Genomic DNA, 71,111 nt, shown 5'->3' with positions numbered 1-71,111 from the left:
GCATACTTTCTTTTCCAGTCCAGTTTCATCTTATTTACTTAGAAAATAGTTGTGAATAACCTGGTAACACTGAAGAAAATGCATGGTCATAACATGAATGGATAGAATGAAAAATGGATGGATCATTGTGTAATTACTTAGAAAGAAGCCGTTAATAACATGGAAACAATGCATACTTTCTTTTCCAGTCCAGTTTCATCTTAATTACTTAGAAAATAGTTGTGAATAACCTGGTAACACTGAAGAAAATGCATGGTCATAACCTGAATGGATAGAATGAAAAATAGATGGATCATTGTGTAATTACTTAGAAAGAAGCCGTTAATAACATGGAAACAATGCATACTTTCTTTTCCAGTCCAGTTTCATCTTAATTACTTAGAAAATAGTTGTGAATAACCTGGTAACACTGAAGAAAATGCATGGTCATAACTTGAATGGATGGAATGAAAAATAGATGGATCATTGTGTAATTACTTAGAAAGAAGCCGTTAATAACATGGAAACAATGCATACTTTCTTTTCCAGTCCAGTTTCATCTTATTTACTTAGAAAATAGTTGTGAATAACCTGGTAACACTGAAGAAAATGCATGGTCATAACTTGAATGGATGGAATGAAAAATAGATGGATCATTGTGTAATTACTTAAAAAGAAGCCGTTAATAACATGGAAACAATGCATACTTTCTTTTCCAGTCCAGTTTCATCTTAATTACTTAGAAAATAGTTGTAAATAACCTTGTAACACTGAAGAAAATGCATGGTCATAACTTGAATGGTTGGAATGAAAAAGAGATGGATCATTGTGTAATTACTTAGAAAGAAGCTGTTAATAACATGGAAACAATTCATACTTTCTTTTCCAGTCCAGTTTCATCTTAATTACTTAGAAAATAGTTGTGAATAACCTGGTAACACTGAAGAAAATGCATGGTCATAACTTGAATGGTTGGAATGAAAAAGAGATGGATCATTGTGTAATTACTTAGAAAGAAGCTTTTAATAACATGGAAACAATTCATACTTTCTTTTCCAGTCCAGTTTCATCTTATTTACTCAGAAAATAGCTCAGTTTAACCTGGTAATAGGTTAGGAGTTAAAAAGAAATGTCTTTGTATAATTACTTGGTAAGTGGTTGTTAGTAACATGGTAAAAAAATCAGGCTTTCTTTTCCAGTCCAGTTTCATCTTATTTACCTGGAAATTAGTTCAGTTTAATGAGGTAATATTGCAGAAAATGCACGGCGGAAATGCATGGTGATAATTGGGTGCGGACATCAATACAATGGAAACAACCATGTATTTACCAAGTACATTTTAATCAGTATGTACAATGACTCAGTAATAAGGAAGATGGACCCTGATGGAGTTGTTGTAATGAGGTAAGTACTGAATAAACCCATGCATGATAAATGGGTATAGGCCTGTATGTGCTGATGATGACAGCAAAATAAAAGGGAAATAAAGAATGTAGTTTCTTAGAAACAACTTTGTTCTTTCCCAGTAAATACAGTTTTGATGCCAGCCAAAGTAGCGCAATTACATGGTAAGTAATTGAATGGTTGAAATATTGAATGGTACTACTAGGTAAAATGGCCATGATTTCTCATTCTTTATGTGGTAATTATCCTGTAGTTACCTTTATTTTACAAAAGTAATTGACCCTTAATTCAGAATAGTTTCTTTGTAATAGTTAAGACATTTCTACGTAATGGTTCTATATTTACTCTGTAGTTACCCTCATTTTTACCAGTTAGTTACCACATAATTACATGGTAGGTAACTGAATGGTTGAAATATTGTATGATATTACTAGAGAACATGGCCATAATTTCTTTCTTTTTATGTAGTAATTGTGTCATAATTATTCTGTAGTTACCTGTACATTCTCAGAAGTAATTAAACATTAATTCAGAATAGTTTCTTTGTAATAGTCAAGAAATTTCTATGTAATTGTTTTCTATTTACTCTGTAGTTACCCTCATTTTACCTATATTAGTTACCTCATAATTACTTAATATTACCATGTTGTTACCTGGTAAATACCTAGTAATTAGGGGACTGTAAAAGGAAGTGCTACCGTGAGACTCTTTGATGGTGGTGACCTCAAACCCAGTGTCCCGAAGGCAGCTTGTCTTCACTCCAGAGATCATCAGGTCAACCGTCCAGCAGTGACCAAATGCATTTTGTTTCAGGAACTGGTCGACTTCAGTGTCAACACAGTCTGCCAGCCCACTCCTGATCATTGATTAACCAGGGGGCCTTGGTTCGCTCTCTGGTGGAGTATTCTGTGCACTGTCTGCCTCTCCTGGAGCATGTCTTTGCCGGGTGACTTGGCCATGACTGTTGACTGGTGTGACCGGACTCTCCACATGTGTAGCAGATGTACTGCCCTTCCTGGTCTCTTAATGGCTCTCTCTTTGGGTCACGAGGTGGTCGTCTGCTTCAGGGATCCATTGCAAAGGTGATGAGCAGTGTGCAAATAAAAATTCAACTTTCAGTGGAGGATACTGATGACAGCGAGGGAGAAATGTCTGATTGAATGAATGTTCTTTGGAGGAGACATTTGATGTTTGTGATGTGTACAAGGCCAGCCTGGCAACATGTTCTTGATATAGTTGCTTTCAGAAATCTGTGATAAAGTACTACTTTGTTGTCTATTTGATTATTTGGTGAGGGTTGATACAATTTGTTGCTCAGCCTACCATTTCAGAGGTGTGACCGTACCAGATTTTACAGTTATTATGTTCTCTGGAGGGATAATTTTTAGCATTTTTTAAATTGACATCATTGATTTGTGTTTGAGAAGAGCTTTCATTTGATACCATACATAATGGGTTTTATACAGTATTGTGAGTCTAGTTCTTTTTTTATGGTCAACAAAAGGGGGCGTGGCAGATTATGTCATTAAAAACTTTTTTTTTTTCATCTTTTTGATGGTCAAAGCTGATTCCTGCATGAGAAGAGCTTTAATTTGATACCATACATGATGGGTTTATATGTTAATGTGTATTTAGACGACTTTCTATGATCAAAAAGGGGTGTGGCAGATGATGTCATTTTAAGGAAAATGCTCAAGGGTGCCGGAGCGGCACCCGTCAGATTCTGAGTCTACACCCCCTAAACTATCAGATTATGCAAAAAAATTGCATTAGTACCTTATGTCACACCTATCCTGGGGTTCTACCTGACTATACTGAAAATATATCTCTGGTCTCTGAGAATGACACAGCTGTGATATGCAATGTATTAATAAACACATTTTTACTTCAAAGGAGGGATATGAATATGGCCAGCTCAACCAGTGACTCCAGAAACACAGACACAAACACACGGGTTTGTCTCCATCAGGTGTGAGAACTGCACGAAGACCAATGCTGATTAAAAACTAGATGTACCGCAAAGCGATACACAATATGACCGCCGCTCAGTCCTGCACATTCTCTCCGCAAATATCAATCACGCTTGTGTTTCCATCGCCTACTCCATCCCTACTGCAACTTTTATGTATGTAAATGAGTGTGTGCATGTGTGCGCTTGCTTTTGTGTATGAGTGCTTCTCTGTCTAGTGTGAGTGTGTGTCTGCTTGTGTGTGTGTTTAATGTGTCTCTGAGTATATGTTCACTGTGTTCTCTGCCGTCACTGTCACTCCAATATCAGATAACACACACACACACACACACACACACACACACACTCACATGCGCGCGTGTGCACACACACACACACACAGGCACACCCAGAGAGAGAGAGAGAGAAAGAGAGAACACACACAGAATACACAAAGATAACACAGACATAGAGAGAGAGAGAGAGAGAGAGAGAGAGAGAGAAAGAAAGAGGACACACACAGAACATGCACATACACACATATACACACATGCAAACACACAGATGGGCACACAGAAACGCACCCACACACACAGGCTATAGTACATCACACACACACTCACTTCTCAGCTCCGGTGGTCTCACAAAATGTACTCAAAGATGTGTGTGTGTGTGTGTGTGTGTGTGTGTGTGTGTGTGTGTGTGTGTGTGTGTAGGTGTGTGTGTGTGTGTAGGTGTGTGTGTGTGTGTGTAAGGGTGTATGTGTGCATGTGTGTGGGCGTGTTTGTGCATGTGTTTGTATAATGTTTTATGTACATGTGTGTATGTAGTGGTGCGTGTATGTGTAGGTATGTGTGTGTGTGTGTGTATTTATGTGTGTGTGTGTGCGTGTGTGTGTGTGTGTGTGTGTGTGTTCCTGCATGTTTGTTGCACCCAGAGCAACCATTCTCTTTTAAAACATATTTGGAAACTAGTTGATTAAAGGTTTCTAATGGTGTCACTTATATGTTTCTAGGACAAAAACTAGCAGAGATTGAGATGTTTGGAACATCTTGAAATCCCCAGGGGGGGATTTAGACTCCAGATAATACCACCATCTACTGGCCGATGGGTATACAGTCCTGAATGTACACATAAATCCATTTATTTTATAGCCCCCCATGGATGAAATTCCACAAAACTTGGCATACTCCCAGAGGGTGTCAGGTTAATCATACACATGAAATTTGGTGCAGTTCATAACATCTCATCTGAAGATAGGGGCAATTAAAGCAATATTACATTGCATTTTCAATTTTTACGATGGGGGGGCAAATCACAAATGACTGGTTATAAGCTAAGTTGATGCAAGCTCTAGAGAACAACATACCATAAACATTTTGTCATCCTCGGTGCCACGGTTCAGGTAGTTATGTAGGAAAAACAGTCATTTTTGGGCTTCGGGCGGGGGCAGCGCGGGGGTGGAGTGACCCCTGGGGACGAAACGAAAATTTTCCATAGAACTCTACTGGGGCTACATGCCCACCAAGTTTCATGCGCTCCGGTGTTACGGTGTCCCGGGAATCGTTGACGAAAAATGACGGGAAAAAAGAATTAAAAAAAAAAAAAAAAAAAAAACTTTGACAACAACTATATGACCGCTTCGCTAGCTACGCTAGCGGCGGTCATAATGAGAGATCCAAACCACTGTGACAAATTTAATTTGTACTTTGTACCACTAGATGGCAGACATCATTTTCTCGTAATTTTCTATTAAAGCACAGAAACACACTATGGGCCCAAATTTAGCAGTACTGAATTTCAGTCAGTACTCGATATACTGTATGTTGCAAGAAACTATGTTAAGGCGAGGAATCTACAATGTGTTATACCTCTTTGACGAAGTGAAATTTAATTAATCAATCTCTTGCAACCAGTGTTTAATAATTATCTATCTATATCTTTATCATATATATCTATTAATTAACGTTAGCCTATACTCTGGCGTACTCTAATGCACTGTTTTGACAAAATATGCTGTCAATCTTGCACCCCTTATTTCTTATGTACTCAATACATGTCACAACTTCCTGGTTATGCAGTAGGCTACACAATAGTCATAACAAAAATGACTGTTTTCAGTTCTATTGGCTTTAATAGTTGAACAAAATAGCATCTGACCAGTTCAGATATGTTAGTTGCTTCGTGAAGATGTAACATTATACTGTAAGTCTCGAAATGTAAATTGTATATCCTTTTCACATTTGCTGAAGGGATGGGCATACAAAATGTTCACAAGCCAGTCTACATTGTTGATAATGAGATGAGGCCGATCAAGTATAGAACCACCATATTAATCTGTATATTAGCAGCCAACCAGGAAGTTGATCCACCGGTATAATTGAGTCCCGTATTGTGACGTGCATTGAGTGGATTCATTGACACCCTTGACACCCGAGGGATTATGTCCATAATCTGATCATGTCTCTCCATATCATCTGTGGTTTTTCATCTGTGGTTTGAATCATGTTATATTAAAGGGACACAATTTTGCTTTTTTTAAACACTAACTGTTCAGGTATGGTAGTAGGCCTACTAGTATTTTTCCACTTATTTTGTAATGTGTCCATATGGATTTAGATTACCCAATAGGGACTAGGGTTTTACGGCCAGGCAACGCATGACACACAACTGAAGGGGAGTATTTACAGACGCTTTGTTGCAAGATTTAGCTGCAACTGTAATCCATTTCTATGAACTGTGAAATGCTCTGTGAAAAGCTGCAGCCTGGCCATTACAGGCCACTCACTGTCCGCACCCCCTCCCCTTGTTCCACAGGCGGGAGCTAGCAGTGATCCTGTCAGCGTCCACCTGGGAACTTCAGACCTTGCTCAGAGTGTTGAAGCAGGAGCTTTCAATGATGCCCAGTGTAGCATTCAGTTCAAGAGCCCCGGTGAAGAGGCTGTAGCCCTGTACAGCAATGCGGGCCAGAAGGTGAAACCCTACACACAACAGCAGCAGCTTGAGCTTCAGGAAGTGGCGGTGGAGTATCCAGTTGTCCGTTTCTCTGCCAAGTGAGTACAAGTGAGACATTTCAAACACAATACACATTAATGAGGAGACAAGATCAAACCTATGGAAATGGAGAATATAAAATCAGCTCTAAAGCAAGCTAATATGAATACTGGTTGAGGCAGAAACAATCAAAGATGAAAAGAGGACGATTATATGGAGGATGAAAATGCAAAAAATGAAGTAAAAGCTGTAAAATGATGGAGATGCAAAATTGTGACTAGCAAACTATCATGCTGGTGGAAGTGGATGTGTTTATCTGTTAATTTGAGTTCAAGGGCTAGTAGGGCCCCAGATATGGCGCGAGTGGCTGGGCCCCTGCACTGCACGCCGGCGACCCGGGTTCGATTCCCACCCCGTGGTCCTTTCCGGATCCCACCCCAACACTCTCTCCCACTCACTTCCTGTCTCTCTCAACTGCCCTATCATTAAAGGCATAAAAGGCCAAAAAATATACTATACAAAAAATAGTTAGCTAGTAAATAGATACTTTTCTGATCCCTAAGGGGAAATTCAGGAAGTGCATGTAGGCTATACTCTGCTATTCACACATATGTTTTATTATGACCGCCACACAGCGAAGCGGTCATATTGGTTTAGTCAGTTTTTTTCTCTTTTTTTTGGTGGGCAAATAGCCCCACATGGATAGCATGTAGCCATTGTTTTTCATTTTGATCTATTGCCAGACACACACATACTGTACATACATACACACAAGTATGCACACACTCACACTCACGCACGTACTGTACACACACACATGCATAAACATACACACTGACACAAAGACACACACACATACACACACAGTAGACAAGCAGGGATACACCCCCCCATCCCCACCTCCCACATACAGTCAAACATGCACGCACACATAAACACACACACACACACACCATTACCCCCCCAGTGGACACTGAAGAAGGGAGAACCCCGTCCCCGAAATGTCTGTTCACAGGCAAGAATAAAGGGGGAAAAGTTATACATGACTAGGAGTGCTGTACTCTCGCTTTCTTTGATTTACTCCATATGGGCACAAGCACCCAGTCAGCTTATATATTTCGTGAGTTGAGCGCGTTCTATGTTCTTTAACCGCATGTAAGCACATTCTCTCAGATGGCTGACACAGCCCAGTTTGATGCTGCGCTCCTTTTTTCACACCGATCTCAATTTACAGAGATCACCGATATGTAATAAAATGACATACGAATCTTTGTGAAACATCACCAGAATTCTCTTTTAAAGGGTACGACATACTGTATGTCACTCTCAATTAACACATGCACACCAGTGTCTGGCAAACATATTACTTTGCAAAGATTGCGATTTTGCACTGGTGTGAAAGTGGCATTTCATAAAATGATACTGGTTCCCGGTTATAGAGTAAAGTTGTATTCCATTAAGTAATTTTGATGTTGCATTGTGTTAATCCAAGGTTGTTTCACTTGTGTGAATATGTGTGAAGATACTGCTTTGCCACTGTATATGAAATGGTAATTACAACTTTTCTTTGGATAGCTTTTGTTGTAATACACTGCAGCTGTTATATGACAGATGTTCTTATTCCATCTGCGTCTGTAAACAACAATTGTTGAATTGTTTTACTCTAACATTTGCTGTGACTCGTTTGTGCACCCTGTTATTTCATAGTATGCTGTTTGTATACACAAGCTGTAGTGAGTTTCCTGTGAGAGAAGAGGCAACTCTGTGCCTGTGGTCTGGAGTCTTGGGGACCGCAAAACTCACTAGGTGAACTTGAACGTATTATGTATATAAATCAGACAGACGTAGGAAATGGAGCACATCTAGTTGAAGGCATTTGGATGGATGAATGAATTAATGAAATGAAATGTAAACATATAGTATAGTACAGTATAAATAAAATGAAATCTGCATTATGGTTGTCTGCCTTCTATTTTCTTTTAAACTAATTGACAAGCAAGTTAACACCCCATGGAGAGCAACATGTATTTAAACTTCTCATAAAAGGGAGTTGTCCTTGCACATTTTCATACCATCTCCTGTGTGTAATGTGTGGATTTTATTTCAACTTCTCAACATTGGGAGTTGGCCACTTTAAACAAGTGATAACAACATGAGTGTTCTCTGTCAAGTTCCTCCTGCAAGCACTGTCACTTTAGTTTGAGTTCAACCACAGCCAGCAAAACTCATTAGGTCAACTTCACACACACACACACACACACACACACACACACACACACACACACACACACACACACACACACACACACACACACACACACACACACACACACACACACACACACACACACACACACACACACACATCTTGTGAGGAACCGTGGTGGCCATACCACGGTTAGGGAGGTGCGCTACTGGAATAGGTGGTACAAACAGATCTCAGCTTGCTAGAGTTGCATGAGGTCACTCAGTGCATCCACATACGTTATCACTGCCTCAACAATGTGTTAAACACCAGGCCACAGAGATAAGTAATACGTATTCCCGTGAGGGAAATGTGGTCTCTGCATTTATCCCAATCCGTGAATTAGTGAAAAATACACACAGCACCCAGTGAGGTGAAGCACACACCTGGAGTAGTGAGCTGCCTGCCACAGTGGTGCTCTGGGAGCAGTGAGGGGTTACTGTAGGTGCCTTGCTCAGATGCACTTCACCTGTAGATGTGCCAAGATGACCTCTGAACAACTCCTGACAGAGCATCGTCACTGGTGGATGTGCAAGATGGAGGAAAGCTCAGAGCTCAGAGCGGAGGGTGGAGCCTAGCTGTGCTGAGGTCTGATGGCAAAGCCCCTTTAAATAAGTGCCTTTATATATTCTGTTCAAGTCTTGAAGTTATGCCTCATATGCCTCCCTTTCTGTCTTCTTTTATCTTTGAGGAAAGAAAAGTTGTGCATAGAAAAAACTCACACATACTGTATACAGTATGCTCTTTCACTCTCTGTGTATTGGTATGTGTGTGTGATGTTTTCAGTGGTGGTGGTGGTGGTGTTGGTGTGTGTGTGTGTGGGGGGGTATTCATAAATATATCTTTAATCATAATGTCATTATAATGTAATGTTTTTCAGTTAATTATAGTGTTTTATAACAGTGTTAACGCTGATCTTGTTTATCTTGTTTATCATTTCTGATGCATACTCTTGTGTGCCTCCTCAGAGGCCCCTGTCGGTGTGGTAATTGTGGTCTTGTCACTGCCTGTGACGTCTAATGAAAATTAGTATCGAAAAAAAGGAGGAGGGGTATGAGGAGGAGAAATTAGAACAAACATCTCCGAAGAGTCTTCCTGTTGTCGAGAGGTTTTGCTTATCAGAATCAGAATCAGCTTTATTGGCCAGGTTTGCATAATTTGAATTTGTATAAGAGGAATAAATACAGTAATAAAGGAATAAATATAGACTGGTTAGACTAGATCAACATTGAAGATAGATAGATACCCACACAGTAATGACCAGATCTGACTCATATGCAGATTATGTGATACACAAATGTGTATGCATGCACACACACACACACACACACACACACACACACACAATCACACTTGTGTAATGCACACACACAAACAGGATGGAGGTTCATCAAAGAGTTGCTCTCACAGTTTTGGAAAGATGGAGATCTCTCTTTCTCTCTCTCTCTCTCTCTCTCTCTCTCTCTCTCTCTCTCTCTCTCTCTCTCTCTCTCTTCTCTGTTAGTGAGCTTTGTACATCCTGCCCTCCAAAGATTGTATAGAATAGTTACTGAGACAGATAATTATTAAGGCACTGAGATATATTACAGTATATGATGAATTTTATTTCTGCAAGTCTACGTCAAGACATGCTGATTTCCGTTTGCTTGCTTAGCTAGCTTACTCAGGGTCACCCACACAATTTCTTATGCCTATGAGTATATATGTATGTTCTCTCTCTTCTCTATCTCCCTCATATATATATATATATACAGTATATATATATATATATATATATATATATATATATATATATTTCAAATCATCTGTTGAAAATTGATCTTAATGCCTTAATTAAAAAAAAAAATAGAGTAAAAATCCAAGGAAGTGGAGGAAGGAAGGAAGTATGAAGGAAATGTGAAGGAAATGTGAAGGATGTGTAAATGTTCTTCCTTAAAATACAGGGGGCATAAGTATTTGACCCCTAGGTTAAATTACCATAGAGGCAGGCAGATTGTTGTATTATCATTTTTTAAAGGCCACCTTATTTCATGGATCCAGGATACTATGCATCCTGTCGTGACTCCTAGGCCCCACCCATGGAGCACCGAACGCATGCGTGAATTCGTGCCAACTTCGCTGCTTTTGCGTCAGCGCAAATCAGCCAGATGTGAGATGTCCTCTCAACGAGAGACACCTGCCTTGACAACTATGCTTAAGTAGATAAAGAAAGTAACGTAACAGAAACCATATAGTACACTGTTGTCCCGCTAACCACTATTGAATCAAGTGCGCCAGTTTGAATGAAAGAGAAGGAATGTGCTTAACTGTTGAAGAACGTGTGTGATTAGGCCTACTTGAACAAATAGCTCCGAAAGACTGAATTGAACGCTTGGTGATGAGGAGCTTGTGAGACTGAAAGTTGTGAAGACTGGATGAATGACGCTATAAAATTCTTATCCAATAAACGACAGAATGACTGAACAACGTGAAAATGTTATGCTATATGAAAGTGCTGACTAATACAACATACAAGAAGTATTACGTTAGATATGGGGTTAAATTTGGGGAATAAAAACGTATGAAAATACTATAAAACGACTTACGTGCCTTCAATAAAGACATGCCTTTTACCTGATTAAATAAACCACGACAACGTAACCAAATGCAATGAAATACTTATAATTCTGATTGTAACATACTCCGTATGAAAATGTGTAGCCTACGATGTTTGAACGTAACCAACCAACATGTTTAAGTAGCCTACACTGTTGAATGTAACCAAGTACTCTCAATAGAATGTAATATGCATGCTACATCTTAATGTGCAATGCCTGTTATCAGATGTAAACTGTTTGTATGTTAAAACCTGTAAATGCCGATATTGAATGCATCTCTGTCTCAACTAGAATGTTCTCGTCAACACTGAATGTATGTAAAACTCCGCTTTGTAACCCGGAGATGTGTGCCTTTGACTGTCTAGAATGTTCTGAAGTAAGTTTCGTCTCCATAAAGTTCTGTGAAGAGGGCACCGCCCCAGGAATGTGTAGGGGAGGACCATGGGGTCACGGAAAAATCAGGACTATAAGAAGCAGGTCAACCACAGTTCGGGGCTGCTTCTTCTTCTTTCCTCGTCTTACGTGTTGTGTTACTCTGTATCTCCTGATAGTTATTATGTGAACTCCGTACGTCGTCGCGAAACCAAGTATGCGGGACTTAGTGCTCCAGTGAACATCGGAACTCCGCATCATCCACCTGCTGCTCGTGGCCTTACACCCGGACAAGGGAGATCACTGAACGAGAATTCATTTTGGACTCTTTGCTTTTTTCGATACTATTGGATTAATTTCTTTCGTTTTTCCTTTTTCAACACAAAACGGAATTACGACGACTATTGGATTAATTTCTTACGTTTTTCCTTTTTCAACACAAAATGGAATTACTACGACTATTGGATTAATTTCTTTTGTTTTTCCTTCTCACCACAACATGGAATTGTCTTTTTCCTACATATTGTAACCAACAAGCTGTATTGTGCCGCATTTTTGCTGTATTTAAAAATGCTGAATTATAAAACTATTTTAATCCAACGTCCGATTCTTTCAGCTTGTATTCCGTTTTGGGAAGAGGCTACCACTTCCCAAACAGGATGGTAAAGATAACGTCTCTCTTCTGTGATTCTTTTCTATACTTTCTAAGTCTTAGTTTAAGCCTTGAAACTAAGCACCTCTTATAAATGACCTGAGTTTCAGCTGTTTACTGAGACCGAATGTTTTACGCGTGAGTTAACTGTCAGGGCCTTGATGTTCCCCTGCCTTCTTATGTACTAAAACGCCTGGTTATTCTCCTGGAAGACTTGAGCACCTTCCTCTAGACAGTCCGGGGTTTATCTGTATACATAGAAGTCTTAGGTCATTGACATCACAGAGGTCGGCGCGTAACCTAACCTGACAGTAGGTGCCTGGTATTATAGTTCAGCTATAAGATTCGATTGTGGTGGCCAGGTGTATGTGCAGCCAGCTGAGTGCTTATCGTACAGGCCATCCTTTCAACTCCAGGCAACAACACAATCCTGATAAACATCCTTGGTCTTTGGAATTAAAGCCCTACATCATCACATGCCCTTCACCATACCTAGAGAATGGCATGGTGCTTTTTTCAGTTAGCCTATTAGCTGGTTTGATTTGGATTGAATTCAAAGAGCATCAAACCAGCTATTGGCTGACTGATTTTTTTTGTTGATGTTTGTTTGTTTTTATCATTTCTGACACAGACACATGTGTGCCTCCTTGGAGACTTTTCACTGCCTGCCTATAGTCATGTCTAATGATATTTAGCTTTGAAAGAAAAGGAGGGGTATGAGGAGTAGAAATGAGAACTAACATCACAGAGGAGTCTTCCTGTTCTCTGGGTCAACCACAAGATGTTTTGCTTATTTGACACAGTTTGTGTCTGGTTAGATTCTTCCTTTACGGTAAGAGCTGTCTCTGTACTTATTTTCAATGGTCCACCACTTTAATACTTTTTTTTTAGCAAATGCATTTTCTAGTAAACTAAGCCTGCACACCGTTATGTCTATTCACATGTTTAAGTGCCAGTTCCAGTTTAGTGTGCCAGTTCAGGCACTCTGATTTCCAAAATAACAGCTGTTGCATGAGACTGAATACTACCATTTCTGCTTTCAGTTCCGACTTACTTGTCTAAATCAAGTGTGTGAAGGCAGGAGTGCACTTTGTCTCTGTGTCTGGCTCTGCCTGTCATGCTAACCATACTGTAACTGTTTCTGTTTCGCTTAATTCGATAGTATACAGTCTAATGACACAAATGCACTGTGCATATGTTTTGCTCTTTGCTCTGCGCGTGTGAGGCAAAAAGCTATGAACTTGAATGCGCAGACTGTTGATGTTTGAAATTTTCTTTTGAATAATTGCACTGGAAATTACATGACATTGGACCTATATTAATCCATGTGCTTTTTTGAAACAAACACAAGAGGAATTGTATGATAAGCTTTAGTGTATAGACATAGTGTCTTGTAGCTGTGCATACAGGGAACTCATTTGAAAGAGTTTGATATTTGCACATCTTTACCGTTAGGAACAGAGGAAACAGGGGACTTCCTTATAGTTGCCACTTCTCCGAAAAAAAAGAAGAAATCATCAGCTTATTAGAAAAAGAGTAAAACAAGAGGTTAATGTACGCATGTGCACCCTGAGCCAAAATAGAGTGTGGAGCCTCTGTGGAAACCACAAGTTAACCACATTGACCTCAAAGAGCCTGCTGCATTTGACTTACAGTACAGTAACAACCCTTCCCATGAACACACACGAAAACTGTATGTGTGAATGTATGATGGCACAGCATTATACAATATGTATTTATCCTATATTGCTTATTTTTAATGCATTATCGTGTTGTAAAATGCACTGCATGTTTATGCGTAAGAGAGTGGTTCTCAAAGAGTGGGGGAGTAGAGACATGACAGGTAGGGTGTGATGAACAGCAGGAAGTTAGCTTTGTGTGCCTACCTTTGATAACGTCTTTCTTGTTGATACGGAGGGGAGATCATAGATTTAAAACAAACAAAAAAAAAAGCCTGCATAAACAAGTCATAAACCAACCGACATATGAATTAAAATAACAGCGGAACGAGACAGGAAAGGTAGGGTGTGATGAACAGGAGGATATTAGCTTTGTCTGCCTATCTTCTGTTTTTGGGCGTTTTATGCCTTTATTGATAGTGACAGGAAGTGAATGAAAGAGAGAGCGGGGACGCAATCCAGAAAGAACCACAGGGCGGGAATTGAACCCAGGCCACCAGTGTGCTGTGCAGGTGCCCCAGCCAGTTGTGCCACAGCTGGGGCCTAGTGTGCCTGTCTTTGATTATGTCTTTCTTGTTGATACGGGGGGAAGAGAGAGTTTCTATCCACAAGCCATCAGGATGGTGAACTGGCATTGTCTTCCTCATACTTTATCAAATGCAAATCTCAGTTTTTTTTAAATTTTTTTATCATTATTATTATAACATTTTCTCTTTCTATCTCTCCTGCCGCCCCCCCTCCCCCACTCCACACAGAAGTACACCCCATCACTCACACACACACACACACACACACACACACACACACACACACACACACACACACACACACACACACACACACACACACACACAAAATTAAATTACACTACCTCTCAAACACCCAAACACACATAAACCATACGCCAATCCCCCACACATCCCATTACTGCCCCCACCTGGCATTCCCCTACCTAGCGCCCATACAGACATACCCCCCGGCCATATATTAATATTCCACAACGGCAGACAAACCTGTTGGAAGGTACATTAGGCTTTCTCAGTAATAAATAAGTAAGAGATAACGGTTGCCTCCCCAAGGTGTCCTCTTATATGGCATCAATGGAGAAAGGGGGAGGCAAAGAAACACCAGCATGATGCTCTCTAGCAGTCCAAACAGGCAACAGTAGTTTAATTTATAGAGCATACTGTAATTGATTGATACATAGTCCACTGTTCACTGGATCATAAATCAATGATGTACTCATTGTATATACAGTAATGCATTTGATGTGTTGACACAATCTAATGACATAATACACATGCTGTTTAGAAGACCTACGCAACGGTGGATGAACAAAGTTTGTACATTAAATGGTTAAAGCTGAATTTTTCACAGAAATTAGTCTGAGAAATAAAAAAGAATCAGACGCTTAGAGATAACAGTACATACATGTAAATGTTAATGTCTGGACAAAGTGAATGAACACTGACATTTTCTCATTTCAGTTCCACTGTACTGAATAAATGACTGAATGAACCAGTGATGGTGAAAATGCTGCCTTCTGCATCTCTGGCCCTGTGTCTACTTATTTCTGGTATCACTATAACCCCAGGTATGGCCATCAGATATTGATCTGGTTGTTGTGATACAAAACTCAAAATAAATGGCAAAGTATGCAGAATGTACTAACAACCAATTACTGTGCAGTCATGCACATACTGTATTACGTGGAACTAATATGAAAATACTTGAAAATTTGCATGTTGGAGGGAGAGCTGCTGTACTTCCTAAAAAATGTCTTTCTCTTGCTGTGAGTGTGAGAGAGACGTTAGTGTATGCATGTGCACTATGAGCTTAATTGAACACATTGCTGAAACATCACAACACAACACTAGACATGGCTGGTTTGACTTACAGTCACATCTGCACTATACATGCACATCATAGACACTTTCAACCAAGGACAACATTAAATGATGGAGCAAAGTGAGCTTTTACGTTCTACAATACGTTCTTGTTCTTGTTCTTGTTCTTGCTCCCTCAATGAAGAAGTGAAATAGAAGACAAGAGACTGTCAAATGTAAAACAAAAATAACTAGAAAAGCACTCAGGGAGCACAAACGTCCACCAAGCGAAAACATAACCGCCTCTTGGATTCAGACGGTGATACGGATCACTGCCAAAATCTAATAGTTTCTTCCTTGGGTCATTTCTGACAATCCCTGAAAATGTAATCGAAATCCATCAATTTTTGAGTTATCTTGCTAACGGACAGACAGACAGACAGACAGACAGACAAACGCCGGTCCCTGATGAAAACATAACCTCCTTGGCAGAGGTAACCAGTGTTGGGAAGGATACTTCCAAAATGTATTCCGTTACAGAATACAAAATACATGCCCGATAAAGTAATTTGTAACGTATTCCGTTACATTACTCAATCTAAGTAACGTATTCTGAATACTTGAATTACTTCCGCATTGAATTGCATTTTATAAGTGAAGGAATGCGCCCATCAGATCCAGTTTAGGCCTACTCTGGTGTCTTCTGTTCCAAATGGCTGAATGTAGCCCACGTATGAGAATGTGAATTCAACTAAGTCACCTGATATTACTATAAAACTATGAAACATATGCTTCTTCAAGTTGGAACAGGGGCGTATAGCCAGAAATTAGGCCTTTAAGGTGTGTAAGATTTAGGGGGGCATCAACCCAGTAAAAGTGAGGGGTGCAGATACAGTATATAGTATATAGTTCTACACTTGATTCTCATTGGTGGTGTGAGGGTATCGGTGTTTGTGTGTCTGTACAGTGTGTGTGTACAGTATGTGTGAGTGTGTGTGTGTGTGTGTGGGGAGGGGGGGGGGGTGCCTATGGGTTCCCGTTATAAGCATTTCTTGCTTCTTAGCGATAACCGTTTCATGCTTCTTGTTGTCTTGGATGTTGCATTGTGTTGTATTGTGCTCTTGTATTGTTTTGTATTTTTAGCATGAATAAATAAATTACATTTAAAAAAAAATAAAATATATGACAGGTGGGAAGCAAATTGGAATGTAAACACTATAGCCTGCCCTACTGCCTATCAATGCTCTCAAAATGAACGTGATCGCTAAATGACAATCAAAACCGCACGTCAAAATATGCTACTCGCAAGAATGCTAAATACCACCTGTTTAAATTGTAACTGTAACTGAATACAGTTACTGATAATTTGTATTCTAAATACGTAACGCCGGTACATGTACTCCGTTACTCCCCAACACTGGAGGTAACAAACAAACAAACAAACAAACAAACAGACAGACAGACAGACAGACAAACAGACAAACCCCAATGACAACATAACCTCCTTGGCGGAGGTAAAGATACAGGGAAGATATCTTGCAAAATATTTTCTCACTTATTTTTTTTCTACAGATATATTTTTCTACTTTGTGTAGATGAGATAGTAATCATGAGGGGAATTATTACACAGTGTTAACTGAAATTAATTTAAAGGGACAGTTTGGGTTTTAAGACACTAAGTTGTATGGGTTCCCTGTTAGCAACGTTGTGCATCAGCACTGACTTACCCCCTGACAGCGTCCTGTGAGCCGAGATCCAGACGGTTTTTGATGCTGAAGAAAGTAGTCCGGCAAGTTGCTGGGGTCACGAAAGTAAAGTGTTTTTCTCAAAACCATATGCGTTCAAAAGAGTGATATATTTGCACCACAAAAACGTTGTCCAGGAAAAAATTCAAACCTCGTTATCACGTGGCACTATTTTTCTCGATTCCTATCACTGCGCGCTACTGACAGCTGAAGGCTGCGCAGGAATCCAACACTTTTTTTAAGTTGTATGGCAGTATTTGCGTGCTCAGATCGACAACCATATTTTTGATGAGTGCCTTGTCTAGGAAGTCACCAGCAAATAAACTCTCGTCTTTAAGTTCGCCAAACATCTGGATGTAGTGCTCAATGTCCTCTTTCCTCATCACACACCAACTCTCTATTCTTTGATTTGCACTACTTCTCCCGGTCAAACATCTTGATCGGCCCGCTCTGTTATCTTCATCATTTTGCATTAAGTACACTTGCATATCGCGAAGAACCACATTCTCTGTCCCCATGTCCGTGCACATCAGTTTTGGGTAGCCACCAACTATATAACACGAGGGTCACTATTTGTAAATGCAGCTCTGAGCCACATAATTTTCCTGCTGAAGCCATCTATGCACCCGTTTGCAGATTCCATATGGGCTCAATGTATCGTATGAGTCTATGTGCCATACGAAATTGGGTCCCAGAGGTAGCCTGTCTTCTTCTCAGGCGTTGCCGGCGGCGACACTGGGATCCTTCAGGGTCGAGTTCACTAAGAATGATGTGCACAGCTCTTTTCTCACCCGCAAGCCATTAGACATTTTTTGTGCATCCAATGATACCCATGAAACCTCACGGGACCTTGGAGTTGGCCCAATATAAAATCAATAATGGGACATAAGTCATCATATAGCCACGGCAGCGAAGACCGCTTGTTCACAACATGCTTGCACTTACAGTACAACCATGCTGAGTTACTAAAGTTGCCAGTATTTCTTTGTGTGACATACCTAACTCATGGTAAACCCTTAGTAGATCCATGTCTTTCACAATGTCTCAAACTGACTCAAGGCCTAACAGCAAATTGGATAGTGCTCACCATGTTCTAACTTATGCACGTTATAAGCTATAAATCATGGGCAAGTTTTTGTAAAGAACGAGCTCTGAATTTGTTTTAATTCAGAGCTCGATTTAATAAAATGAGAGCACGATTTTGTAATTCGAGGGCTTGATTTTATAAAACAAGGGCACGTTTCATACAAATCAAGCTCACATCTTTATCTAATCGTGCGCCCGTTTTAAGAAAAACTAAAACGAGTGCACATTTTAGATTAGCAAGACCACGATGTAGTACTGTGAGCGTATGTTTAAGGAAAATGGGAGCACGATGTAATGAAACGAGAGCACGCTCTACTTAAACGAGTGCACGATTTAGTAAAACGAGAGCTCGATTTTGCAAAGTTGAACGCACATTTTCTTACTTCCCCAAAAGTATTGCTTTGAGCCCTCCCAGGCTATGTAAGATAGAGACAACAAGGTTTTTTCTTTGTTTAACTGGAATCAATTTAAGTGGAAAATGTAACTTTTATAATTATGTATTTGGCAATCCATGAATAACTGTTTGGGTCTTTGAATTTCAGGTGTTTCTGATAAGGTGACATGGGTGGTGACTATGACTCATCACAGTATCTGTGCTGTGACAGGATCATCAGTGGAGATGCCCTGCTCTTTCACTCATCATCATAATAATCAACTTATAGTCAATAAAGTCTACTGGGTAATTAACGCCAAACAGGGAGCGCTCCCCCCTGATCTCAAAACTGTCCAAGAGTATGTGGGTCGAGTGCAGTACAAAACAGATATAGCGAAAACTTGCACATTGACTCTGAGTGATGTGAGACTCACAGATACAGCTGACTATTATGCCAGGATTGAAACATCAACAACTGGAGAGCAATGGCTATCAACAAAAGTCAACCTCACTGTGAAAGGTAAAGCAGCTACATCAGTATGATACAAATATAATACTGATTATGAAGCAAAATTACATTTTACAATAAGCAATTATTTTAATTACAATCCAAGTCATATGTCTTGAACTCACCAAACTAAATCATTTGCAGACCTTTTTGTTAATACATCTGGACCAGCAATTGAAGGGAAAAATGTTAAGCTTAGCTGTAAGAGTCACTGCAATCTGATACAGAGCTCCATAATACTGTGGAAAAAGAATGGGATGAATTTATTTGATACACAAACAAACAGCCATGATCTGGAACTCCAGAACATCAAGATTGAGGATGAGGGCCCCTATTATTGTACAGTGAAGGAGACAAATCATTCATCTCCACCACTTAAGCTTAATGTCATGTGTAAGTAAACATAAATACATGTACATGTTTTGAACCAAGTGCATATTTCAAACAAATCAGTACTGTACTCCCCTGAATATTGTTAGTGTGGGAAGACGTGCCTTTTTGTTCTCTTATGTCAAATATTTTTCCCATAGACCTTCCAAAGAACACCTCAGTTTCTGTTAGTCCTGCTGGTGAGATATTTGAGGGCTTTTCAGTGACTTTAACCTGCAGCAGTGATGCCAAACCACCAGTGGAAACCTACACGTGGTTTAGGACAACCTCAACATCTGCAGTGACATCAGAAAAGATGTACAGCCTCTCAAATATCAGCTCAAAACACAGCGGCTTATACTACTGCATGGTGAAGAACCAATATGGTGTTGGTAATTCTACAGCTGTTCGCCTGGATGTCCAATGTGAGTAGAAAGTGCAAAATAACATAAATATCTAAATATCAATGTGAGACATAAGCCAGACATTTACTATTCACTATCACTTTACTCTCACATTATTGAAAACCAATTGGTTAATTGTTGTACATTTTGTTTGTCTACTACTGCTTTGATGTTTAAAGGTTGGTTTGATTGTTTGCTTCTTTTCACAGACGCTCCCAAGAACATCTCAGCATCAGTCAGCCCCTCTGGTGAAATAGTGGAGGGCAGCTCAGTGACTCTGACCTGCCGGAGTGATGCCAACCCAGATCAGAGCTACACCTGGTATAAAAAGGAGAAGAGTGAATCGGAGATGTCAAAGATATCAACTAAGCAGGTTTACAGCATCAATAGAGTCAGCGCTGAACACACTGGATATTACTACTGTCAGTCTAGGAACAAGCACGGCCACTCAAACTATACAGTTACTCATCTTGATGTTCTCTGTAAGTAAAGTGTATAATGCATGTTCAATTGGAGTTTGTGTTTCAATAATAGGTGAAAATGTTACATGTTACATTTTCGTCTTCAATCAGACTCCCCTAAACGGACGTCAGCATCTCACAACCACACTGGTGATCTAGAGGAAGGAAGTTCAGTGACTCTGACCTGCAGCAGTGATGCCAAACCACCAGTGGAGAACTACACCTGGTACAGGCAGACTGGAGACAAAACTGCTAAAGTAGGCTCAGCAGAAACCATCACCTTCACTCTGACCTCCTCCACTGCTGGACTTTACCACTGTGAGGCTAAAAACAGAATTGCCTCTAGAAATTCCCCTGCTCTTAAGGTCTCATTGGCAGGTAAACATTACATATTTTTTTACACCTTCTTCACAGTAGAGATTCTTTATGAGATACTCACCTCTACTCCTTCAGTATCTTTGCTCATTTTAATATCCATGGATTTATTTTAGACTGTTTACCATTATAAGTCAGCCTTTTATCAGTGTGTCCTATGTGTTTTAATTTCTAAAAAGTTCCCTCACTTCAATGCTCATGGTCTCATGCAAGGTTGTTTTTGTTTATAATTCAGGCTCAGGGTGGCAAAGTTTGGTTCTGACAGCAGGAGGAGCTGTTACTTCCCTCATAGTTCTCATTGTGATCATAGCTGTTCTCATGTCCCGGTTAGTAACAAACATGTTTATCATAAAATCTCTGGAAAGCATTGCTGTATCATTCAAGCCTGATAGAGCTCTGACACATATGTTCTATCTGTATGTTTATTTTCTAAAGGAGGAAGAAGAATACAACCAACTCATCTAGCGACTTTAGCAGTACAGCCAGGAACTCACAGGTGTGTAATCAGGGGATCTGTGTGTTAATAGGAGAATAACAGTCAATACTCTCCATATCTTTGGTGAAAACAATATGGTAGAGGAGCAGCATTAAAAGGGACACTTTTTGCTTTTTACTCTTTTTTTGCTAACCGCTCGTGTAATGTGATGGCACATTTCCATGGTTACCAATCTGGGATATTATCTCAGAAATCTCACTCTCTCATCTGAATATTTGTCCTTATATCCTCCACAGGGTGCTGCTGACAACGATTATGTAAATGTCAACCCGGCGACCTCTGAACCTACCCAGAATGTTGATTTAGGTAACCAAGATGATGTCCAGTACGCCAGCGTTCAGTTCAAGAGATCTGGAGTTCAGCAAGTGCCACTCAACTCCACAGCCCAGAATCCCAAACCACACACCCAGCAGCAGCAGCAGCAGCAGCAGCAGCAGCAGGACGATGTGGAGTACGCAGCAGTCAACTTCTCTAGACACACTGCTGCCACCCAGTGAGTAGAATGAGGCATTACACATACAGAGCTCACATTCACATAATTTAATCTGGTTCTTAATGGTGAATGCAATGAGATGAGACAACAGAAAAAAACAATCTACTTGTCTACTGTACATACGATGCACATCTATTCATCTATTTATGAAGCAAAATACATTTAAGCACATTTACGTAATGCTGACATTAAATGCAAAAAAAACAATGTTTTGACTCCTCAATCAAGAAGTCCATGTATCAAAGTAATACATAATTTCACTAATTTGTGAGCAGAAATGTGCAGTGTGTGTGTGTGTGTGTGTGTGTGTGTGTGTGTGTGTGTGTATTTAAGTCTAAGCGGGGCAATTGCTCTGTCGCTAGTTTGGAGTTTAACACGGTTTTAAACTCGGTGGTGACGCAAGAAATCACGTGACGACTTAAGCTCCATTGCTGTGTCATATGCACCTGTGGTTTAACTTGCTGCTGCGTTTTACCTTGATCTCAATTGCTGTGTCTTCAAGGAAATTCAAATCACCCACTAGAGGGCGCATGAAGTGAGTGTTAGTCTAATCTCGGAAAGGACATGGTTTTACTTTAGACTAAACCATAGTTTGCAGGATAGCTAGATGGGTGACAGCGTACGCTCCATAAACCGACACATACACACGCTGTTGGCTAGTTTGGACTTATTACACAGTAGGCTACAATAAAGGCTACAAGATAGCAGTTGCTTAAGTTGGCAAATGCCTAACTAAAAATGTACAAAGAACGAGTAGGCCTATTCGTAAAATAGCCTAATGCACGGTAGATCGTACTATCAACCCTCGATTATAGTCTTTATTTAGGCTACTTAGGCTGCGCAAAGCATTTATTTGAGGCAGACTTCCAGGCAGGAACTGTTGTTACGTGCGTTTTATTGTGAGACGAGACCAGAGAGACATGCGTTTTGTTAGCGGCACCGGTAGGCTATTAAAAGCAGTAGTTTTCGGTTTAGTTTACTTTTGGACTGTTTGGTGATGTTGCTAAATGTAGAGACTGATGGGCACTGAAATATTATTATATTTAAAGGTTCACTATTAAGTTTCATGTCGTTGAAAGGGATTTCCACACGCTGTTTGTGGGAGGCGCTTTCATTCATTCAATGACTGAATAGAATAGAATAGAATAGAATAGAATAGATAATTGTTGATCCCGTGAGAGAAATTCGTTTCTCTGCATTTAACCCAATTTAATCGAATTTGAACACACACATCCCTCCGGTTACCCCCCTGTGCGCTGTGAAACCTTATTGTGTAACCTAGATTGAGGGTTTATTTTTTTAATTATCGGCAGGCCTACTTATATGAAACATAAAAGGTAGCCTACATTCTCATTTGACCATGCAGTTAACCGAAATGGTTAGTCTCCACAATAAGCCCCTTTTTCAATTTGAGCTGCAGCGACGAGTTAGCATAAAGCCGGGCCATCTCGCGGCAACATTGCAAATGCGTTGTTGTCGCAAATCATTTGAGAGTAGAGCTGTAGGCTAGGTGAACATCAGAAACGGCAATTTAAAAAGAATGTTATTAGAATATAGGCCTACCGCACGGCTATGAAGTAGTTCCCTTCTTTTGGTCTTACTACACTTGAATATTAATTCGACAATGTGAATGTAACGGTAAAAACAGCAACGTTGTATCTAAGACAGCGGCAATATAAACGAAAATGATAGTAGCAGTGGTATAAGCGGGATAATCAACTCCGCGCCCTGTGCGTATAGGAAAATAATGCACTTATCGAAGTGTAAAGTCCTTATTAGGCCTACCACTTCGAACGTGCATTATTTTCCTATAAACGCACGGCGCGTCGTTGATTATCCCTTACGTAATATGATTTGAAAACGTCTGCCCCTATCCGACACACTAACATGCATTTCACATGTATTAAAGATAGTTGTGACATTATGTAGGCTATCTATCCTACACCGCACAGATGCATTTTGCCTGGTGTAGGCCTGTTTAGGCTGACAAAATACGTAGTCCCACATCGATTCGTAAAGGCTGGAATGCGCACGGAGCCATGGAATGTGGGTTTAGTGCCCCGCACAATTTGTCCATAGTTGGGCTGAAGTGTGGCGATGAATAGGCTTATTTTTGCTCCTCCGTGTAATTAATTCGTGACAATTGATTGACTGACTGATTTAATGTTATAAATAGCAAAGCCTACTGGATAAGATTTCAGATTCAGATTTCCACAAAAGTAGCCTAGACTATTTAATCGAGATATTTCAACATTATTTGCGTTTTATTAAAATGTAGCCTACTTTACATTTCCAAAGTGTTTTGGCACATTTGTGGCGCATTTAGCCACAAGAGTCATAAAAAGTATCCCGTCAAAATCCTGAAATGCGTTAAGACTGTTGAATTACGACTGCATCTGCTGGGGTAAAACTCGAAACAGCGTACTTCCGGCTTCCAGGCAGTTTAACCCCAGTTTACCTAGGAACCAGCTGATCCTGTCTCGTTTGTGACACAGCAATCACGTTAAACTTCGTGCGCAGCTGCGTGTTAAACTCCAAAACCTCCGTTTTAAGGAACACGGTTTTAAATCGTAGCACAGCTAGCGCAATGCTAACTGACAGAGCAATTGGCCCAGCATGTTTATTGTCTACAGTGCTGGAGCAGATTCAGATGTCTACAGTCAAGTCAGCAAACCAAGAAAGAAAAAGGCCCAAGGACAGCGTACAACTCACCAGTAGCAACACACTGCAAAGAGTGATATTTCACCAAGTGTTATGATCATATATTGAGATTAAAATTCTAACTTTTTTTATCTTAATATAAGTTTATAACACTTAGTAATATATCACTTTTTGCAGTGTGCGTGACCAATGACCTGCATCATCAGTCTTAGAGGTTTGGACACTTTCTCAATGAAGAATGGAAGAATATTGTAGCCTGCTGGTTAAGCTGTCACGGATCCATCAATTGATCCAATCAGTAACTTTTAATTTATCTAAAACATTAACACATGTTCATTGATTTATTCATTCAAGTGCATTTTCCTTGCAACATGAGTGTATGATTTAAATCCAACTTTGTGTCAGTTATGTCATTTTGTAATCAGTTCCATTAAAAATATTCTTTAAAGACTGTTTTGATGTGTTTTTGATCGTTTGTTTTTCACAACTCTTTGCTGACTGCATCAAAGTAGTAGTCTTGGACAAGTAATTCCTTCATATCTGCCATGGAAGAAGTTCAAATGCAAACCTCGACCCTTCCTGGAGATGATTTAGTGCTAATATAGTGACCAGATGTCCCCGTTTTTAATTGCCTGAAAATACAGAAAAACGACATATGTCCCCATTTTTCTGAAGATACAACTTGTGTGTATTTCAATCAGACTGATGGTCAAACAAAAAAAATCCCCATTTGTTCCACATTTTTGGGATTATGTCCCCAGTTTTGGTCTCAGACATTTGGTCACCTCATAATATGGTCTTTTTCTGGGGCCCATTCATGGGATTCCACAGATTTGCCAGCTGCATTGTGCTCACCTCTACCATAAAAGCTTCCCCTAGTGTCCAAAGTGTCGCATTGCAGCCAGACACAAATGAAGACTAGAAAACAGTGGTCCTGTAGGGGGAGCCCCTGAGACATCAAACATACATTAGCTCCCCTGGTGGCCAGACTTCAACAGTGCAGCCAGTCAGAGAGAACAGCTCCCATCTCCCAGCCTTAATGGAGAGAAAAACAAAGTATCCATCAGCAGAACTAACAAAAAGCCTTAGTGGAGACATCTGGCAAGGTCTCAAAGTCACTGAGTAATGTCAGTGCACAATGAACACAATCGGTTTTACCAAGCTCAAGTTGCTATATCTACAGTAGCAGTTAACACATCCAGGCATCTACAGCGCTACAATCTGGGGCCAGGTCTGTGAGCTCCAAATTGATATTATCAAATAAATCAAATAGATAAAAAGAAAATAGATCAGTAAAGTTTCAGTATTCTTTGTCAGTTCTTTGCACCACAAGACCTATTTTGGACATGGTCACGCCTTAGATACGCATATCAACAACACATGCACAAAGAAGTGTTAAAATAAAGGATGCTGCTCGGTCTGACCTCTGTGTAGTGTGAAGCGTCCATACATGAAGTTGGTTCTTTGCAGAGACATACAGCAGCATTAACCCTTATAGGGTCTTCGTTTTTTGGTTACACGGGGTCCTGCCGGGTCTGGTAGACCCATGGCATTTTGGGGTCTTTAATTCAACATATTGAAACCTTTTTTTGTTAAAATACTCAGCAGATGTTTACTTCAACCCATTTGCAAGTCATATGAACAACATTTGTTACATTTGTTGCCTGTACTTTTGTTAAATCACATGGTTATGCACAGAAGTGCTACTCATTTTTGTTGCACAAATGCAACAAACTAAGGAAATGCATCATAAAACAGCCATAACTGGACAATGATCAACTAATGTACAAATGAAGGATGCTTTTCCAGAACTATAGTGAATCATTTATTAGAAATTGAACTTTCTCACTACAGCTGCCATGATCCTCAGATTCTGAAACTTCTTCCTCTGCATCATCTTCAAGTCCCCCTGTCTCTTCCAGTATCAATTCTAAGGCAAAATGTGTGGGAATATGGGTGCCGATATTGTTGGGTTAGGGGTTGGGTTAGGGTTGGGTGCTCCAATTTTGTAACAATGTTGCAACCTTGTGCGGGAACTGCACTGGTGGCTCACACTAAGGGCCCATTCACCTGCTTTACTCTCTCTCTCTCCCTCTGTCTCTTTCTCTCTCTCCCTCACTCACTCACTCTCTCTCTCTCTCTCTCTCTCTCTCTCTCTCTCTCTCTCTCTCTCTCTCTCTCTCTCTCTCTCTCTCTCTCTCTCTCTCTCTCTCTCTCTCACACACACACACACACACACACACACACATACACAGGCCCAGAAACCTAAAAGGGCAAATGAGGTAACACAGGACCTATGATTTCCACACAATATAGCCCCGGGTCCAGTAGACCCGCGAAGACCCTGTATGTAATAGAAATGTGCAGGGGGGGTTCAATTTTTTTTTTTTTCTGAATTATGTTCCTCACACAAAATGAGCCAAGGCCAATGAATCTCAGTTTGAAAAAAATAATATTTGTTTCACTTTTCTTAAGATGAAAACTGAAAACGGGTCCCACAGACCCGAAGACCTTATAAGGGTTAAGGCACCATTTAATGGGGGAGAAGTGAGGGAAGTGGGTGATATCTGATACTAGAAATTGCATTGATTTTTATGACCAACACCAGTAACTTGTGAATAGAGAATTGATAAATGACTTCATATGACTCCCATGATGCATAAAAAGTACTTATAAATTGATGCATGAATATTGCTATACATAAAAAAAACTAGTTGTGCTTCTTCCTGATCTCTGTTCTGCAAAGGGTGCTTGGTGGTCAGCACCTCTTTCTTTGTTTCTGTTCCGATAGAACAGTTTTGTCTTTCCGCAAAGAGATAGATTAAGTACCAAAAGGGGAACGAACAGTGTGATGGTTTAGTAGTGGAGTTTTGTGGTGGGGGGTCCACATCAGTGTGCTGTTTTAGTGGTGGAGTTTTGTGGTGTGTGTGGGGGGGGGGGGGGGGGGGGGTCCACATCAGTGTGCTGGTTTAGTGGTGGAGTTTTGTGGTGGTGGGGTCCACATGCACTCAGATAACCCTGCTGGGGTGGAGCCTCTTAGCTCCTGGAGGGTTTTTGCTCTCTCTCACACACACACACACCCTTTCTTTCTTTCTTTCTCTCGCCCCCTCTCTTTCTTTCTCTCACCCCCCCCCCCCCTCTCTCTCTCTATCTCTATCACCCACCCCTCTCTCTTTCTCTCTCTCACCCCTTCTCTCTTTAGTGTCAGAGGGGTGGAGGGGGCTATGTGGAAGTCACCAGTGTAGTTACTAATGCAGTGTTAACCACACGCTCACTTTGCACTTGTTCTGTTGGTAGTCCATATGTGCGAAAAGGACAGTGCAGAGCAACAGCTGGGTAAGGCATCAACGAGCCACTTCATTCTGACTTGAAAAACTTCAAACAGTAAGATTTAAACAAATGTATTCTGTTATGGCCTCTGACTAGCTCATACAAAAAGTTCAAGTTTATGATAAAACAACATTAAAACTCTTTGTGCATTTTCTTACCTTCTTTTGTTCTGTGACACCCAACAGTGAAGATGGAAATGATGTTAAGTCTACTTGCAGTCCTCACATTACTAACACAAGGTAAAGAGTGAATTTATTTTATTTATATATATATATATTTTTTTTTAATCTATGTATCAGTTTGAAATACAGTGGGGCATGTATTTTACTTCCTCAAATCATGAAGCAAGTTGTGTCTATCAAAATACAGTGCACAGCCTGTCTGGAGACAATCACTAACAATTCAATATTGTCAGTCAGATCGTTATGACCGCCACACAGCGAAGCGGCGGTCATATAGGTTAAAACAGTTTTTTTTTTTGTGCGAATCTCTTTTTTTTCTGTCAAGGATTCCTGGGAGACTAAGAGACCGTGGTGCACGAAATTTGCCGGACATGTAGCCACACAAGGATAGCATGTCGCTATCGTTTTTCATTTCGATAAGTCGCCCCCCCGCCAAAACTACTGGACCCCTTTGAAAGGAGGGTAGGGTGGAAAAGCTTTCTGTGAATATCTCGAGTGACAGGTTGACAGGTTCAAAACTGCACGAAATTTGAAGTGTAGGATTATGACACTCTCTGAATGTATGCCAAGTTTTGTGTAATTTGATTCATGGGGGACAATTCGATAAATGGGGAACAGAGAGGGGTTAGGTGCCTTGCTCAAAGACTGGTTGGGGATCGAACCAGCAACCCTCCGGTTACAAGCTCAAAGCCCTAACCAGTATGCCACATCTGCCCTCAATTGACCAATTGAAGCGGGTGGCTAAGGCTATGTTTACATGACAACGCTGGGCGTTTTTCACACCTTTAACTCTTCTAGCAGGGGGAGGTGATGGTTTTAAAAGTAGCCTAGACTATTTGGCGCAGGTTATTGTTAATGCGTTGTCGCTGGTCATCAAAATAATGCAGAATTGTTCCAGCATTGTCCACAAATGCAGCAGTGCAGCACACACACGGCTCCGTGATCCAGCATTGTTGTTGTTCTGCCAAGGGTCTAGTCAGGTGAGGTCAAGCGCGGGGGCCGGACTAGAGGTTCGAGGTTATGTCGTCATAAAAACCAGAAAAAAGCCAGATGTGCCTTTACACAGCAAAATGAAAACAGGGTTTTCAAAAACCTCCACCTTGGAAGCAGTTTTCAAAAAATATCGTTTTCAGCCCCCAAAACGGCGTCGACGTGTAAATGCAAGGCCTAACTAATGAAAAAACCTCACAGTTAAAAAAAAAAAAAAACGTTGTTGTGTAAACAAGGCCTAACACTACATTGTGTATGTTTCAGGTGTGGAAGCCTCCAAATGGAATGTTAACTACTCTGCCACACATACATGTGGCTTAATTGGGTCTACTGTCAACATGACCTGTTCTTACACATACCCAAGTGAGTCAACGTTCAATAAAACTTTCTGGACAACAGCTGCCACAAAACCACATCCTAATCTTTCCGAGGAGCCACGTTATCAAGGGAGAGTTCAGGTGGATTGTAACAGTCACAGGTGTATGCTGAGCCTGTCAAATCTGACCAAAGGAGATGCAGCAGGGTACCACTGCAGGATCATCACCAATGACGCAGCACAGAGATGGCTGGGTATACCAGGAGTTCAGTTGTCTGTCACAGGTAATTTAATGTGTGATCCTTGGAGACTTGTCTCTAACAATTTGAATTAAGAATGGTGCTGGTCACCTGTGTATATGTACAGTACACCTCTTTGTTAGTCATTGTTAGTGCTAGTCTAGTCTTGTCTCGTGTGTTTGACTATAGGCCTAGTGACTCTGAGAACTAGTTTTTGCTATTACATATTTACATTGCTATTCTTTCAATTTTTTGTTGTAAATTACTTTTCCTTTTGTCACCCGTATTTGCTTGCTTTGACTTGGTAAGCCCTACAATCAAATTGAATTATTTTTTCATCTTATCTGCGTTGTCCCTCTGACTCTGTGGCCGAGCCCCAAACAAATAGACGAGACTCACAACAGTTCCGTCACAACTGGTATGGAAAATATTGTATGGAAAATATTAGTACTAGTTTATTTCCTATTTAGTAAGTAGGTCCTAGTAATTTACCCAAGAAGACCTAAAGGTAAGTGTCACATACACAGATACTACCTATAGGATGGCTAATGACTACTGTATCTGTCTGCATGTATATGTATCTTTGTCTGTCTGTCTGTCTGTCTATCTATCTATCTGAATGTCTGTCTATCTATCTATCTATCTATCTATCTATCTATCTATCTATTCAATGCCTGTGATTTTTGGCATGTAGATTTGCAGGTAGACGGACCAGAACGACTAAAAGTCGGGGGATCCGTAAATCTCACCTGTAAGTCCTCTTGCTCTGTGACCGGCCAAAGCTCCTACATCTGGATGAAGGATGGGCGCCCTCTAGAGAAGGAACACAGCAACAACAACCAGCTGCAGCTCCACCCAGTCCATTTAGAGGATAAGGGCAGCTACAGCTGCGCTGTTAGAGGCCACGATGATCTCCCAGCTCAGCCCCTCAGGATCACGGTCATATGTGAGTACCAAAATGCTGGCAGACAAGCAAGTGAATGGTTCATGATTCTTTTTTTTTTTTTTTCTTTTTTTTTAGACTTTGAATGTGGGGTTTTCATAAGCTGTAAGCCATCATCATAAAAATATCTATAACACATAAAGGCTTGAGATATCTTGTGTTGCATGTAATGAATCTATATCATATATTAGTCTCACCTTTTTAGTTGAATTACGTTTGCACAATATTCCATTTTTCAGAGTTTCACCTGTACAGTATGTGGTGCTTTAAAGTTCCAAGTTATTCTCCAAGTCCCTCCCTTCTTTTCAGAAAATAAACGGTCACTACTTATGATTTTATACATATTTTACTATGAGGTATTTAGGGCTCTCCTCTGGAAAATAGTAAATTAATTGCATTTATATAGCACTTATTCAACTCCTGCAAACACCCAAAGCTCTTTACATTGTCATGCCTCACATTCACTCAGATGGTAGCTGCCATGCAAGACGCCAACCTGCTCATCGGGAACACTGGGGTTAATTATCTTAAAAGGACACTTTGACAGGGTCCAGACCTTCCAGTTGCTTGATGACTCCTCTATACTCCATATTTCTTGAGCCACTGCTGCCCCTGTGTGATGTGCTACAGCAAGTAATGTGCTATGTCTGTCACAGACAAAATACATCTTAAATTAGTAGGCAGAATAGTGTTTCTATTAAACACCATTCATGCAATCAAACATGGGCAGGTACTGTAAGCAACACGCTTGGATACCTTCAAAGGCACACAATTTCCATACTAAACACTGATCACTCAACGAATAACCCAAGTAACGATGTTCTTAGCTATGTCAGTCAAAAGGCCAGTATTGGCATCGGCTCCTGTTCTTGCTGTGGGGTTGTCACATCACTGAAACCTGTCTTTAATGCATATTGTGGTTTCAAGTCAGAGCCCAAGACTTCTTGTGTCTCCAATAGAGTGTGTAAGTGTGATGTCACGTTTCCATAACAACCAAATTTCTGTTCTAAACAAACCAAATTCACAATGTGAAATCCTATGCCAGATGATTGTTTTACAGAAAAAGGCACGTTTTTGCGCAAATAATTTACCAGTTGACGTTGGTTGGCATTAGCTAACTTCATGTAATCATAGATAAGCCCAGCTTGCCGTTGCATTATAAGCTTTGTTTTTCATGCTGGCGTGAACGTGTCCTTTTAGTACACCAGAAGAATACATAAACTCCTCAACATGGTAGTGATTTTCACCGCTTAAAATTGATTTATTTTCATTTTGAAAGAAACAACTCGGTGAGGCAATAGAAAATGCCATTTGCAATTTGTTTGTTTAGAACTGGAAATCGTGTTGCCAGGACAACATTTTCACTTACGCTCTTTATTGTGTGGGTAGATCCACCAAAGGACGTCTTGGTGTTTGTGAGACCCTCTGGAAGGATACTCCGCAGCACTCCAGTGACTCTGACATGCAGCAGTGATGCCAACCCACCAGCGCAGAGCTACACCTGGTTTAAGGTGGATGAGTCGACTCCAGTAGGATCAGGACAGCAGTACAGCATCACTAACATCAGCTCTGAGGACGGAGGACAGTACTACTGTGAGGCAAGGAATACAATGGGAGCCACTAATTCAACTTATCTATCCATCAACATTGAAGGTATGCAATATCTGTGTGTGTGTGTGTGTGTGTGTGTGTGTGTGTGTGTGTGTGTGTGTGTTGTTCATATACCATAAAAAAAAGTATTTCTTGTCATTGGGGAGGTTTGTACAGTATTGAAAGTATATTTTTTCCTCACAGCAGAACACAACATCATCTTTTTTTTTGTGTTTGGAGCCTGTGCAACGTGTGGAGCTGTTGGCTTCATCTGTGTCATCTACCAGATAAGGTGGCAATACTTCATTCACTGTTAATAATTCACTATTTACTGTAAAAAAAAGGACAAAAAGTATCCCACATAAGCGATGACTTTCTGTTCAATGCTTTTATTTCAGCCACTTTTGTAGAAAGAAATCCATGAAGTCCATGGAATCAGCAAAAAATATGGATGTGAGTAGTCATTGACCACACATCATTATTTTTGTATATTTTTTTGTAAAAAGCTGCATGCATGGAAATGTTTGTCTGTCTTTGTAGGACGAAGATGTTTATATGAACACACCATCATTCAACACCAGTGAGCCAAATGCAGATGGGCCTAATCCCAAGCCTGACAACGAGGAAGAAGACATCTATCAAAATGCTTAGATGTGTCATTGCTGTCAGGCCATAGGCCTTTCTAATTAAGAAGTACACTTTCAAAACTGAGAGAAGCATGCACACACGCACGTATGCACGCACGCACGCACGCACGCACGCACGCACGCACGCACGCACGCACACACACACACACACACACACACACACACACACACACACATTTGAATGATTATAATTGGACCTGAAAGGCATGCAAGCATTGTTCACTGCAAGCATTGTTCACTGTTTTTTTTGCTTTACTTCATGTATTGTGCTAGTACACATTTGCATTTGAACATGCAATGCAATCCCATGTTTTAAACTTGTGAAACAAATATATATCTTTTTTAAAAAAATGTAAAGGAGCTATCAATCAGAGTCATTTTCTGGAACATATTTCTGGTTGACTATAGCTAGCATGCAATGATAAATCATCAACTGCACAGGACAAAAAATAAATGAATAAAGAAATAAAGAAAATCTAAATGTGAATCTTGTTGTTAAAAAAATAATGAATATGTTCAACATATAGCCACAGTATTTAGGGCACACTGCAGTTAAGTTATGAACTTCTCTCTTCAGACAGCATACTTGTTTACCCTCTTCATTCTACTTGCATAAGATTAGTTTAAAGACATCAAGACACTGCCAAGAAAGTTGAATACATATATTTTGAAACGTACAATGGGTCACATTCTCAAAGGAAAATATTTCCGTATAATGATCTACATATGACATGTTATAACTGCACTGACAAAAAAGAAAAGTACAGGCTGTCCCATTTTACCCAGTGTTGGGGTAAGGAGGGCCATCAATCAACAATAGGTGTTGCATTTATAAACTAGAAAAGCACTCAGAGAGTGCAGCTACCTCCACCTGCATTGTTCTTCCTTGGCTGTCATACATTTGAACCTAAACTATTCAGATCGCCACCACGTGGCCATGCCATGCCATTACACCACTAAGCTAAATACATAAACACCTCTAGAATCCCGACAGAATAACGGATCAGTCCCAAAATGTAATTGTTTCTTCCTTGGGTCATGTCCGGGCTTCCCTGAACATTTCTTTGAAATTCATCCATCACTTTTCGAGTTATCTTGCTAACAAACAGACGGACAGACAAACGCTGGTCCCTGTACCTCCTTGGCGGAGGTAAATAGAAGTTCATTAGATACATACACAAGAAGATGAAGTAAAAGTTGTCTCATAACAGTGGCAGAAATTGTCTGTGTGAAATGCTAGGTTGTGTCTGTAGTATATCGCTCATTCACTAGTTTTGTTTGTAATGGCAACGGTTGATATGGAGAAAAAAGTCAAGTTTTAGCCTTCGGTGGAATAAGGCCACCAGGTTCACCGGAAAAGGAGAACAGCTTTTTTTTGGTTCAAGCTCTGACGCAAAGTGCCCTAGATGGGTGAACTCTGGCTTACTGTTATGGGCCCATCATCAGCCCATCTGTGCTTACCAATAGGGCAACCATGGAAACTGAGGATAACATTAGCTGAGCTCCACTTATTAGCCCACAACCAACCCACACTGGCCCCAGACAAAATATGTTTCCTGGGCCTCCCTCTCTGCTTTGAAACTGGGTAGTAATTCCTACTGTACCTAAAGGTATCCTCTGTACTGTTGCATCTCTTGCGGTAAATTGCTTTGTTATTAAAGGTATGAACATGACTACAGACAAAAAGAGACATTGAACACACTCAGATGGGGAATTCTGAAACTGTCTTTTTGCGTAACATTTCCTGTCTGTATATTTGTGTCAGTTTTGCTTCCTGATCTGCGAGCTTCACTTGTCATGATATCACTGCTGTTCAAGGATATTGCAGTGGTAAGAACCTCTGAACATTTGTTTATTCAGTCAACCGTAACAGTAGAAGTTTCATGTAATGTTTCATGTAATATTCAAAAAGATATTAGCATTAGCACAAAATTGTTAGTAGCTTATTAAAACTATTGTCTGGTATCATTAGCGAATGTGTACTACTAAATTAGATTAAATTAGATACAACTTTATTGCCATTGTACAGAGTACCAGCACAAAAATAATGAAATACAGTGCATTATTTGCGTATGATGAAGTTATGGTAGTAAGTCTCTACAAATGTATAATGTTTTAGTATGTGTTTCATCAGGGTTGTGTGACCGATAATGATTAGCTGTCAAGCCTCCCTTGCTTTGGCAATTCTGTTGACCATTCAAGGTGAATCAAATATTTATTTGCTCTTTTTGGCCCTTGCCCTTCTTAGGTGGTTAATTGCCACACCCCTTGCACGTTGCTCAATAAAATAGATGGGCATGGTGAACAAATCTACTCTACGATAAAAATAAGCTACAGTATGCATTGTGATGATTATAGACTGTGCTGTGCTTTAGTCTATCACAATAAGACATCCTGTCTTCACCGGAAAACATATTTCTGAGAATTGATACACTGTGTGTGTTTGAACAAATATTTTTCATTATGCGTCGTTTACATGTTCATTGTATATTTTGTCTGTTGTAGGTGTATGTGGTCAGAGGTGGAAAGTCACTTACCAACCTGAGAGTGTCTGTGCATTTGTGGGAGCTTCAGTGAACATGTCTTGCTCTTACACCTACCCCAGTGACTTGACCATTAAACAGTACTGGTCAAAAGAGAGCAATCCAAATCCTCCTGATCTTATGGTCAACCCAGACTACACATACAGAACCAGCATAGGCTGTCAGCAAGGAGCACAAATATGTCATATGCATATTAAAACATTAAACATGTTAGATACAGGCAAATATTTCTGCAGTATAATAACAACAACTGCAGGCAAGCTGTTGATTGGAACAGGAATCTACCTGGACGTCAAAAGTAAGAAAAACAGACGTGACCTTCTAAGGCTGTCACTAATGTACAGTACTTATCTTAGAGACCCACACAAAACTGAGATTAGCTAATACTGGCTATAAGCGTTCACATGTGTGTCAGTCGTGTAGATCTTAGGTCTTGGCATACATGTGTACTCTGAATGATTCATGTAATCGTACCGGCAATGATCCTTCTCACAGATGTCCCACTGACTTCAGTGTCCATCAGTCCCTCTGGTGACATACAGGAAGGCATGGATGTTAGACTTACCTGCATCAGCACATCTGATCTACCAGTGCAGATCCACTGGTACAAGGAGGATTCATCTACAAGCGTGCACCTGGGATCTGGTTATGCATACAACATCAAACAATTCAGATCAGCACACGGTGGAGGATATTTTTGTTATTCAGTATACAAATGTGGCTACTCATACTCACCTACTGTGTACCTGAAGGTTGTCTGTGAGTAGCATTTGTCATTATGTTTTAAAGTAATACAATTTAGGATGTCCTCTTGTCATCAGTGTTCATACAATTTAAATAATATATACATTTATTTAACTAGATGGAAATAGTCTGGGTATTCTTCATTTGGAAAATGTTACATATTGGTTTAGATACTGTACAGTAGGTTAATGCTTTCAATCATAATCATGGATTCTGATTTGACTTCTACTATGCAATGTATTTATTCTGTCTGATTCTTTCGATTGTGTTTATTGACATTTGCAGGCGTTGTTTCTACCATTTACCACAATCCTTTCTATTTCAAAACTATACTGTCAAAAGTAACTGTGTAAAGAAATGGAAGCATCACAAAAGCTATTCAACATTGACTCAATAATTAAAAGCTCTGTCTTCATTAGTTGGGGCATTATTGAACATATGACTTATCTTTATTCATTCAATGTAAATATTCCATCATATACTTGAAATTGCCTCAATTGAAAAAGAGTTAAATCATCATAACTATAATTTGTTCATAACAAAGTATATGTGTTCCTTATAGATTCTCCAAAGAATACAGCAGTTTCATTGTCAGATCCTGATGTGAAAGATGAGGGCAGTTCAGTGACTCTGACCTGCAGCAGTGTTGCCAACCCACCAATAGAGAGCTACACCTGGTTTAAGGTGAATGAGTCCACTGCTGTAGGAACGGGAAAACAGTACAATATCACTAATATCATATCTGAGAATGGTGAAGAGTACTATTGTGTGGCCAGAAATGAATATGGAGCTGGGAACTCGTCTGCTGTGTCCATTACAGTTATAGGCAACAGTGTTTCAGGTATCAGTGCTTCTGTTTATTCCGTGATGAGATAACAGGGATTCATTCCCCTCTTCACTGAAATTTAGTATTTTAAATTCCTTCAGGTCGGCAGAGCCTTATTGTGATAACAGTCTCTGTCTGTGGGGCTGTGGGACTGCTCTGCTTGCTTTTCTTCATGAGGCAAGTGACTGTGACTAAAACATAGACTTATAATGCTTTAAATAATTTTACACCAAATATTCTGTTTTATGTAATATGTATTACATCTGTGTTAGTGTAACACTTCTCACACAATTACACTGTAACTGATATTCAAGTTCAAGTGGTTCATTGCCATGTACTCATTAAGGGAATTGTAAGTGATACAATTCCTTGTGCTCAAGACAGACTGTAGCTCAACGATTTGGGTATAATATCACATCTATTGTATTTATTTTCATGTTTCTCAGCAAATGTGATACAATATATTAGGATACATTAAGCTATACACAGACATGCTTAAAATGTAATAGTGATTGGTAATAGTCTCATCTTAAATATTGTTGTTTTGTTGCAGCAAGATATGCAAGAAAGAAACAGCACAGACAAGGCAAGAACAGGTGAGTAATGTGATATAGGGTCTGTTTGTGCGAAGCACACATTATTCTGCAACAACACTCGTGCTTTGTTTGTATCATACATTGTTTGGTGCTCGTCAATAATTGTTTCTCATATTTTGGCCAGACCATGAAGCCCAACACCACCCAACCTGATGCACTCTACCAGAGCCTGATCCCCAACACCATCCAACCTGATGGAGTCTACCAGAGATGGATCCCCAATACCACCAAACCTGATGCAATTGACCACTGCCTGAATATCAGTACCACTCAACCTGAAGCAATTTACCAGAACCTGAACCTGAACTCCAACACCACTCAAACGCATGCATATTTATTAGAGCCTGAACCCTAACACCACTTCACCTAATGCAGCTGTTTGTATCGACGGTATTTGGAGACCTAGAGAAATATACAATAATATAATGACAAATACTTCTAGATTTAATTTTACAGTGAAAACATCTACATTGCATTTACAGTATTTCAGTGCATTAAATGCACTATACTGTTCTTCCTAAACATCTTATTTTTTCCAACCAGTGTTCATTTTTGCTCCAACAATTTGGATCAAAAAAGTATACATACTTATACTTATACTTCAGCTCTGTATTTTTTATTTCTAAAAACGTTATACTTGAGATAAACGTGTGGACATATTCCATTGAAAATGAATGGTGGAACCTTCATGGCTTTAAAATAAAGTAATCAAAGTGCTGTGTTCCCCCACCCAGCCCCTGGAACAGGACACATATTATGTGAATCTTCACCTCACAATCATCGAGTTGCTAGGTTATGGGTATGCAGACGAGTCACACTGCCCTGTCTGCAATTGGCTTTTGCTTATTTCTTGAATGATTTTCATAATGTAATGTAATTTGAATTTTTGTATGTATTTTTCTATTAACATTTTGGCACTTTGCATTGACATCATGTTCATTGCATTCTGCCCTGACAGTGGTACAAAGCATTGATCGTTTTGATAAGTTGGCTCAGTGCCATTATATGTCGGATGATAATCTACTGAGCTGTCATGCTATTGCTAGCTGCTTTCACCACCGTGTGGATGGAAGGCAGAGATGGCAAATGAATGGCACCATGAATGAGGATCAGTTGAGCCTTTTCAAAAGCATCAAGTGGCAGCTCTATGGTTAGACTGTTCAACAGCATCATGCTAATAATGTGTGTTGTGAAATGCAGAGTGGACCCATGGACTTATTCTTTATTAGTTGATAATTTGTTTGTTATGTCTACTGTATATTATGTAAGGGATAGCAGCTGCCAAGGTATCACATTATGTGGAATTAAAGGAAGTGATGGAGGCAAAGAAAGAGTTTCCTCCGACTGGTCACTTTGCAGGTAGTTGTCCCGCTTATTGCCAAGTTGCTACTATAGGCAATAGCTATGCCGTCATAGTACAGAAAGGAATGAAGCAGTTATGTTTACAAAGAAGCAGACTGTTCAATTTGTTGCACAACTTTCTTTGGCCCTAACAGTGATAGTAATGGATAGTTAGCTTCTTTACAGTTGATTCCATTCCGTTGTGAAGCCTGTGAGCTATACCATGAATCTCAAAGCCAGGGTATGTCATATGAAAGTGGCTCTGTTTTAGCGTAGTGGTGTCAGCATGGTGTCTTATGCTACCATCCAAACCTGCTGGAGCAGGTAAAGTACTGTATTACTGTAACTGTTAACGTTTATCTCCTGTTTTTTTTTTTTTTTTTTTTAACTATTACTGAAAGGGTTTTTGTATCTTTTTGCCCTGGTGATTCCCCTTCATTTTTCTATACCTTGGTTTTTGTTACCATCTCCTGTTCCATTTGCAAGATTAAAATTAAGTCTGCTGATTCAACATCATCCTCTTTTTCTAAGTCTGAGTTCTTTAACACCTGCTTCCAGGCTCAACTGGTTTTTACAAGCATTGATATAGAGGTGATAACAACTATATTTTGCCATATCTACTTCATAAGTGTCCCGTTTTCAGAATTAAGCAGAGGGGGGTTTTGTGTTTCGGGTTCCATGAAGTGGCTTCTGATGAAGTATGTTGGCTCCGCCTTAACTATCTTTGATGATGACACAGTAGTCCAACCAAGACAATTCCTTCCTTTAACATGCATAATGTTATTTTTGAAATTAAAACACAATTGTAGTCTTTAAGCAATACATGTTTGAGCACCACCAGTAGCAACAGAAAAAAAAGATGTAGGTATCAACAAGAAGAGACACAGGACAAGGTCAAGAGTGGAATTATGACACCCTCTTTGCGCAACATTTCCGGCCTGTGTAATCTGATGCAGCAGTGACAAGTTTGGTTCCTCATCAGAGAGCGTCCCCTCTTGTCATAACAGTGTTTTTCAAGGATAGTGGAGAGGTAAGAACGTTTCAACCATGTCTTTATTTCGGTAAAACTAGACTGTAGACATGTCAGATACAGTTCTAATAAGTATTCATATTCAAACTCATGACCAACATGTTTACTATTAGATCTGCACTACATGAGGTGGTGTTAAACTTGTCTGTGTTTCTGCAAATGGATATGTTTTAATGTTTGTGGTAGTAAACCTGTCTGTGTTTCTACTAAAAGAAAATGGATATGTTTTAAAGTTTGTTTGATCAGCGTGTTGTGTCTGAGAATGATGAGCTGGCTGGCCTCCCTTGCTTTGGTGATTCTGTTGACCACTCAGGGTGAGAAAATACGGCTATATCTTTTAGTTGTTTATGTCAGTTGAATGATTGCTAAAACACTAAACTCTATTATCTGAACCAAATTCACAATTCCCTGAACACATTTATTGAATCTATCCCCCTATTTTGAGGGTTAAACAGGTAAACAGGACAACATGTATCAAAATACATCACACAAGTTTTGTATGTTCATTCTTACCAAAGACAGCCTTCATATTGGTATAGCATTGATTACAGTAACTCTGTGTGTGTGTGTGTGTGTGTGTGTGTGCGTGTGTCTGTTTGTGTCCCCTCCTTTTAGATGTGTTTGGTGAACATTTGAATGTCACTTATAAACCTGAGAGTGCCTGTGGCTTTGTGGGGTCTTCAGTGAACATGTCCTGCTCGTTTACCCACCCTGGCAACCTGACTATAAAGCAAATTTACTGGACAAACGAAAAGTACCAGGACCCTCCTGATCTAACAGGAGACCCAGACTTCAGCGGCCGAGTAATTGTGGAACGGCAACAAGGAACTAATATCAGTAATTTGTTTATAAAACAAATACGTATGTTAGCTAATCATAGTAGATATTATTACTGCAGTATAATATTCACCAATGGCCATAAGTGGACTGGAGATCCGGGAGTTTACCTCCAAGTTTTGGGTAAAGAGAAACTAAATCCAAACATACATTTCTAAGAGTTATGCACATTCATGTGTTCATGTGTTTATTAATGTATGTATGAAAGTACCTTTGGTGCCCCTGCTAATGATATACTGGATGTATGAAGGTATACAAATATACAGAAAGATACAAATATGCATAATAATGGTCACTCTCACAGAAGCCCCCCAGACACCCTCAGTGTCCATCAGCCCCCCTGGTGAAATACTGGAAGGAACAACTGTGACTCTAATCTGCAACAACAAATCTGATCTACGAGTACTGAGCTACAGCTGGTTTAAGATGAAGAAGTTTCTGGGGACTGGACATTCATACACCATTAAAAACTTCACAACTGGAGACAGTGGGGAATATTCTTGTAAGCTAACATATGACTGTGGCTTCAAGTACTCAGCTAAGGAATGCCTCCATCTTTTCTGTGAGTAGCCTTTTCTTGACTTTTGGAAACATAATGAAGTCCTGCAAAACAAGTTAAATATATTTACAGCTGTGGAAAATACACATACTACAGTACACATTTATCTGATTTCATCCTGTGATTGCTGACTGACATTCGATCGAGGTAACAAATTAGGTCATTTTAAAATGTGCAGTGATCTTTTATTTTTTTTCAAGAGCTGTATACTGAAGCCTGATAAGTCAAAACAGATAATTTGTGAATTTCCTTATACATGCAGATCCCCCAAGGAACACATCCATGTTACCTGCTCAGTCCACTGTGGTTGCCAAAGGCAACAGGATGACCCTGACCTGCGAAAGTGATGCTAACCCACCAGTGGAAAGTTTTACCTGGTTTAAGGTGAACGAGTCCACTCCTATAGGATCAGGGAAGCAGTACAACATCACTAACACTGGCACTGAAAATGGAGGACAGTTCTACTGCGTGGCCAGGAATAAATATGGAGCTGGGAACTCAACAGCCGTGTCCATCACAGTTGAAGGTGCATCTCCAGGGCTCAGAGACCGAGGCTCTGTACTGTCTGCTGTGGGTGCAGTCGTCATCTGTGGGCTTGTGGCTCTGATCTGTGTGGTGGTCTGGATGAGGTGAGTCACTAGGGCGGGAGACCTTTGTCTTGTCATATCAACACGTCTGTTCACAGTATATTAATGACGTTGTGGTTTTTATGTCTTGTTTCCCAGGATTATGAAAAGGAAACTGAAGCCAGAGCAGCAGGTAAAGTGTCTGATTCTATACTGGTGACAGATTCAATTCACCCTGCTTCAGTATCTCATGATGTCTTTGAAACAATGTTTTGGAGATCCTACGAGAGCTCATATATGGTTGATTGACAGCAATCACTCACCCCACTTCCAATTGTAGGGAATGAGATCCTCCTTACTGCCCACTACATCATGATGGAGTTGCAAAGTCTTCCACCTCCTCCTCTGCTCCTTCATTTCACAATTATATTTACTGTACCCATAGAGAGTGTCAGAGGACATCACTCCTAGGCCAGCTATCAAACCAAACTTGTTATCCTCTGCACTCAGTCTAAGCAATCTAATGTTATAATGTTTATATCTGACTTCTCAGTACTCCAGCGTTAATGTCCAGGGCAGGCATGGAGCAGAAGATGATGGTCAGTACTGCAACGTTAACCTCCAGAGATCTGACCAGAGCAGAGTTAATGAGGCTGCAGGAGGAGCGGAGGACAGTGGTCACTACGCCACCATCAGACAGACTGCAGCAGCTCAGGGGGAAGACGATGTCCAGTATGCCAGCGTCCAGTTCCAAAAGGCCATGGCCGCAGGGAGGTGAGGGGTCTGACCAATGATTGCTATACAATGCAGCAGATGGTGTGTTTATCATCTTTGCAGTATGGTCCAATTTACTAATCTGGGGACTCTGAGACTTCTTTGACCTGTTAGAATTAAACATAAATTCGTACTTGAGCTTGACAGGCAACACTAATTTAACCCCCCCAATATATGTTATGTAAATAGGTTTCTTATGTTCCATAATCCATGATGATGCTGATTATTTTTCTGATGTGTTTGCTCTTGTAGTTCCCCTGTTCAGCCAGAGGGGGAGCCCTCTCCCATCTACAGCAGTGTGGAGGGCTGTCAGGATACCTCTGTGGTCTACAGCGGTGTTCAGCCCAGAGGCGTGTAGCCAGAGATATTAGAATGGACGTGCACCACATTTACATCAATGGAACAGGCATTTTTGTGTGTTTATAGATGTATGTCTTGTGTTGTAAGTGCTTTGTAATTTACTCACTTGCTAATTTCTCATTAAAGTTAACCCTCATCTTGTCCTTGGGGTCAATTTGACCCCAAACAATGTTTAACATCATAAAATATATGGTTCACTTTTTTTGTTTTGCTTCAAGTTTCATGACTTTTCCTCATTTGAAGGGTACAACAGAGTAAACATGAAATTTGCACAAAAATATGTTTCCAATGTCCTGTAAAAAAAATAGTTACGTTGGTGTTCTTGGGGTCAATTTGACCCCATTTTTATGAAACATGAGGTAAATGAATATTTGACACAATATGAATATTATTACTGTAATAGTATGAGAACATGTACTTATTATCATTATTGCATAAACAAGTACATATTACATATAAGTTATTTTGGCAGGTCTGAAAAAGTCCAAAAACTCAGCCTTTGGGCTGTTGACACTGGATTGGCCATATTGCCAGCCAGAGTTCCAGGGTTCATAAAGGGGTGTGGGGGGGTGGGATTGTTTTTTAGGGCTTTTGATGGTGGTCATTACACTCTTGTTAAGTACCTACCACAAAAAAAACTGGGTAAAAAAAATGATTTCAATCATTTTTTGAGAGTTTTGTTAGCTGGGGTCAAATTGACCCCAAGGACAACGAACGTCGGTAAGATTTGAGGACAACATGAGGGTTAAGGACAAACACAATTATGCTAGTCTTTTTCTGCCTTTCTTCCTTCCTTCCTTTCTTTCTTTCTCTCTCACACACTCACACAGACACAATTACATGCACAACTACAACCCAACACCCCACCCCTATGACAAAAATTGCACTGTGTGATGGAGGCTGACTAGATGGAGCTATATGACTTGTATTATTGACTTTATGACAGTTGTTCATGTCACAGCACTCAGACTCTTTCTGCAACACTTTCTTGGTAAGAGTCAAATAGTTGTGAAACATGTGTGCATCAACACAATAATTCTGGCCATGCCATTCTGGCACAGTTAATAAGGAGTAACTTAAAACACAAACACAGTGCAGGGAAATGACAAATGACAAATTTAAAAATAATCTCTCTGGTTTGAACTTCCTTCCTTATTCATTAGCAGCATTTACTGTAACAGTTGCGTTCTACGTGATAGTTCTTCATTTTACTCTCCAGACATTGCAGATGTTAATGAGCAGCAAAACATGGTAAGAGCTATGAGCTATATTTTACAAGCTTCATATAGCATGCTACACAAATAAAAACTAATCCAGCTAACCCTTTATGTTCTGCATGACACAGCTGCTGTTTTGTACTGCTTTAGCTTTAGGTTCAGGCAAAACCAGCATGTTTCTAGAAAGCATGTCGTTAAAATGTTGAAACTGAAACTTTCAGGGTTTGCTGTTTATGGTAATGAGATGTGTGACCTCTCTGTTGCCGATGGCCCTGATCATAACTCAAGGTATGTAACATCAAACACCTCATGTTTTCTTTCTTGTTTATTTCACTGTTTGCCTCAGTGAAAGCTTGCTAGCATGTTAGCTGGGGTCTTTTGATGATGCAGTTGTCAGTGTTGTGCTGTGAAATGTTGTTACATACTACCTAGTTAGGCTGACTAGGCTACTGGGACTGTGTCCCTCATGAGATCAGGAAACTATTTCATATAATGTGAGGATTATACTAAAATGGCGTTTTATTTCAGTGATATACATGTTGAACAATGTATAACATATTTACTGCATTACATGTGAGTTAAGGCAAACAGCAAACTTCTGCATTTCTATATAGAGCTGCAGCTCTTCTGAGAAAGTGGTGTGCATGAAGGGGTTACCCAGAACCAAAAAATAGCTGAAGTTAGCAGATCTGTGTGGTGTGGTGTGTGTGTGTGTGTGTGTGTGTGTGTGTGTGTGTGTGTGTGTGTGTGTGTGGTAATATTGGTCATTTCTCCATGATGTGTGTTCTCTGTTGTAGGTGTGTGTGGTCAGCAGTGGGGTGTCACTTACCATCCAGCACACATCTGTGCTTTTGTGGGGGACTCAGTGGACATGTCCTGCTCTTACACCTTCCCCAGTTGGCTGAGATTTAACCAAGCTTACTGGACAAAACAGGACCAAAATGATTACCCTGATCTCCTTTCTGATAGAAACTTTAACTCCAGAACCCGTGTTGATTGCAGCAGTCAAGTCGGGATATGCCAGTTGCATTTAAATTCATTAACTAGATCAGATTCTGGTCCATATTACTGCAGGATAACCACACACACTGACGGTGAAAAATGGATTGGACGGCCAGGTGTTCAACTGTATGTGAGAGGTAAAGGGAATAAAATCATAGGGAGATTCTGCATATTATTAGCATATTTGTGTGTGTGTGTGTGTGTGTGTGTGTATGTGTGTGTGTGTGTGTGTGTGTGTGTGTGTGTGTGTGTGTGTGTGTGCGTGTGTGCGTGTGTGCGTGTGTGTCTGTGTCTGTGTGTGTAGCCTTCCATATTTCATTGTTATCAGTCTTATTGAGCCTTGCCATATGTCCTTAATTGACTTGTAATCATTGCTATGTTCTCACTGATGGATCCCCAAGATCCCCCACAGGCACCTGTAGTGTCCATCAGTCCCCATGGTTACGTATGGGAAGGCACCGATGTCACTCTGACCTGCAGCAGCACATCTGGTCTAGCAGTGCTGAGCTACAGCTGGTACAAGACTGGTAGACCCACAGCCCTGTGGCAAGGAACAGAGAACACATACACTATCTATTATGTCACATCTATACACAGAGGAAAATATTACTGTCAGACAACTTATGCATGTGGTCGTCAGAACTCACCTCCTGTGAACCTGCAGGTTTTCTGTAAGAATCCTTCAGTGTCCATCAGTCCCCATGGTAGCATAGTGGAAGGCGCCCGTGTGACTCTGACCTGCAGCAGCACATCCTCTTCACCAGTGCTGAAATACAGCTGGTACAAGACTGGTAGACCCACAGCCCTGCTGCAAGGAACAGAGAATACATACACAATCTCTTCCATCACATCTGCAGACAGTGGAGAATATTACTGTCACACAACTTCTGCATGTGTCCATCAGAACTCAGCTCAGGTGAACCTGCACGTTTTCTGTGAGTATAATGTTTTTCTTCCTGTAGATAGGCATATTCCCAAAATAAACAGAGGAAATTGTTTTTGAGACATAGATTTTTGAAAATATATGATCATTTTGAATTTGACGTCAGAAACATGTTTTAGAAAGTTGGTACAGGGGCATGATTTACCACTGTGTTGCTTTACCTCTTCATTCAACATCAGTCTGTACATGTTTGGAAACTGAGGAATTGTTTGACTTTTGAAATTGGATTGTTGCCCCATTCCTGTCTGATAAGATTTTAGTAGCTCAATATTTTGCCATCTTGATGTGCCAAATATAACAGCACTTGAGTTTTGACAGGCAATATAGCACCCTAAATGCTGGATTTCCCACAGTGTCCAATGAACAGCCAAGACTAATCAACCAAACAAACAAACCTTAATGGGCAAAACAACATCACCGACAGAGCAACCTTTGAGATCAGCTCACTTTTCTGGTCTTTTACAAGTGAAATTCTGTAGTAGTTGTTTACATTCATTATAATTTGACAATAAACTCTGCATATAGCCTACAGTAAATGTCTGAGAACTATGTCAACTTGTGAAAAAAGATTATTATATGGGACCTTTACTTGAGGAAGTAATCAGTTAACCATTGGGTCCAAAAAAGAAAAAGTAATCTTTCCAAAATAATAATTATATTTCGAGAATGGTCTTGTCCTAAATGGTTATGCCTTCTGTTTCAGACAGACCCTGAGTGTGCACACTTACATATACACGTAGCTTTAGTTACATACGTGTTTAATCAAAGGTCTGCCATATTCATTTAGATCGTCCAAAGAACACAAGAGTTGTGTCTGCTCCATCTGGTGAAATAACTGAGGGAAGTAATGTGGCTCTGACCTGCATGAGTGAAGCTGACCCACCAGTACACACATACACCTGGATCAAGAAGAGTGGAGCTGTAGAACTGAAGTCAGGAAAGGAGAACACACTCACCTTCAGCAATATCCGTACTGAGGACAGTGGAGAGTATCTTTGTAAAGTAGCCAATGGGATTGGTCAACAGGGCTTATCAGCTATTTCTGTTAATGTATTGTGTGAGTATAAATCAGCATCATTCAAAAAAGACTGATAAAATAGCAGGATATGACCATAATGTTGTCATGAGGCACTCTACACATCATGTTGCATTATACTGAATAGTCATTTCTCAGATTAGAAATATTAGACTGTCTAACAATCACCTTCGTTCCAGATCCACCAAAGAACACAGCAGTCTCGGTTGATCCTTCCAACATGCTTCCAATGGGAAGTACAGTGACTCTGATCTGTAGCAGTGATGCCAACCCACCAGTGGAGAGCTACACCTGGTTTAAGGTGAATGAGTCCACTGCAGTAGGATTAGGACAGCAGTACAGCATCACTAACATCAGACCTGAGGATGGAGGACAGTACTACTGTGAGGCCAGTAATAAATACGGAGCTGAGAACTCTACTGCTATGTCCATCACAGTAACAAGTAAATAATATATTTTTTTTCTCTGTCTCTTTTTGATCTCTGTTGATTTGTTTATTTTGACACATTTGAATCGAAGATATTGAAGAAATTGATGAATGGTTATGGGATTAAGCAGACACGTTTGCATACATACTGTATACTGTATGTTGCCCCAATCCCTGGGCATCAGTGCATCTCAATCTTTCTACAGTGATGATTTAACTTGAGATTCCCCTCCTCACATCTTTCACATTGACTCTTACAGGAGAACAGAGTCCACTAGTGACTGTTGTGGTTGTAGTCTCTGTGTGTGCAGTGGTGGGTCTACTGTCTGTGCTTGTCTGCCTAAGGTGAGTCAATGGGACTCAGACAAATTCTTACAGATTTGTTTTATTATTATTTCCACTTACCTCTATTTATGAATTAAATGTTTGTATTGATATAATTGTATTATACAATGTAATTTAACATGCAAAATAAGAGATAGGAACCACATATCACTATTCATACTATATTGATATATATGATTATATTTGTGTTGTTTTCACAGGCAAATTAAGAAGAGGCAGGAACCAGGTGGACAGGTAGAAGTGTCTGATTCTCCAGTGTCAGGTTCAGTCCATCCTGCTCCATCATCTAATCTGACTCCTCCTTCTTCATCACCTGTCTCCTCAGGACCAGCACTACTTCAGTGTCTCCGGCCAGAGCAGAGATGCTGAGGCTGCAGGAGGAGCAGAGGATGATGGTCACTACTCCACCATACAGCCCCACGGCACTGGACAGACAGCTCGAGGTCAGGAGAACGACATCCTGTACGCCAGTGTCCAGCCCAAACGCTCCAGACAGACTGCAGGAGATCAGGGGGGCGATGACGTCCAATATGCCAGTGTCCAGTTCAAGAAGGCAGGAGCTGCAAAGGGGTGAGTCTCTGACCTGACTTCAACACTAACATGCAGGTGTTGATGGATGCATAGGTGATCTCTGCAGCTTTTAGAGTTTATTACTTAGTTTGCTGGCATGAGTTTTGAGAAACAGAATTATTTAATACAGTTCAGAAAAGTTAACAGGAAGTGAATATTTTGATGTAACATTATATTGTGTTATGTTTATATTTATTGTTAGTTTTCTAGTTATATAGCTTACTGATGTGTTTGCTGTTGAAGTTCCTCTGTTCAGCCAGACGGGGAGCCCTCTCCCATCTACAGCAGTGTGCAGCCAAGAGTGGATACTTCTGTGGTCTATACGGTGGTGTTCAGCCCAGAGGCATCTAGCAGTGAAGGTGCACCACTTCCTCTGTGATCAATGCAATGGGCGTCTGTAGCTGTTTGCAGTAATGACTATAACCAGTTGTTTCATGGTTAAGTGAAAAGATGAATGCATCCTCCTATGTAGTGCAATGTTCCTGTGTTAATATAAGAGCTTTGAAATAATTTTGATGGTAAACAAACTTGTAATAGGGTGAATATAGTGCACCTGGCAGCACTTCACAGGTTTGTTACTTGGCTATTGCCGCCTGGTGAGAATTGTAACACATTACATTACAGTGGATTTGGACATACTTGGTTTTCACCCGACCAGCAGCCATATCACCATCCCACCTTATTCATAAGCAGAGTTGTTTTCCAAAATGCTATAAATACATTTTTGATGTTATTTAATTGTGTATTTCAGGTTATATCAATACAAATGCAGTTATTTTGTTTTGATTGAGTAAAGATAAATCAACTGAATATAACCTAATTACAGTTCCACTGCAATTAGTTGTAAAAAAAAAAAAAAAAAAAAAAAAATATTTATGAAAATTCATTAAAATGATGGATATAGTGTTTTGGAAAATAACTCTTCAATATACATACATACATATTTTTGTATGTACACGTGTACATATATATATATATATATATATATATATATATATATATATATATATATACACACACACACACACACACACACACACACACACACACATAAATGTAAAGCTGAATATACAGTATCCTAAAAAAGTGCTGACAGATATAATAAATATACAGTCTTGTCTGTATATTAAATGTTTTGAATTGCTTTACCAAAAATTACTAAATTTTCAGTCTTCTTTAAGGTGTCAGATTTGTAAATGCATTGTAGATTTAGCTAGTTTGTGCTTCGTCCATCATTCAAATGAGGGCCTGATGTGTTTTTTTTCAGTAGATGAGAGTTGACTTATTATTGACCTGTAATTAACCAAAATGTTGAATGCATATTTTAACCTAATGTCTTCTTAATTCCATTGTAAGCTTAATTGAATCTTAATTGATCTAACAGTGAATAACATTTAGCAAACAATACATAAAGTATTTTGATAAAACATGCTAATAAAACCTCACATTGTAACAGTGTCTGTAATGTTTGTTTTCTTGTGGCAATATCAACACATGTTCAATTCTGTGAAAGGTCTAATTGGCTTATTCTGTGCTCTCTATTGAATAATTGACTTCATCTCACTTTTTCTGTAATATCAAACGTTCTGCGTATTGCCTTGCTTCACATAAAAGCCATTGCATATACAACTCACACTTGTTGATACAGTATGTGGGTGTAAATTTGAAAATTAAATATAGACAAATCAGGTAAATGGTTCATTTAGTGTGCTTTACATAAATACAAGCCTGTTGTTAAGGCAATACTAAGCTATTGTAAAGACGATAACACTATACACTTGTTATACAGCTGTAATAATAGTATTTAATAAGAAAACAGAATAAAAACAGGACAGATAATAATAATGTACTGTAGTCCCATGAAGTTATGTAAATGATATCAATACAAATGTGTGACAATTCTGCTGAGTAAAGATGTGTTTGAGTTTAGTTTGAGGTTTGTGAAAGCTTTACAAGCTTGAAAAAAAGGGGAAGAGTGATGAAGACAACTCCATCATTATGAGCAAATAGGAAACGGTGACGCAAACCCTGGCCACCACAGATGTGAGTGATGTTAAGAGGGGTCAGAGTCAACAACCCAAACCATCACCTCCTCCACACTATTCAGATCTGCTCAGATGTGACTTACTGTACGTTAAGAAGGGACAGAGTCAACAACCCAGACCATCACCTCCTCCACACTATTCAGATCTGCTCAGGTAGACAACTAACTCTTTTAACATGTTATGCTCCATTGCTGTTTGAAAATGTGCTTTGTTTCAACCTTACAATGGATTTCACATGCAGCCTACAGTCATAATGTCACAGCGGATTTTATGTAGCTGTGACATTATTGCTGTAACTGAAACAGAACACATTTATTTTATAGACAAGAGTGTACTTTGTAAAGTGTGTAATGATGTAGCAATGCATACAACAAAAGATTTATGAAGGTGTTTGTTGCCCGATTACACATTACTTGTTGTCTTAAATATTGTCTGTGTGAAGATGTAGCATTTGTTTTTGTAATGTCCATTAAATGCGTATATTTCCATCAATCTCTTGCAGGTCCAGTTGTATTTTTATGGGAAGACTTGCACATGTGGACCTTTTTCTGTCATTATAGTTTCAAAGTTAGGGATGGGTTCCGCGTTACTGAAAGCTTTCGTTGGAGGAGCCGTCCTCTTCGAGTGCAGCTACAGACCGGAGAACAGACTCCAGAGGAAGTACTTCTGCAAGACTGACGACACATCCTGCTTATCCAGCGGCATCTCTCATCCCACTGACAAGAGAATTTCTCTTTCCGACAACAGGAACGGACTTTTCCGTTCTCTCATCACTGGACTCACGGAAAATGATTCTGGAGAATATAGGTGTATCGTAGAGACAGCTCCAAATGTTTACGTGAACACTACAACAACACTGAAAGTGGATCCAGGTGAGTTTGCCCCCACCGCCACTGCACTAAGCCAGGCAGACCCTGCACAATTTGAGTTTCCAGTCCTGATTTACTCAGACCTCACAAACGGTAGAGTCATGCTAGGCTGGGTGAAAGCAAGCAGAAGTAACACATGCAGCTTCTTATCTGTCATACACCTGACCACAGACACAGAGTGAGTGAGAACTATTTTCTCATGGGAAAGGAACATGAGCATGAAAAATGATCTGTTTTTATTTGTTAGATGACTAGACACAAAATCGTTTCTCTATGGATTATCGTTAATTATGAGTCGTCAGCTTCAGATCATACTGTAAGTCCACATGGAGGAATCCAACAGAAGAATCTAAAATCATCATTTGACAATTGATCTTAATGCCTTAATTAAAAAAAAAAAATGAGTGAAAATCAAACCGCTAAGGACACCAATTTGCTAAGGACACCAATTTTCTTTGTGATTGAACAATGTATCGTAAATAAATAAATGTTCTTCCTTAAATTCTAGGGGGCATAAGTATTTGACCCCTATGTTAAATTCCCATAGGAGCAGAAGGATTTTTTTTTAATGTTTTTTTTTATGAATATATATTTTTAAAGACCAGCTATTTCATGGATCCAGCTGGATATTATGCATCCTGATAAAGTTCCCCTGGCCTTTGGAATTAAGATAGCCCCACATCACCCTTCACCATAGAGATTGCCATGGTGTTTTTTTCCAGTTAGCCTATTATTTGATTTGCATTGAGCTCACTGAGCATCAATCCTCCTGCTCCTATGGGAATTTAACATAGGGTCAAAACGTATGCCCCCTAGCATTTAAGGAAAAACATTTATTTATTTACAATACATTCTTACATTCTTCAATCACAAAGAAAATTGGTGTCCTGAGTGGTTTGATTTTTACTCATTTTTTTAATTAAGACATTAAGATCAATTGTAAAATGATATTTTTTTAATTCCTCCTTTTAGGCAACTTTAGCATGGTATCAAATACTGTATGCTCCACACTATGCAGTATATAGGCCTTCTTGAGCGTGCAGTGTGAATAGAATGTTCAGTGTGAGCGCAGCAATCATGAACGATTGAGATGTGTGATGTGAGTTACTGTTCAATGCTCTGCTTTATTGAACCCAGTGGCCCCTAGGCCTACTGCCAAGAATTTGTTCTTCAATTATTTTGTTCACCGGTTAGATCCACTTTACATGCAGTCCATCGTGAAGTCAGGTTATGTTGGTGGTGACATCGTCTTCGATTGCCCGTACCCACCCACCACTAATGGCAGTGTCAAGTACTTCTACAGGCAGAGGGACATGTCTGCTTGCCCCGAGCTGGTGTCATCTCAGTCTCCTCAGCCAAAGTCAAGGTATTCTCTGGTGGCCAAAGACAACAACACAGAAGTCTTTTCAGTGACCATCAGGAAGCTAACCCCGGAAGACACTGGGAACTACTGGTGTGGCTTTAGAACCGGGGGTTATCTTGGAGGGATAGCCATGACAACAGAAGTGAAATTGCAGATATTAGGTAAGGAAATTTCCCATAGATTTAAAAACTTCTGCTTTCCCTAGTCCACTTGTAAATGTGGCTATCAACACTTCTTTAAAGCAACTCGGTCTGAGGTACATGTATGATGAGGTCATACTATTTCTTGTCTTTTCTCAGGGGATATTCCAAGGTTGACACCCACAACACTGTCCCCTGGTGAGATTTCCTCTCATCCACTGTGCTCTCTCTCTCTCTCTCTCATTATCTCTCTCTCTCTTTTTACTCACTCTCCAGCTTTTCCTGCCTCCCCCCCTCCATCTTTATTTATTTCTCCTACTTCTATGTGTCTACACTGAATTCTACTGAAGTGATTCAGTCTGACTTATTGGCTGCAACGTAAAGTGAAGTTAATAATATTTTACAATGGAGTCTTCAATGTTGCAGTTACATTAAGATACAACATTTAAATGAAGTTGTTTGAAGATGTACCATGAAGCCCCAAATGGCCCCCATGTAATTGTGTTTTTATTTTCAGCACTGGCTGTGATCATCGTTTTGATCTTGATTGTGGCTGCTATACTGTTTGGAGTCATGATGTACAGGCACAGAGTGAAGAGGAGGAGAGGTGAGGATAGTGTGTCTCTTCCTGGTGCTCTTTCTTTTACTGTATTCTCTCATTATCTTATTCTCACATGCACCTCTCTCTCTCTCTAGCTCTCTCTCTCTCTCTATGGTTATCTTATTCTCACATGCCTGTACACTCCTGTATTTCTCTCTCTCTCTCTCTCTGTACTTACAAGAGCCTTCGGATTTCCAGGTGTTGGTGATGTGCAGTCATCAATAGAATCCAACAAAAATGTAAACCAGTGTGCAGTGATACACTTTTCTACACAAGTGTGGCAAGATCCATATCAGCGTCTATCCTCCTGGGACTCAATGTTATGTTACTTTTCGTTGTATGGCAGGATGTGTGCCTGATAAGAATCATATGTTTTTTTAATAAGACTTTTGGGCTGTGGAAGATGAGACTATTGATGATGCAGTATTACAACATAATTCTAGTGTGCGTCACACAACAGGAAACATAGTCTGAAGCAACCTTACTAGCTTGTTTGCTCAATCCACAGTTCAATTCTCTGCCAGTCAGGCTGCACGTCAAGACAATGCTGTTTCTCCATCATCAGTAAGTGGAAAGGTCTCGGTCTCATAGCAACCATTAAAAACACTGCCATTGTATAAAGACATAAGTATTCCTGCTTTACAACATTCATAACATACAATCATCCTTCATGAAACTACTTATTTATGATAATATTCATAAAAGGACTGCATACTACAGCAGTGGTTAACAATCATTACCACGTTGCTATTTCTATTTGACCTCACCAAGGCATGGCAATTTTGTCCCATACTTTAAGGCGCTAAAATCATGCTTTGGACTGTATGTTTTTGCTAAATTTTTTTTTAAAAAAAACACATTGCTTGTATACACCTCTCCTCTTTCCTGTTTACATTAACACTCCATTGTGTCTGGGGCGATATTGCTGAGCGAGTAGTCCCTGATAGTCTCTCAGTCTTGACTTGCTGTCCACCCCTGAAGGCTAGTGGCGCCATGGCAATGGATCCATTCCCCAAGAATCAGCAGGTTTACCAGAACCTCCGCCCCGACGCCACTCCATCTGACGGCGGAGATCACGAGGCAGCGGGTGCACCCACCGATGGCAAGTCTGAGCACGTCTACGAAGCCCTGAAGATCAGCCCCTCTCAGGCTGAGGACGCTGTGTACCTCACCTTAGTTCCTGAACCAATGGCTGAAGCTTTATGAACAGTTCAGATGCAAAACCCTCTAAATCTGTCTGATCACTTTTCATTTAAGTGAGCTTTTCTTTTAACAGGCTCCTATACATTTTTTTTTTTTTTTTGCCTTCAAATTGATATTTCAGACCAGGAAAAGGGTCGTATTCAGCAGGTTTTGAAACAAAACTATTTGATTAACGCATACTGGTGAGAGCATTCACCATTGTTATCTAATTTTGTTAAAATTCTCATTTGAAACCTTATTTTGAAGCTCTACATTGACGACCTTTCAGTGGGTGAAATGTACATATTTATAAGTGGCTTCAAGACTAGCGTATCATCAGCGTAGGCCAACAAAGAACCCTGAGAGGAGGCATGGTAGTGCCCCCTGCTGGATTGTGATGGTCAGTGCAATGTTAAAAAGACATTGATATGAATATCAATGTCGAATGTTGAATAAGAAATATTAATGACAACTGCCAAAAACAAGTAAGTAGACTGTAACATGTGCTTTGTATGCTGTGTATTAGTTAGTGACGTACAACATTGCTTTTCTTTATGATAACATTTATGTGTTTGTGTACATTTTGTGTGTTGTGCAATGGTGTCATTAAACCTGACTCTCTCTCTCTCTCTGTTTGTTCAATATCATTCAACAGCTGAAGCTTTTTGTAAGTCAATAAAAGTACAATCAATCCCTTAAAAAATAAAAATAAACCCACTTAAAAATAATCACCATATCAGTATACCACTTAAAATAGGCAAGGCTATGAACTAACATTTGGGGTTGATCACAGTATACCCTCTACAACTAAGATTGACTGAAACAGGTTTACTGTACAATGAAGTCAATACATTAAAAAGTGCAATAAATCACTATTATTACCTTGAAGGCATGCTTCTACTCAAAGCAGCTAGACAGCATCATATTGACTGAAAGGTTTGCCTGGTTACAAGTATATGAAGTGTAAGGACAGTAAAAGCTCATGCTCACCTTTGTACAAGAAGGCAATGCTGCCCACTGTCTTTCTGTGTCAACCACAAACCTACAGTACTGTGCAACATGTTCTAGTCTCTCTTGCATTTCCTTACTCTACCCTTTCTCTGGTCATGTTGGCAGAAAGCACAGGGTAAGTACACTGGTCTTCTCCATTAAACAAATTCAATATCGATCATCATGTTAAAACGTATATGATACAATATGATATTAACCTTTTTAGACACTTTGCACAAATTGATCACCATGCTTAAAGTGTATGCTATTCACCTTTTTAATATACTATGCACTATTTGCCAGTTTTAAACATATCTGGTACAGCACACTATTCGCTAAAATATCAAATACTATGGTATTTGCATGGTTAAGACATACATTAATCACAATTGAACTAATTTACATCAAAAGGTGGAAGAAACAAATCTGATGCATGTGTTTTATCGGAACAAATTAGTTCTAAAACACTTGACAATGTTGTACCATGACTGTGAGGTAATGAACCCATAGTATGTTTAATTGTAACCTTTATGTAGTGTTTATACTTACTCTAAAATACACATTTTTATGAATCTAAATAGCTTAATCAGTCTATTGGAAAGAAGTGTATCAATAGTACACACTTTACCTCAGCTTTAGCAGTGTGTATATTGCATGTATACAGTAACATGCGGTGGTACCCACTGCTTTGTTTACAGTAATTTAGCAGTGCCATCTCCTGGACGACCTTGATAAACATTTCTGTGATTTCATACAGGGTAATGCGTCAAAGATGACTGAAAGTCACCCACCTAAGTATGTGGTCCTCAGTCTGCTTCTGATTCAAGGTAAACATTGCACATAAGATATTTTAGATTTCAAAAAACATTATGGCTGCAATATTGGATTAACTCTGAGGCATATGGTAGGAAAGACATGTGTTAGACTAGATTTTCTATTTGAAATACTTGATTTTCCTTGAATTTCCTTTGTAATGTGTGAAGTCTTCATTTCATACAGTATATTCTGATTTTCTTTTGATGGGTTTTATTCACTTAAAATTGAAAACAAAGCTCATGTTGAAACGGCAATAGCACTTGCAAAATGAATGTTCCATACAGTTAGCTTTTATTTTATTAGAAAATGCACATGACATCAGTGATGTGTGATGTATAATTTTCAGGCACTTTTGGTCAACAATGGGGAATAAACATTACTGATGTCCACATCTGTGCTGTGAGAGGATCATCAATGATCATGCTCTGCTCATTCATGCATCCGCCTGGCCTTAGAGTGACCAAAGTCTTCTGGACCATAAATCCTCAGAGACATACAGAGCCCACTAACCTGTTAGATATCCCACAATACAAGGATCGAGTCGTGTACAGTGCAGACATCGGCAACAACTGCACACTGACTCTGAGAGAGTTGACTGTGGCAGATGCAGGAGTGTATCACCTACGGATTGTTACTGAACAAGATAAGGAAAAATGGCTGCAGCAACCTGGCTTCCGTTTGACAGTAACAGGTAAAGGCAGAGACTTGTTTAATGTGAACCTCTACAATGTCATCCAAATACACTTTTGGATTGTTTGATTATAGGCTAGTGCTAAATGCTGACATTTCTAACCCTGCTCACAAGTGCCACTTGGTGGTTGTTTGGGTCATTGCAGCTTCACTTGAGAAAAACAAATAAAATATGTGTGATTCGCGTGTGAGAATTTTGCATTAAACCGGCCAATTAAATGTATAACCCACTGTATATTCATGTGCTTGTTGCTCACTGGTGTTTTTATCCTTCCTAGACCTCTCTGTTTGGATTCTCGGGCCAGTGCTTGCAGGCAATGAGGTGGAGGTGAGCTGTAATAACTCCTGTGAATTGGAGGACAATGCCACTGTATTATGGAAAAAAAATGGTCAAGATGTTTCTGGTGATCAAACAACATATGGCAGACTCCTCCTTACCAATGTCAGTACTGAGGCGGATGGCGACTATTCCTGTGCGCTGATGGGCTTTGATGGACACCCATCTGCCACAGTGGATCTTAAAGTCATGTGTAAGTACAGTTATTTGAATGCAATATGTAAATAAAATTAGCTAAATAAGAAAAAAAGGCCGCACTTTGCATACAATGGTTTTCTCAAATGGCTGTTTTTGATGGTATACATAACCAAACACTCTAGAAAAGAAATAAGAAACTGAGTGAAGCCTGCTCCTTCCACACAATTCAGTAAAATTAGTTAATCTGAGAAGTACATTTCTGCACTATCGATCATAGGTCAATAGTCAAGCATATTAATTATATAACATGAGGGAATAACAGTATGCTGTTGCCTTCTTTTCAAGTTCCTCCCAAGGACACCTCAGTATCAGTCAGTCCCTCTAGTGAAACATTGGAGGGAAGTTCAGTGAGTCTGACCTGCAGCAGTGATGCCAACCCACCAGTGGAGAACTACACCTGGTTTAAGGTGGGTGATTCCACCCCAGTAGGATCAGGACAGCAGTACAGCATCAGTTACATCAGATCTGAGGATGGAGGACAGTACTACTGTGAGGCCAGGAATGAACATGGAGCTGAGAATTCTACTGCTGTGTCCATTACAGTTACAGATATCGGTATCACTCTCTATTTTGTTAGTTTATTTACAGCATACAGTATCTATTGATCTACTGTATCTACTGTTACTCTATATGTGTCTCCCTCATGTGTATTGCATGTTTGTTATTCTTTCTTTCAGTAAGACAACGATATACAGCATTTGTCATTATTGGCATCCTTATTCTTGGAATTGTGAGTTTGTCTTGCACAATACATTGGATTAGGTAGGTAGAGCGCTAGATTCCAGCAGTGACCCCTTGTCTCTGTCAGTCAGTTGATGAGTATTTCATGTTTCCTTTGTTCTCTAACTTTATGATTTAGAGGGAGAAGTGGCGACGAAGACCCTCAAGGACATGTTGACGTATGAATAACAAATACATTTGAAGATGATCTTATGTAATAGATTTCTTTTTTTAGAATGCTGTTGGTCATTTTGAGGAAATCTGAAACTATACATTTACAGTTTGTTTGATATAACATTTGAATTGAATTTCATTATTCAGATTAGGACTAATGTGATGTTCTTTATCCCTCTACTGATTTCCAGACTTCTGAGGGGAGCAAAGCTCAGGACTGCACTACCCAGTATGCTAGCGTCCGACTCATCAGTCCCGTGCACAGGTGAGTGTAACATACCTGGAGACAGACCCTGATCTTTTAAACTTTCTGGGGAAACAGGGATGTGAGAGAAATTGCTCTGTCGTTGAAGCGTTCTTGAGATGTTTTGTCGGAATATTTACGGTAGGCTATTATGTTTACCAAACATAGAACTAAACATTTAATGTAGTTTGAAGTTGTTGTGAAAGTATTTGGTCATATGACTTTCAGCCCATCAGTGACTGACTGTCTCAGTCATTCAATAAACCAGTCACTGTGTTATCTATTTACCTTTGTCTTTATTCATATGTCCTTTATTTTAGAGGGAGGAGCAGCAATGAGGATGTTTGGGGACATTTTGACGTATGAATATCAACTGAATGTCATAGATAAATCTTGCATTGGGACTCGTTTGAACTTTACAGTAAGTGTGATTTTGTATTTCTCTACTGACATCCAGATATCTGATGGCGACACAGGTGCTGTTTCTCTGAGCAGCAGAGGTGTGAAACGGGACTGCACAACCACATATGCTACTGTCAATCACCACAGAGCTGCTCTCTGGTGAGTCTCCTTTCTTACCTGAAGACGGACCCTGACCTTTTATCCTCCAGAGGAGACAGTATGAACTATCTACACGGGTGGCAATGTGACAAAATAAACACACATGAAAGTAGAATTCAACAGATGTTAAAATTATGTAATGTGTTGACAGATTTGTTTTCAATAGTTCCTAATCTCTTGTAGAATCAAACCATTTGTTTATGAATACAAATCAGTGGTTGAACCAGGCAATGCAGGAACAGATGAAATTTTGGAAAGGGCAATGGAACATGGCACACATGACAGACACATCATGTCAGGAAACAGAAAACAAGAAACCTGGATCCAGATCCTAGATTGATGTTGATTTTCTTCTTTTTGCAGTTATTTTGTCCAGCAAAAATAATCTAAACTCATTGCTGTGATATTACAAATATTTTTTTTTTGACAAAACAGGTTTGATGAAAATTCATTCCAAATTCATTAAAATGATATGTTAAGACATATGGATGTAACAACAGCACAAGTTCAGATCATAAAGTGCATGAGCAACGGGACATTTAAGCAAAGGTCAAAAGGTCAATCAAATGTTACTCTCTCCTGCTTGCTTCACCACTGAGCTTGTACTGATGCACTGATTAATGACTGAATGGACAATCAGATGAACGTATCAACTGGATACAGTGGGCATGAGATGGTTCCATCTGCAGGATTGAAATGGTGACTGCATTGTACCTGGGTGTGATGGTGGACCTGACACAATGTAGTCCATAAAAATCTATATCTACATCTTATGCGTCTTTGATCACCTTTTCATGAACACTGAACCACTGATGTTAAACATTTTGAAAAACGTAACACTCTCCCTCCTGACACATGTGTTACACCCCCCCTCCCACACACACCCATCCCCCCACATAAACTCAGTTTCATGTAATTACAGTAAATGTCATGTAGAGATTACAAGCAGCAAGTGAAGATCTTCATTAAAAGAGTAATACAAAATACATCAAATAGAAAAGGAAACACTCACCACAGCACTGTTTCAATCTAGTAAGGGTAGATAAAAAGATAAAAAACAATCTGCGTAAAAACATTTCTAGAAAAGTAGAGTGACGTTTCAGTATATGGTCAAGGCCTCCGGCCAAGGCTTCAGATCTTTCTAGGTCAACCACAAACCACACTCATGCTTAATACCTCAGCTCTGCTCAGATCTTTCAGACAGAGAGAGAGAAAGAGGAAGGAGAGAGACAGTTACAGTTACATGGATGGTTTAGGCCTACAGGGGTCCTGATCTGCATGACTAAATTTTGAACAAATATAGTCTGATGTGATGAATATTTGATTTACTTACATACTTTATTTACAGTGTGTGTGTGCGCGCATGCATTTTTGCGTGCGTGCTCATCAGTTATTTGTGAGAGGTTTTGAGTCGTATGCAAGCATGTCGGCTCATTGTGGTTAAAAGTTGCATCAACATACAGCTCATCTGACGCTGGGTACGACTGCTGCCAGCAACACATGGTACTGTAGGTGTGGCGTTCCACTGGTTACAGGGGAAAAAAATAACAGACTTTGGAAAAAGATGAAAAAAATACTGTATGACGTAGGATACTAAACATCTGTGTTTATATATATATATATATTTGTTAAGCACAGACATTTAATGAAACCACAACAATAGTGATATACTGCATAATTGTACTATTTTTTTAAAGTGTTTTAACACACTTTTACATCTATTGAAAACATAAGATGTTTTGCTGCAATAATAAGATGAGTTTTGGACAGACATTTTGTGCCTGTTCCAGTGAGCTACTCTCTCCTTTTCATCACCTCGGGCCCACCAGTGTGCCATTCTGTACCACAACCTATTTCTCTCGCCCCGCGTGGTTAGAGGAGATGCTATAAACCCACATAGCAGTGCATATAGTTTACGTTTGTGTGTTGGCATTTCTGCTAGTTTCCTGTGTTCAGGCTGCTGGACTCAGAGAGAGATTGCAGCCTCGCGATCATGCTCACAACATAACACATTGCTTTACTGCACTGCAAACATATACTGTACGCCAGGCATCGGCTAGAACAAGGTAGCAATGGAGCCAGTGAACAGAGGCAGAGAGCAAGTAAACCGTTGTTTGAGGAACAGGGAAAGTCAATGAAATGTTACTTTCTCCTGTTTACTGTTTCTCATGCTGAATACTGAATGGACAAATCTAGATGAGAGTATCCACTGGATATGCAACAGTGGGTATGAAATGTGGCCATCCGCAGTACTGAAATGGTGACTGCATTGTACCTGGGTGTGATGGTGGAGGTGTTTTGGCAATCCATAAAAAAACACAACATTTTGGACTTTGTGCCTCATTTGTGTCAGTTTGTGTCTCTGATCAAAGTTTCTTTTTTTTTATCACAGCTGATATTTTACAAACACACACACACACACACACACACACACACACACACACACACACACACACACACACAATCATTAACTTTAAAGTTAATGTCCTCAAGAAATTATCATCGGCTTGTGTAGGCAAGGAGTTAATTAAAAGAAGGAGAAGAAGAAATGTCAGATAAAAAAAACACATGCAATGAAAAAGGAAACACTCATAACAGCTTCAGCTGTTTCAATCTGAGGCTGTTCAAAAAGGATCTGCAAAAACATGCTTAGAAAAGTGGGACGAAGTTTGAGTTTGGTACAGTACAGACACATGCACTAAGGCTTCAGATCTTTCTAGGACAACCACAAACCACGCACAAGCTTAATCCCTCAGCTCTGTTCAGATCTATCAGAGAAAAAGGGAGAGACAAAATGACAATCACATGGATGGCTTAATTTGGGCCTGAATTTTTAGAGTTGGAACCGTGTCGATAGCTCGAACACTCTAGGAGCCGTAGTCTCCAAAAAGTGGGTGAACAAGAGTAATAATAAGAACTAGAGTTGCATTTTCATCGGCTTGATCAAAAATTACACAGAGTTACCAAGACAGGCTTACAAAAAATAAGATGGATAAAAGATTGTGGAAGGTGCGCGCGCAAGCTCATCAGTCATTTGTCAGAGGTTTTGAGTCGTATGCAAGCATGTCGGCTCATTGTGGTTAAAAGCTGCATCAACATACACGTTTCCTCATCTGACGCTGCTGCTGCTGCCGGCAACACATGGTGAGTGTGGCTTTCCACTGGTTTACAGAAAAATCTTAACAGATTTTGGAAAAAGATTAAAACAAATATCGGTTTGCGTTTAAGAATATGCTTTGCCGTTCCAGGAGCAATGAGAATCACTGTTTTTTATTAAAAACAAAATTCCTTAGCGGGATAACTTTTCTGAGGCATGTTATATACAAACCCTTCAAAAATGAACTTTGTTAATGGTAACGCTGTATGATGCTGAGTGCTACACATGTCAGCTTTGAGGCAAACATGAAAAACAATGGTTATTGGAAAAAATATCTTATTTAACATATCCTATATAAAATATCTATATAACATAACATTTCTAAAGCACAGACATTTAAATAAACCATAACAATATTGATATATTTACTGTTTATAACAGTACGATGTTTTTGTGCAATACAAGTTTTAGATGGCCTTTTTTGTGCCTGTTTCAGTAAGCCACTCTCTCTCCTTTTGCATCATCTCGGGCCCACCAGTGTGCCATTCTGTACCACAACCTATTTCTTTCCCCCCGCGTGGTTAGAGGAGATGCTATAAACCCACATAGCAGTGCACTCTGAATACAGCATATGGGTGTGTGTGTGTGTGTGTGTGTGTGTGTGTGTGTGTTTGTGTGTGTGTGTGTGTGTGTGTGTGTGTGTGTGTGTGTGTGTGTGTGTGTGTGTGTGTGTGTGTGTGTGTGTGTGTGTGTGTGTGTATGTGTGTGTGTGTGTGTGTGTGTGTGTGTGGGCATATCTGCAAGTTTCCTGTGTTCAATTTGTTTAGTTTTAACAGACATGAAAATGTTGGGGGTTAATCTACTTTAGAAACAATCTGTTAACTGTACAGTGCAATGTTACAGTCCAGTAATACCTGCCAACTGGTGTGTTTATTAGTCTCTAAAGTGTGCTCTAGTCAAAGTTTAATAGTCAAATCAACATGAACTTCACCCACATGCTATTTCGCATGATGTCAAATCACAAAATGAGATATCTGTAAACTATTTTGTATGCATATTTTGCTATTGTTAGTATAATCTGAAAGAAATATACAGTAGATATATCATCTCTCTAAATCCTATATACTCTTTAATCTGTCCAAAGACAATTTCCAATTAACTGTTGGAAACAAACACAGATACTTTACACTGAAACTGCATTAGACTATAGCATAGTCCTCTACACAATGTCAAATTCAAAATATTTAATCACCCCATTTTCCAAGTTCCTGTTAGCTCAAAGATGTTTTCTGTGCCACCAGAAATGCTTTGGGAATTGTTTATCTTGTTGAAACAGTCTCTTTACCCTGTCAAATCAACATGCTATTACATACAGTACCCCCTTTTTAACCTTTCTGTTTGTACCTGATTCAGTGTTAATGTTGTATGCCTCTTTAACAGTAGACCCTTCTCAATCGGCTACTTGCACGACAGGCTCTCAGTGTGCTTGCTTGTTTTTTTTCCGGTGGAGTGTTAACTCTGTTCTAACAGCATCTTCTGTTATGTTTGACTCCTTACATCTTCACACTGAATATCTCGTTTGCCCAATAATAAAAATAATAACAAACATACATCCTTTTTTAGCGCAACATGCTGATTCACTAGGTGCAACATCAAACCAGGTCCTCGAAGACATTAATTACCTCAACAATAGTGGCAGGTTCAAACACACTTGGCTCCACCAGAAAATAAGTGTATAAGAGCCTTTCATAGCCCATTGAGATGCCAAATAATTTCAGAAGTGTAGCAAAGGACTTAAAAGCAATTGTGTACTCAATTCCAAAGAAATATGCACCTATGTTGGATTAGTGATTATATTTGCGTGCCTGTTTTTTAAGTGACATTGCAAATTGACTTCATTGGCATATTGGCCAGACAGACCTAGCATAGTGCTCTACACAATGTGAAATTGAAGGATCCCCCTCCATACTTTTTGTTTATCTCAATTACCATTAATACTGTTTGCTGTGCCACCTGAAAACTATTCATGTTGTTGAAACTGTTGAACTGAAACTGTCTTTTGTTTCCTTTGCCCTGTTGAACTTTTGACTTCATTCCGTTTGTACCTGATTCAATGTTTTTTATGCTAATTGACAGATGCCACATCAATGATGGTGCAATATATCCGCTATATATCTTTGGTTTTCTCTGTGCTTTTGATCCAAGGTAAACATTTTCACATGCTAATGTGCACCTTTGACTCTATTTTTCAACCAAGAGGAAATTAATGTTGCTCAGTAGAACTACAGGGTTCTCACTCGAGTGTCAAGTGTAAAATTCAATGACTTTCCCCGAAAAAAAGACAGAAAAAATGAACTTCCATGATCCAATATAGTTAATGGTACATTGAAATAATTAACCGACCAACGATTTTGCAGCTGCATACTGTTCTCGACTCTTGAGAACTTGAGTGGGAAATAGTGCTAACAACAACCACTCAACAACCACCATTTTAGGTACAGTATCTAGTGGTGTTATATTCACAATGTCTATTACTGTCAGTGAGAAAGAAATCAGACAAATGAAAGTATGGTGTAAAATAATGAATGATCAGAACATGTTCAGAATAGTGCTTTTATGATGACTGTGTACTTTGAATTACAGGATTTTCTTGTCAGGAATGGAACGTAAACTTTACCCATGACCACATACAGTATGTGGCGTAAAATAACGAATGACCAGAACAAATTCAGAATGTGTCGAGTTATGATGCCTGTGTACTTTGAATTGCAGGATTTTCTTGTCAGGAATGGAACGTAAACTTTACTCATGACCACATATGTGCTGTGAGTGGATCCTCAGTGGTCATGCCCTGCTCATTCACTCATCCACCCAATCTCAGGGTGACTAAACTCTTCTGGACCATACATCCTCAACCAAATATAGAGCCCAACAATCTGTTAGATAACCCAAATTACCAGGATCGACTCTTGAACAGTACATATATTGGCAATATCTGCACACTGACCCTGAGAAAGGTGAAGCTTGCAGATACAGGAGAGTATCACCCCAGAATTATTACTGAAAATGAAAACCAAAAATGGCTTCAACGACCTGGACTGCATTTGACAGTAACAGGTGAAGGAACAGCGTCATATTTGGTAAATTACTAGCGTGTCATGTAAATAAACTCCTGTGCTTATTGATAATTTATATTTTCTACATAGACCTCTCTGTGTGGATTCCCAGGCCAGTGACTGAAGGAATTGATGTGAAGATGATCTGCAACATGTCCTGTGGATCGGAAGGTAACCCAAGAGTGATTTGGAAGAAGAATGGAGAAGTGTTACCTTTTCAAGAAGGAAATGATAATGACCTCATCCTCGTCAATGTCAATACTGGACAGGAGGGTGACTATTCATGTACACTGAAGGGTTTTGAGGAACATTCATCTCCATTAGTGAACCTTGCCATCATGTGTAAGTACACAAACAACATGAAGCAAAAATATGGGTATTGAGCGCATCAACGTGATTCAATTTGTAATTTATTGCAACATTATTTTCTTCCTTTTAAGTTGCACCAAAGAACACCTCCATTTCAGTGAACCCATCTCATCTTGTTTTTGAGGGGGATTCAGTGAATTTCACCTGCAGCAGTGATGCCAATCCACCAGTGGAGAACTACACCTGGTTTAAGGTGAATGAGTCCACTCCAGTAGGATCAGGACAGCAGTACAGCATCACTAACATCAGGCCTGAGGATGGAGGACAGTACTACTGTGAGGCCAGGAATGACATTGGTGCTGGAAACTCACTTCCTGTGCTCATCACAGGTATGGGTAAACAAGGTAGAAAATGCCATCATGCAGTCCCTATCCATAATACTCAGCAGTTATTTTATGTTTTTCTTTATTCCTGCATCTATTTCCAGTCCTACCAGAAAACCAAACCTATGTTGCATTTGTCATCGTCGGCGTCATTGTAGCTGCGATTGTGGGCATCTCATGCACTCTCATTCACATGATTAGGTGTGTCCCAAATGTTAGTGAATTCAATCTATTCTACCAACCCAGCAGTCAAATAGTCAAATAATTAATCAATGTTTTCCTTTCCTTTCCACAATGGACTTTTAGAGGCCAGACTAAGGAAGAGGTAAGTATAATTTTCTGTATAGCCAAAAAGGCATTCAGAAACAGACTATTATATTTATTTACGACTGTACTGTATAATTCACACTCAGTTCCAGATATCTGCGGGGAGAAGAGCAGCTGGCTCCCCCAGTGTTGAGGCTGCAGGAGCACCAGAGGATGATACACAGTACTCCACCATCCAGCCCCACAGCCCTGGACAGACCGAAGACACTCAGACGCAGGAGGAGAAGGAGGAGGAGGAGGAGGAAGAGGAAGAGGATGAGGTCCAGTATGTCACTGTGCACATCCGCAGACCAAAAGAGTCAAGGTCAGTCCCTCTTCCACTTGGACAGAGATGGCCTGAACTTATACAGCATTTTACATGCAATGAAATCCTGAAAAAAAAGCCTGGATCTTACATTGTATACCCTGTTTTGCACTATCATTTCTGAAATCTGAAGCCTCAGATATCACCTTGAATCAAACATTACATTTCACACAATCTAAATCTTCTTTTGCTTTAATCATATCCTAACTATTTCTCAAATTGGGTTGTTTGGGCACTTATTATAATTTAGTATGTGTACTGCTCAAGTATGTGTTTTGTATGTTGTGAGAATTAAGATCAGTGCTTGGTCAGGGTTAGTTTAGTTGACTTTTGGTTTGATGCAGCAGAGCAAAGGAATGTGCTTTGCTGTCTAAGATGGAACTGTTGTATTCATTAGGAGTCTGGTACTCTCCTTCAAAACATGCCCGTTGTGTCCATGTGGCTGACAGTATTACTCTCATTGAGCACTGTGATTGTTTTTGATGTTGTCCTGCAGTCCCCCTGTCCAACCAGAGGAGGCGATCACCACCATCTATTCTACTGTGCCAGCCATAAAGGAGCCTAAGCAGAACAAACAGAAGAAGGCCATATCCAGGATGTCTGTAGCAACAGAGCCCCTTTAGGGAGAGCCGGTCCACTTCCTATTAACTCCATTGTACCGGATTGTTCCTGCAATCTGTTGAAATTCCGCTAGGGACGTTGCCGAGCAAGTGATAAATGAATTGTGGTCTATGGGGCTAAGCGGCTAGAACTCGTTTTTTTCACAGTTGACAACTTCATTTCTTAATGTACATTGTCGTAGTAGCTACCTGAGTATAGGTTTTCCACTGGAAATGAAATAAAAAGTCACTCATGTCCTTTCTGCTTTTCATAGGATGGGCCGTTTTCCCTGTAACATGCTAGCATTTAGCTCATGGATGCTCGCGACACTCGCGACCGATTACGACCGTCGTGAAGCTGAACCTTCTTTTAGGTCTATGGCCGTAAAGTGGTTCGCTTGTGTCACGTGACATGAAAACTTTGAAAGGGTTTTTAGGAATAACAACACATATTGAAAATTGTATTGGTCAGCTGATTGTCAAGTCAAGTTATCCTGCATCGCATGCATTAATGCAATTTTAGGAGAAAAAATTATATAACGACAAATGCGGTACTGGGGGGTTCAGCTCCATTGCTACCAATTCATTCATCACTTGCTCGCGATCGCCCTCTAGTTGCAGTACCATGCGGAAGTATTTCGCTAGTGGTCCTTCTCCCCTTATTAGACATTCTCTGGTAGCAACATAATGAGAGATGGCATGGTGTAGGAGGTTTTCTACTTTATCCTCATAGTACTTAGGATACATTGTCTTCTGTGTTTCAGCATGTGCCTGAAAACTCTGTGCATCTCTACAAACAATATGTGTACATGTGTTTTAATATACTGTAACTTATGTCTTGGTATAAGCCAACCCTGTGGTTTTGTATTAGTATACGCTAAAGTTTTATTCTTGTGTTTGTTTGTTTGTTCTCTTAAATAAATTATTCAGAAGGAGTCTTCTCAATTTCTGAATGTGATTTCACATCATCATTTCACTGGTTTTTGTATCGATCTTTACCGTACAATGTTCTAACAAACATGTTGATACAGTACACTTCTTAGAAGACATAATTTGAACAAAATATTAATATTGCATTTATTAAAAACATTACAAATATTGCCAATAGATCAAAACACCAAAGTACAGTAGATCATTGAGCAGTAGCTTTCATGAACACCAGGGGGCTGCGTGAGTTATAATAGTCCAATATTTAAAAACACTAAATTAACATCAAATTTGCATTATTTACAATAGTTATGTAAGTGACCTGTGTGACTGTAACCCTTTGAACAAAACAGATTTGACAATGTGATAGTGACCTTAGCATGTCCCTCTTAATCAGCACTAGTCTCAAACACACTCACTGTATATAGTGTGTTTACAGTAATACAGGTTTTCACACACACACACACACACACACACACACACACACACACACACACACACACACACACACACACACACACACACACACACACACACACACTCTCTCAATGTAATTGTGGTTGTCTCACTTCCTCCACCTGCTCAATCATATACACACACACACACATACACACACACACACACACAAACACACCTTGGTGGTCTCTATTCATTTGCACGTCTTAATAGGAGCACACACGAGTCACCAACAGTCGGTAAGGTGAATACTATACAGTAATATTTGTTCAATTTCCTTTTTATATAACTTGGCTGATAGCAGTACAGTAACTCTCACAATGCAACCACAAATCATTACACTAATTACTATCAATACTATTAAATAATGATTTAAAGTAAATAATAATAATAAAAAAAATCTCTTGGCTTTGCAGATCTGTCAACTGACACTTTGTATGACTTTAGAGATGACCAAGTGCGCTGCAATTTGTGTTACTGTCATTCTGGTCTTGGCCCCAGGTATTGTGGACTTTTTGTGGACATTTTTGATTTGATATAGTTGGGACAGTTATATGCTATGCAACGGTATGTCTATGTATATGTATGATATGTGTCTGTCGTATACCAATTCAGCAACAGAAAATGAATGTGTCTGTGTGTGGCAGAGAGAGAGATAGAGAGAGAGAGAGAGAGAAAGAGAGAGAGAGAGAGAGAGAGAGAATATGCTTATGGTTGGCTTTGTTCACTGACTGTTGGTCCCCTTGTAGATGTATTTGGTTTGAACCGGGGAGTGATCATCTCATCTGAGAATGAGTCTGTCTGCGCTCCAACGGGCTCCTCTGTGGCCATCCCATGTTCTTTCACTATTTCCCCTCATGAAGCATCGGAGAAAGTCTACTGGACTGATAAGGACAATGAAAAAAAGGATATTGCTTTAAAAGATAAATTAAAAGGTCGGGTAGAGTATGGTGACTCTTCAAAGAGGAATTGTACTGTTCTATTCAATGATGTCAAAAAGACAGATTCCAACAAATACAATATTCGCATCAAACTTAAAGGAAAAAATGCATTCAGCAGAGCCCCTGGAATAAATCTGACAGTCACAGGTAATGAGAGCATACATCATCCTGATTTCATGTTTATTTGATGGTTTCTATTGCTGCTTACAAATGAAGATTAATAAGGGTAGTTTTGCAGTTCTGGGTTTCACAACATCTATTTGAAAATACATGTAATTACAGAGGATGGGGAAAGAGGCACTTGTTATTAATGTCATACCATTAAAGGTAGGGTAGAAGATCCTGGAAAAAATATTCCAGCAAAGCTGCTTTTTGAAAATACACAGGTCAAAAGTCCCAACCCCTTTCTTCAGACTTCCCCCGAAGTCAAGCCTCCAGAGTACAGGAACGTGCAATGTTTGTTCATGAGCGGGAGGGAGGAGCAGATTGCAGTTTGATAGATTCTTCGGAATCCAATCATCGTTAACAGTCCGTTCAGTGTGATTGGATAGTGTTTTTTTCCTGGATTGTTCATTCTAGAGGCCACTAAAGCTTTTCATTTTTGTGTCAAAACCTTTAATGAATTGGTTGCAATGGGGGTGTGAAGAGTATTTCAACCAATATGGTAAAAAAAAATGTCTCAGAGAGCATGCTCCAAACATATCCTGCCCCACCTTTAAGTCTTTCTCATATTTTCAATGGTTTTCTCCATAAGATTTGCAGGTTAAAGGTCCCGAGGGAGTGATCACAGGACAAAGCACAAGTATTGTTTGTGACAACACATGCAATCGAGATGTCCAAGTTGTGTGGAAGAGGAACGGACAACTTTTATCTGGCCAAGGGACAAACATCAGCAAACTCTTTTTTCAAAGTGTGACTGTCGAGCATGAGGGCAATTATTCATGTGCACTAAAGAATTATGAAGATTTTCCTTCTAAACTGTGGCAACTTAATGTCTGGTGTGAGTATAGTGCAGAACATCACACCATGTAAGTTCAGAGCCACGGCCAAAAAAGCAGTGACATGATCCTGCAACTTTGTTATTTTATTGTTCCAGTTCCCC

The 71,111-nt window shown here is 39.7% G+C and overlaps 6 protein-coding genes and 1 long non-coding RNA gene across 12 annotated transcripts; all 7 read left to right on the top strand.

The window, feature by feature from the left end:
* Nucleotides 1-12,855: 12,855 nt before the first annotated feature.
* LOC134067528 (B-cell receptor CD22-like) lies at nt 12,856-25,115 on the top strand. Its single transcript, XM_062522875.1, has 11 exons — nt 12,856-13,023; nt 15,358-15,464; nt 19,070-19,420; nt 19,553-19,801; nt 19,939-20,202; nt 20,391-20,663; nt 20,754-21,020; nt 21,253-21,343; nt 21,453-21,513; nt 21,750-22,006; nt 24,640-25,115. The coding sequence occupies exons 2-11, from the start codon at nt 15,395-15,397 to the stop codon at nt 24,722-24,724; spliced, it is 1,968 nt and encodes a 655-aa protein (XP_062378859.1). The 5' UTR covers nt 12,856-13,023; nt 15,358-15,394; the 3' UTR covers nt 24,725-25,115.
* A 2,861-nt stretch (nt 25,116-27,976) lies between these two features.
* Nucleotides 27,977-48,999, top strand: LOC134076959 (B-cell receptor CD22-like). Its single transcript, XM_062532278.1, has 9 exons — nt 27,977-28,051; nt 28,183-28,236; nt 29,434-29,769; nt 30,419-30,670; nt 47,458-47,721; nt 47,966-48,050; nt 48,251-48,284; nt 48,376-48,620; nt 48,864-48,999. Coding segments are annotated over exons 1-9 (1,407 nt in total). The 5' UTR covers nt 27,977-28,050.
* LOC134067472 (uncharacterized) lies at nt 34,704-35,716 on the top strand. The gene is made up of 3 exons (XR_009936511.1): nt 34,704-34,734; nt 35,024-35,106; nt 35,410-35,716. It is a non-coding gene; the product is annotated as an uncharacterized LOC134067472 (long non-coding RNA).
* LOC134067289 (B-cell receptor CD22-like) lies at nt 39,949-43,352 on the top strand. 3 transcript variants are annotated; one of them, XM_062522597.1, is made up of 8 exons: nt 39,949-39,984; nt 40,218-40,298; nt 40,600-40,944; nt 41,129-41,383; nt 41,643-42,009; nt 42,106-42,139; nt 42,500-42,720; nt 42,973-43,352. In XM_062522597.1, the coding sequence occupies exons 2-8, from the start codon at nt 40,247-40,249 to the stop codon at nt 43,076-43,078; spliced, it is 1,380 nt and encodes a 459-aa protein (XP_062378581.1). In that variant the 5' UTR covers nt 39,949-39,984; nt 40,218-40,246; the 3' UTR covers nt 43,079-43,352. The 3 variants fall into 3 exon arrangements, with proteins under 3 accessions (XP_062378581.1, XP_062378661.1, XP_062378493.1); XM_062522677.1 differs by having other exon boundaries at nt 39,950-39,984; nt 40,600-40,821; nt 41,126-41,383; nt 42,973-43,351; XM_062522509.1 differs by having other exon boundaries at nt 39,950-39,984; nt 41,126-41,383; nt 42,973-43,350.
* A 1,733-nt stretch (nt 49,000-50,732) lies between the features above and the next one.
* Nucleotides 50,733-55,445, top strand: LOC134083485 (polymeric immunoglobulin receptor-like). Its single transcript, XM_062539809.1, has 7 exons — nt 50,733-50,818; nt 51,168-51,537; nt 52,729-53,058; nt 53,197-53,235; nt 53,555-53,644; nt 54,147-54,202; nt 54,620-55,445. Exons 2-7 carry the CDS (start codon nt 51,240-51,242, stop codon nt 54,842-54,844), a joined length of 1,038 nt encoding a protein of 345 aa, XP_062395793.1. The 5' UTR covers nt 50,733-50,818; nt 51,168-51,239; the 3' UTR covers nt 54,845-55,445.
* Nucleotides 55,446-55,933: 488 nt separating this feature from the next.
* On the top strand, nt 55,934-59,615 carry LOC134076949 (B-cell receptor CD22-like). Its single transcript, XM_062532267.1, has 9 exons — nt 55,934-55,946; nt 56,568-56,637; nt 56,973-57,317; nt 57,595-57,846; nt 58,137-58,406; nt 58,529-58,613; nt 58,711-58,750; nt 58,937-59,010; nt 59,447-59,615. The coding sequence occupies exons 2-9, from the start codon at nt 56,583-56,585 to the stop codon at nt 59,478-59,480; spliced, it is 1,155 nt and encodes a 384-aa protein (XP_062388251.1). The 5' UTR covers nt 55,934-55,946; nt 56,568-56,582; the 3' UTR covers nt 59,481-59,615.
* A 5,173-nt stretch (nt 59,616-64,788) lies between these two features.
* Nucleotides 64,789-68,648, top strand: LOC134083343 (B-cell receptor CD22-like). 4 transcript variants are annotated; one of them, XM_062539669.1, is made up of 8 exons: nt 64,789-64,852; nt 65,420-65,764; nt 65,854-66,105; nt 66,267-66,476; nt 66,560-66,656; nt 66,762-66,780; nt 66,869-67,086; nt 67,583-68,648. In XM_062539669.1, exons 1-8 carry the CDS (start codon nt 64,795-64,797, stop codon nt 67,707-67,709), a joined length of 1,326 nt encoding a protein of 441 aa, XP_062395653.1. In that variant the 5' UTR covers nt 64,789-64,794; the 3' UTR covers nt 67,710-68,648. The 4 variants fall into 4 exon arrangements, with proteins under 4 accessions (XP_062395653.1, XP_062395644.1, XP_062395635.1 ...); XM_062539660.1 differs by having other exon boundaries at nt 66,204-66,461; XM_062539651.1 differs by having other exon boundaries at nt 66,204-66,476.
* Nucleotides 68,649-71,111: the final 2,463 nt, after the last annotated feature.

Source organism: Sardina pilchardus, chromosome 1, assembly GCF_963854185.1.
Source record: "Sardina pilchardus chromosome 1, fSarPil1.1, whole genome shotgun sequence".
In the NCBI taxonomy this organism is placed as follows: Eukaryota; Metazoa; Chordata; class Actinopteri; order Clupeiformes; family Clupeidae; genus Sardina; species Sardina pilchardus.
This window is presented reverse-complemented; position numbering and strand designations above follow the sequence as displayed.

Coding starts and splice junctions, on each gene's coding strand:
- LOC134067528 (XM_062522875.1), top strand. CDS start 15,395: ATGGTGAAAATGCTGCCTTCTGCATCTCTGGCCCTGTGTCTACTTATT. Junction 19,421..19,552: donor AGTCAACCTCACTGTGAAAG/GTAAAGCAGCTA, acceptor AATCATTTGCAG/ACCTTTTTGTTAATACATCT. Junction 20,664..20,753: donor TACTCATCTTGATGTTCTCT/GTAAGTAAAGTG, acceptor GTCTTCAATCAG/ACTCCCCTAAACGGACGTCA.
- LOC134076959 (XM_062532278.1), top strand. Junction 30,671..47,457: donor CCTCAGGATCACGGTCATAT/GTGAGTACCAAA, acceptor CCTTCGTTCCAG/ATCCACCAAAGAACACAGCA. Junction 48,051..48,250: donor TCTGTGCTTGTCTGCCTAAG/GTGAGTCAATGG, acceptor TTGTTTTCACAG/GCAAATTAAGAAGAGGCAGG.
- LOC134067289 (XM_062522509.1), top strand. CDS start 40,247: ATGATGAGCTGGCTGGCCTCCCTTGCTTTGGTGATTCTGTTGACCACT. Junction 41,384..41,642: donor GGAATGCCTCCATCTTTTCT/GTGAGTAGCCTT, acceptor TTATACATGCAG/ATCCCCCAAGGAACACATCC. Junction 42,010..42,105: donor TGTGTGGTGGTCTGGATGAG/GTGAGTCACTAG, acceptor CTTGTTTCCCAG/GATTATGAAAAGGAAACTGA.
- LOC134083485 (XM_062539809.1), top strand. CDS start 51,240: ATGGGTTCCGCGTTACTGAAAGCTTTCGTTGGAGGAGCCGTCCTCTTC. Junction 53,059..53,196: donor AGTGAAATTGCAGATATTAG/GTAAGGAAATTT, acceptor GTCTTTTCTCAG/GGGATATTCCAAGGTTGACA. Junction 53,236..53,554: donor ACCCACAACACTGTCCCCTG/GTGAGATTTCCT, acceptor TTTTATTTTCAG/CACTGGCTGTGATCATCGTT.
- LOC134076949 (XM_062532267.1), top strand. CDS start 56,583: ATGACTGAAAGTCACCCACCTAAGTATGTGGTCCTCAGTCTGCTTCTG. Junction 57,318..57,594: donor CTTCCGTTTGACAGTAACAG/GTAAAGGCAGAG, acceptor TATCCTTCCTAG/ACCTCTCTGTTTGGATTCTC. Junction 57,847..58,136: donor AGTGGATCTTAAAGTCATGT/GTAAGTACAGTT, acceptor CTTCTTTTCAAG/TTCCTCCCAAGGACACCTCA.
- LOC134083343 (XM_062539651.1), top strand. CDS start 64,795: ATGATGGTGCAATATATCCGCTATATATCTTTGGTTTTCTCTGTGCTT. Junction 65,765..65,853: donor ACTGCATTTGACAGTAACAG/GTGAAGGAACAG, acceptor TTTTCTACATAG/ACCTCTCTGTGTGGATTCCC. Junction 66,477..66,559: donor CACAGGTATGGGTAAACAAG/GTAGAAAATGCC, acceptor ATCTATTTCCAG/TCCTACCAGAAAACCAAACC.